Source organism: Onychomys torridus, unplaced genomic scaffold (genome assembly GCF_903995425.1).
Source record: "Onychomys torridus unplaced genomic scaffold, mOncTor1.1, whole genome shotgun sequence".
Classification (NCBI taxonomy): domain Eukaryota; kingdom Metazoa; phylum Chordata; class Mammalia; order Rodentia; family Cricetidae; genus Onychomys; species Onychomys torridus.
Window position 1 is genome coordinate 840,755 of NW_023412870.1, and position 67,859 is coordinate 908,613.

At 37.8% G+C, this 67,859-nt stretch overlaps 3 protein-coding genes across 3 annotated transcripts; 2 read left to right on the plus strand and 1 right to left on the minus strand.

Moving 5' to 3' along the window:
* Window positions 1-2,165: 2,165 nt before the first annotated feature.
* LOC118576028 (olfactory receptor 2G3-like) lies at window positions 2,166-3,116 on the plus strand. The gene has a single exon (XM_036176430.1). It carries the CDS (start codon window positions 2,166-2,168, stop codon window positions 3,114-3,116), a length of 951 nt encoding a protein of 316 aa, XP_036032323.1.
* Window positions 3,117-34,855: 31,739 nt separating this feature from the next.
* Window positions 34,856-35,817, plus strand: LOC118576027 (olfactory receptor 14J1-like). The gene has a single exon (XM_036176429.1). The coding sequence runs from the start codon at window positions 34,856-34,858 to the stop codon at window positions 35,792-35,794; it is 939 nt and encodes a 312-aa protein (XP_036032322.1). The 3' UTR covers window positions 35,795-35,817.
* A 22,043-nt stretch (window positions 35,818-57,860) lies between these two features.
* LOC118575956 (olfactory receptor 5V1) lies at window positions 57,861-58,921 on the minus strand. Its single transcript, XM_036176303.1, has one exon. It carries the CDS (start codon window positions 58,872-58,874, stop codon window positions 57,921-57,923), a length of 954 nt encoding a protein of 317 aa, XP_036032196.1. The 5' UTR covers window positions 58,875-58,921; the 3' UTR covers window positions 57,861-57,920.
* Window positions 58,922-67,859: the final 8,938 nt, after the last annotated feature.

Genomic DNA, 67,859 nt, shown 5'->3' on the forward strand with positions numbered 1-67,859 from the left:
AAAAATACATATCTTTTTCAATATATGGATGACAATAGATGTATACATGCATACATATATGTTAACTTTGAATTAGATCATTTAAGAAACATTATATACTATTTTATCACTCCATTTATTTAATGGATGCTTTAAACAATGTTGCTAGTTAAAAGAGGAAAAAAGAGAGAATAACAATTTAATAGACTGGTAAAGGTAGCAACTTATCAAAATTACACTTATGTCTATCCTGTTGTTTATCAATAACTATTCATTTTACATATTTAAAAAGACATTTAAAAGAAACATTTCTATTTATTCAGCATTTTCATCTCCTTTTAGGACATATGATCTGCTCTGTGAAATGGGCACATGTGTAAATTTATATGGTTACAAGCAAAGCAACTCAGGGTCTCAGGAGGGATGCCCAGGAAATAAACACTAACAGGTGGGTAGAAGTTGGTAAGCATAACTAAAATAATCTGAGAAGGAAACACAGGATGAATAAAGAAATTAAAACTTGATTTGGTGAGAAGTAACATATTGTTATAACACACTGGGATATCAATCTGAAACAGAAAGGAGGCTGGAAATTGAGCAGAGAATGAATAAAATGGTAGCATGTGAAATTGGCAATTCTAGAAATGAACTTTACCTTGGTAAGTGTCCTATTTTTATATTATCTTTATGGCTATATGAGGGCAAGTAATGAAGGGTTACAGCCATCTATAAGGCTTTCTATCTAGGATATTCATAAAATATCTTTGATAAAAACTAAATGAAATGGGAAATTAAAGGTTTTTGTTCAATATACAATATACACTTGTATGAAAATGGCATCATGCAGTGCAGTACTTTGTACAATGAATATACACAAAGAAACATTTTAAAATCTAAATAAAGTAATAAATCAATTGGACTTATATCCTCTATTGTTTTGCAGTATGAAGTTACAATAACAAGGAAAATAGTTTATAAACCACAAGTGCAAAGGGGGTATTTAAAGTGAAAATTGAGTCTTAGTTACTATAACATAAAAATAAAACACACAAGTCTAAAACTATTTTACAAGGCTCTAAAATTATTCAACACTAACAAGAGTACTCTATATAGATGGCTAAAATACTCCAGACTACCTGCTTTTATATTATAAGAATAATACTAGCAGAAAACTAACCCATGCATGATGTCTGACAAACAATTAAAACACCATGGTTGTATTGTTTGTTCTTATCATGGTGTTTACAAATATACATTTCAGGTAGAGAAGTGCATTATCATTTTCTTTTACTTTTTCTCCCCAATTGCATCTTTGTTACTTTTCCTACTGACAGAATGGGATACCTACCAAGAACCTGTTTATATATTTGACATCTCTCTATGTTTTGTGGATAATCTTATAAGTTCTGTTGAGGAAGAAAAGGGAGAATTTCCTGAAAGAACAAGTGAGACAACTTGGAAAAACTGAGCAGTCACTGATGATTACGTAGTTCACACATGGTCTGTTTTTTAGCTCTGAACATTTTAAAAACATTTTTTTCTTTTCCTTTTGAGATGATATATAATTATGTCATTTCCCCCTTCCCTTCTCTTTCTCCAAAGCCTCTCATACACTACTCATTGCTCTCTTTAAAATTTATGGCCTTTTCCCAACAACTGCTGCATGCATTTAGGAATATCTGTGTCTATATATCTATATGTACATATATCCTGATCAGACTGTATAATGTTACGTGTATGTGTTTTCAGGACTGACCATTTGGGACTGGTTAACCAATTGGTGTGCTCTTCCCTGGGTAAGACAATTTCTCCCACTCTCATTCCCTAGTTTGTAGTTCTTTGTGTAGCTCTGTGCCTTTAACAGTTCTCAGTGCTCTCTATATTCTATGATCTCTCTCTCTCTCTCTGTCTCTCTCTCTGTCTCTCTCTCTGTCTCTCTCTCTCTCTCTCTCTCTCTCTCTCTCTCTCTCTCTCTCTCTCTCTCTCTCTCTCTCTCTCTCCCTCTCCCTCTCCCTCTGTCTCTCTGACTCTCTCTCTCTCTCCTCCATCTCCTTCCTGCCTGCCTCTTATACAGAACATATCCCATCTTCCACCTTTAGGGTCCATGTCTCTGATGCAGATTTCTGATCCCTTTCAATTTCCTTTTTATCTAACATGCATTTCTGCACTTGTCACCCTCCAGAGTGATGACAATCAACAACAGCTCAGGTGGCAATTTCATCCTGGTGGGCTTCTCTGATCAGCCACAACTTGAAAAGATCCTCTTTGTGGTGGTGCTAATCTCCTACCTCCTGACGCTGGTAGGCAACACAGCAATCATCCTTGTCTCCTGTTTGGATTCCGCGCTCCAAACACCCATGTACTACTTCCTTACAAACCTCTCTTTTGTTGATATCTGCTTTTCCACCAGCATTGTTCCTCAACTGCTGTGGAACCTCCATGGTCCAGCCAAGACAATTACTGCCACAGGCTGTGCTATTCAGCTTTATGTGTCCCTGGCTCTGGGCTCCACTGAATGTGTCCTCCTTGCAGTTATGGCCTTTGATCGCTATGCTGCTGTTTGCCGGCCACTGCATTATGCCACAGTTATGCACCCGCGGCTCTGCCAGTTTCTTGCAGGAATCGCATGGCTGAGTGGAGTGGGCAACACACTGATTCAGGGCACCATCACCCTCCGCCTGCCTCGCTGTGGGAACCACAGGATTTATCACTTCATCTGTGAAGTTCCTGCCATGATCAAGTTAGCCTGTGTAGACATTCATGCCAACGAAGTGCAGCTTTTCATGGCTTCCTTGGTGCTGCTCCTCCTTCCCCTGACACTCATCTTGGTATCATATGGGTACATTGCCCAAGCACTGATGAGGTTAAGGTCAGCTCTAACCTGGGGTAAAGCTCTTGGAACCTGTGGATCCCACCTGCTAGTAGTAGTGCTATTTTATGGCACAATCACTGCTGTCTACATCCAGCCCAATAGCTCCTATGCACATAGTCAAGGGAAGTTCATCACCCTTTTGTACACTGTGGTTATTCCTACTCTAAACCCCCTCATTTACACTTTAAGAAACAAAGATGTGAAGGGGGCTTTGAAAAGGCTGGTGAGAAAAGATAACACCAGAGAGAAAATTCTTGGGAAGTAGAGATATAAATCTGTTCTTCCCACTAAGATGAAGATGCTGATCCAGATGCATTACCCAGGGTCACCCTGACACAGATGATCCAAAACCAAACTCAGGCCTCTCTGGAGAGCTACCAGCAATAAAAACACTTCCCTAGTTATTGAACTCAGAGATGTCCCATCTAGACAGATATCTGCTTTCTTCCTGATAATCAGATTATCTAATAAACTGAAAACAATATTTGCAGTTGTCAAGATCCTCCAATCAATTTTATTTTTCTTATAGTCATTCTTTTATCAAGAATTCTTGGGTTGGGGATTTAGCTCAGTGATAGAGCACTTGCCTAGCAAGTGTAAGGCCCTGGGTTTAATCCTCAGCTCAAAAAAAAAAAAAAAAAAAGAATTCTGGTTCTATCTTATTAGAGTAAGTATGTCTAGAGTAAGTATGTCTATTGGTTGATCTCTTTTGTATAATGTGTGTTTACAGCTAGCTAGACATCTTTGCAGAATTCTTTAGTTGTGTGTTCATGTGAACCCAATGATATATGGTTCCCTGTATCCTTGGAATAAGGTCTCCTGGTAATGCCCTAGTCTAAGCCAGACACCTGGGTGTTTTTTTTTTCCTCTCACTGCCCTGCTCTGCTCTGGTCTTCTCCTAGTGGAGTTTTGTTGTATTTCACATGTTGTGTTTTTGCTAAATGAGATTTTCACTAAAATTTCAATTTTACATATCAAATTATGTCCATTGGGTGGTGATTCCTGAGCTTTGATTTCAGTATTTGCAATGTTGGGTGGGTTTTTTCTTTTTTTTTCTTTTTCCTTATTAAGAAATATTCTACTCACTCTACATACCACCCACAGATCTCCCCTCCCCCCACCCCCTACCCCTCTCTACCAAGCCACCCCACATCCCCACATCTCTCAAATCAAGGTCTCACATGGGGAGTCAGCAGAACCCGGTACACTGAGCCTAGGCAGGTCTAAGTCCTTCCTTACTGCACCAAGCTGTGCAAGGTGTCATACCACAGGCACCTGGCGCCTAAAAGCCTGCCCATGCACCAGAGATGGATCCCGATCAACCTGTCTGGCCGCTCTTTGGTGTTTTGTGTTGTTTTTTAAATCATGTGATCTTAGAAATCCAATCCCTTCCAGGCAAAACCAGACATAAAATTTGAGGAACTATAAAATGATTATGAATTCATAAGATCTCAAATTCAGCCTATGGTAGTTAGTTTGTAAAATTCTTTAAATGTTTAAATAATGTGAAATGCATGTTCCTTTGGATTTCTATAGCTAGGCAAAGCAGAGGTAAAACCCTTATAAAACTACAAATTGGGCAAATTAAGGAGAAAATGTGTTTCTTAAAGCCATATAAATCTAAATTTAAAAGTCACCCCAATTATCTTTAATTTTGCCTGATTAACACTTAAATATCAAATTAAATAATCCATTAATATCACTAAAAATACACTTGAATATTGAAATTGATTGAAGAAATTTTTCTAGAACTGTTCTGTATAAAGTTAGATTGCTAACATGCTGGTATTTTCATCACATTTACAATAGAGTTTACCCACTATTCAGTGCTTCTATCTGAGTCCAAGATGCCTGATGTTGCTACACAGACATTATTAACTAAAATCAAAGGGAAGATATTGTACCAAGATCTCAATAGATAAACACTTTTTAAACAAAATTACAGCACTTTCATTTCTGATTTAAAATTACTACAAAGATGTAGGATTGAGACAGTATGAAGTATTCAGTATTCAGAAAGCATGATCAGCAGCCCAAAATAGCGGGCTCAGCCATGAATACTTGACATTTGCAGAGGCTTCACTTGTGATTGTTTCTTGAGTTTTTTATAAACCCATTTAAAATATTATCATACTTTATAAATGCATATATGTGTCTATGTGCACATGCATACAGATGCTTGTGGAAGCCAAAGAGTTATTGAATTCCCTAGAGCTGGAATTTTCCAGTTGGGCACTGAGAAAAATGTGACTAAAACTCGGTCCTCTTCAGGAACTGTGTGTACTCTGAACAGCTGAGGCACTTTCTATGCCTCTTGATGATCTTTGGTGTTGGTAGCTTCCTTCTTAGACCTATCTTTGATGTGTCCCCTTGATGGTCTTTGCTGTTACCAACTTCCTTCTTAGACCTGTCTTTGATGTGTCCCTAAGGTTTTGCTATGGTGTGCTTCCCTCTTTGTTGTTGTTTTGGGTACAAATAATTTTTATTAAATTTGTTTTAGACCACTTTGCACATGTGTGAACACACACTGATTCCTCTCATTCCTTTTGTTAAAATTCTCATTGTAATTTTTCCATTGGCTAATGGGTGGTTGGAAGAATATGCTGTTTAACTTCCATGTTTATGACTATTACAAGGATTTTCCTATTATTGATTCCTAGTGTTGCTATATAGTGATCAGAGAAGATACTTAATAATTTTAACATTATTTTTATTAGTTAAGACATAGTTTCTAAATTGTTTTAAATTTTATTTATCCTGGAGACTGTTTGTGCTGGTTAGTCAATTTCAAACAAACTACAGACTGTAGCTGAAAGTTTTCCTGTGTCCCCACCAGTGGTCAGGACAAATCTCTCCCACTCTCATCCCCCAAGTAAACACACAGAGGCTTATATTAATTATAACTGCTCAGCCATTAGCTTAGACTTATTTCTAACTAGCTCTTACACTTAAATTAACCCATAATTCTCATCTATGTTTAGCCACATGGCTTGGTACCTTTTCTCAGTTCTGCTTTCACATCTTGTTTCCTCTGTGTCTGGCTGGCAACTTCTGACTCAGCCTTCCTCTTCCCAGAATTCTCCTCATCTGCTTACCCTTCCTATACTTCCTGCCTGGCTACTGGCCAATTCAGCATTTTATTTATCAACTAATCAGAGCAACACGTATTCACAGCATACAGAATGACATTCCACAGCCCTTCCCCTTTTCTGTCTAATCAAAAAGGAAGATTTTAACTTAAATATAGTAAAATTACATATAAGAGAACAGTTATCAAGGAAGAATTACAGTTACAATATCTAGTCTATTTGCATTTGGCAAAATTAAAGAAAATATTTTATCATCTGTGCTATACTTGTGAGTCTAAAGTTTCAGTTTTAATTTATCTTTTATCATAACCAAGGAAAATTATGACTATCTAGTCTTCAACCATATCAAAGACCCCAGATGGATATAATATTACCTAAATAAACAGAAAATGCATTGTAAGCAACTTTCAAAACTCCAGAATGACAGAGACCTCTGGATACCTGGACAGTTACTCAAAGTTCCTCTGCAACATTGGGGTGTCTATCTTCATCCTATAGGCCTTGAGTCTCTCAGTTGCTCCTCTCTGTGTCCTGTAGAATGTCTGGCAGTTTCCTCTGCAAAGCAGGAACCTGAAGGACCAACTCTCCTGCAAAGTTCAGTGGTCACCTTCTTATGGGTACTGCATGTCCGGTTTACACAACATTTTGTTAATACTCAGTAGCCCAGGCTGGCCTTGAACTCACAGAGATCCACCTGCCTCTGCCTCCCAGTACTGGGATTAAAGGCATGCACCACCCAGCCTAACCCTTCATTTCTAATGTTTAAATGTGGCCACAAATCAAGTGAGTCCTTTAAGTTTACAGATGGATCCTGTTGTTCTTTTTAGTTATCTACCTAATCTGTATATTATACCAAATAATTTTATCTGTTTGCATTCTAGGTAATTACTGACACTAAAGCCATTTTGATAATTGTTCAAATAACCTGCCATCTAATTATAACAGATGACTTTAAGCTAAGTTAACTTGATTGCAAGAAACAAAAAGTATATTTTAAATCTATATAGCTGTCATAATTTGAATGTTCTTATAATTTATCTTTATATTACATATATATTAAAATTATTCTATAACATTTAATAGTTTTGTATTTAATGTTGATATACTTGCATATCATCTTTAAATATTTAGCATATTCTGAATTTGAGTGTATATTAGCAATAAAAATATTACAGTTTTAGTATTGCTCATTGGTGTCTTTTTCCTTCTGTCTCTAAGAACTCTTCCAGTTTTAAAAATCTGATTGGTGGTGATTAACTACCCCAGCTTGTCTGTCTTAGGAAACAGCTATCTCTTCATGACTTCAGAAGGGCAGATTTGGTGGGTGGAGTTTCCTTCCTTCCTTCCTTCCTTCCTTCCTTCCTCCCTCCCTCCCTCCCTCCCTCCCTCCCTCCCTCCCTCCCTCCATCCATCTATCTATCTATCTATCTATCTATCTATCTATCTATCTATGTATCTATCTCTTTCTTTCATTAGGAGTAATTTTATTTCTATGTTCCTTTAGCACAGTCAGATGTGGGCTCCATAATCCAGTTTCAAAAAGACAGATGTGTAGCATGATCTGCTTAAGGGGCCCTCTGGCAGTAGGATCAGAATCCATTCCTCGTGCATGAGCAGGTCTTTTGGAGCCCACTTCTATGATGGGACACTTCACACAGCCTTGAGGCAGGGGAAGGGGCTTGGACCTGCCTCTACTAAATGTACCTTCCCATAGGAGGCCTTACCTTCTTGTAGGAGGGAATAGGAGTTGGTGTGGGAGGGGGAGACTGGAGGGGCAGGAGCAGGAAAGAAGGAATTTTTAGTATGTAAAACAAATTAAAATTTTTTTCTTAATTAAAAAAGTGGTTGGTTACTCTCATAACATTTGTGCAACTGTTGTTCCAGTGTGGCTAGCAGGCAGGTGATCTCTCCTGTTGACATGCTTAGCTGGGATAATGTGCCTGATGATGCTACATGGACTATGGTAAAGCCATTAAGCTGATTAACACCACGGAAAGATCAACTTTGGACTACAAACTACTTAGGACAATTTTGAGATGGCTAGCTGAGATGATCCAGCCTGGCAGACTACCTGAACAGACTTGAAACAAGCCCTGCAATTTCTCATTATGCAGCAGCTGGACAAATGATACAAGACTTGAAAATTAACCCAAAATTTTTCTTTTCAGGATCCCCTAAAGATGGAAGTAATTTTAAGAAAACGATGCCCACATTCCCAAGAGGTAGGATGGGAGGTTTTTGGTCATTTAATGAGTTTTGGATATTGTCATTGTTTATGATGGTTGGTTACAAGTTGTTAATTGTTAATGGTCAGGAAAAGAGCTGAGCATGGAGATTAGATTCAGAGGTTTTGTTTAAAAAAGAAAGAAAAAAAGCATAAAGATATGCGGTAGATATGAATCTTCTCTGAGAAAAAAGATGAAGAATAATAGGATAAATGGGTAGATCACTGAAACTACTGTAAAAAGAAAAAGGGGAAGATATAAAAGTGACAAAAGGTAGAATACTGAACCTATTATGAAAAGAAAAAAGATAGGATAAGAAATTAAAAATTTTTGTCTGAGTTTATCAAATGTTACTGGACTGGACATTGTTATATATAATGGAGTTTTTCACCTGAATCTGTCAAATGTTAATGGACTAGAAATCATTAATGTAATATTGACTGTGTATATTGTATATACTTATTGGATGTGATTTTTCTTGTATTAGTTATAAGCTTTTTTAAATTTTAGACAAAAACAGAGGAAATGTGGTGGCATTGTGTTCCCCGAAATATTGTATGTTCCCTGAAATAAACTTATCTGGGGTCAGAGAACAGGACAGCCACAATATTAAACATGAGGATAGGCAGTGGTAGCACACACCTTTAATCCCAGAACTCGGGAGGCAGAACCAGGCGGATCTCTTGTGAGTTCAAGGCCACAGGCTAGCAGCTTTTTCATGAATTCGTACCACAAACGCTAGGCGCCAGATGTAGCAGAATGATTAGAAGTTCTTATTAATAAAATCAAACCTGAGGCCAGTTATTGGGGTGGATGCTGGAAGATCAGAACAAGCCACTGTTTCCTCACCTCTCCTGTTCCTCAGCTGGTCTTGTTTCCTCAGACTAGATGCCTCTGACTCCTCATCCAGAATGGATCTCAGCTGAGCTGTGCTGCTCCAAAGCCTAAAAGCTTAACCAGCCAAATGCTCCTAGTTTCTGGTCTTCACACCTTATATATCTTTCTCTTTCTGCCCCCACTCCCTGGGATTAAAGGCGTGAGTCACCATGCCTAGCTGTTTCCAATGTGACCTTGAACTCACAGAGATCCACCTGATTCTGCCTCCCAAATGCTGGGATTAAAGGCGTGCACCACCACTACCACCCAGCTTCTGCTATGGCTTGTTCTGACCCCAAGGCAACTTTATTAATATACAAATAAAATCACATTTTAGTACAAATAAAATATCACTATATTTCTTGAGGAGAGGAAAGACAAAGCAGCAGTGAAGGGTAAGGTTTTCAGATCTCAGCTATTGCTCTGACCTCTTGGTCTGCAATTGGCTCTGTGTTTCTTATTTAACAAGATGGTTACATCTACATGTGCCATTCTTTTACTGTCAATTATGTTATTCTTTATGAGGTTATGTTTTATCATATAAATAATAACATGAGTTGATGGACACTAAAAATGATCTACAAAAAGATTATATGGGAATAGCTTAAAGAGTAATAAAAAGTAGGGTGTAGGTGGGGGAAAAAGTAAGAAAAGTCTTATGTGGCAAATACTGCATTTAAATCTCTACAGAAAATGTTCTCATTGCCACAGTTATAAACAGCTGAGAACACGACCAGTCATAGGATTTTCTCTGTCTTCTGTTGCTCTCAGTTTTGTTTGTGTTTCTGTTCCTTTTATTTTCAATTACTCTCCTGGAAAACTAATACATATATCTAAGTCTGTGCTAAAGTTACAGGGAAATAGAATACCTTTATTCTGAGCAACAGCTATGTTAAAGCCTGCCCATTATTCTGGTTTTGCCTGCTTGTACACTAGCCTTTGCTATGTAAAAACAAAATATGTACTTTTACAAGTCTAACTTTTGAAATTATGATAAGGTATCTGAAGAAAAACTATGTGGCAGAAAGGACCTAAAAGATGGATTAGACTATCCAAGTCTTCATATGTCTTTATGTACCAATGGGGAAAACTGAAATTAATACCACAGATTACTATTATGCTCCATAGAGTTGTAGTTCACTTAAACAATGATAAATATCCTTCCCCCAAGAACTTTCAAGGGTCAAAGAGATGGCTGGGCCTGCTATCACTAACATGCAGTGGTAGGAACTGTCATATTCCTCTAATGTATAGACCTTGACCTTCCTCTGTCTAATAGACTAATTTTATAGTAAAATGCTATAGGCCATGTTCCTTCCTTCTACCCTACTTCTTTGCTATTTTTCTAAAATGTCTGGAATTTTACTTTCAAAACTGTAATTGTAAAAATATGAAGCAATATGACTTTGGCTTTTGAGAGAATCCTGTACAACCTCATTTGTGACCCTGGATCTTTTAAAATATTTTATTTAATATTCATACACATAGATAGTGTGTTTGGATATAATCCACCCCTGTTTTTCTCTTTCAATTTCTCTCCTATCAGTCAAACATTTTCCTCCAAAATTGTTCTCTCTCTCTCTCTTTCTCTTTCTCTAAGTGAATACCCACTAGTTCCAGTTAATTCTGCCTTTGTGTGCATGGGTGTGGGACCATATATTGATCATGGGTAACCTATAATTGGCCAGCATTCCTGAAGAAAAGCAATGAGTCTCCCTCTTCCAGTAGCCATTATCTGCCAATAGCTTTCCAATAGGCAAGGGACATCATGAGTCCCTTCTCTATCCATGCTTGCTTCAGAAAGTCTGCCATGGCTCTTGAACGAGTCTTATGCATGCAGTCATAGCCACTGCCTCTGGCTCGTGTACGATTTCTGGCCATTCTTTCTGAATGATCCCTGAATCTTGCAGGAAGGATGAGGATACTGATGTCCATTTGGATCTGAGTACTACACAGTTTCTTACTCTTCTCATGTAACAGGTTATTTCTCTCTGTATTAAGAACCACCTACTACAAAAAGAAGCTTCTCTGATTAGGGTTGTGAAAACACTAATCTAGGAGTATAAAGAAAAGAACTTAAGGAATGGTTTATTACTATGTCCACTTACATAGTATTATATTTTCTCCTAGAGTCTATGACCGAACCAGCCATGAGTTTTGGCCTAGCTAATTCTACCAGGTATGAATTCCAACTTCTGGAGTAGGTTTTAAATACAAGCACAAAGTGGTTGTTTACTCTTATAACATTCATCAAGTATACTACCAGTTGGTTTATCTTGCTAGGCCAGTTATTATATTTCATAGTGTTCAGAGCTAGGTAAGTGTCTTAGTTAGGATTTCTATTGCTGTGAAGAGACACCATAGCCATGACAACTCTTATAAGGAAAAAACATTTCATTGGGGAGGCTTACATTGTCAGAGGTTTATTCCATTATCATCATGGTGTGACATGGTGGCATCCAGGAGGACATTGTGCTGGAGAAGGAGCTGAGAGTTCTACATCTTGACTCTCAGGCACTGCATGTAGCTTGAACACAGAAGACCTCAAAGCCCACCCTTACAGTTACACACTTCCTTCTATAAGGTCACACCTACTTCAACAAAGCCACACCTCATAACAGTGCCACTCCCTAAAGGAATCTTTTCTTTCTGACCACCACATAAAGACTTTGGGTGACTTTTCTCCTAGAGTAGCATGAATAGCAATTTACAGCTGTTGGTTGTTAGATTTTTCTTTTCCATCATCATTCTCAATATATCCTCTAATTCTTTCCTGACTTGTAGGGCTTCTGTAGAGAAATCTGTTTCTACATACAATGAAATTCCTTTTTAAATTTTTTACTTGATTCCTTCTTATTGTGGACTTTAGACTGATCCTTGCATTTGATTTGGACAGTTTAGCTATAACATACCAGGGTATTTAAAACTTCATTTATTTGTAGTCATATTTATAGTGGTGTTCAGCTTGAATTCATTTGGTGATATTTAACTCTTCTGTATCTAGTTGTTCATATTTTTCCTGGTTTCAACAATTTTTGCTATTTATTTAGTTAAAATGTCTACCCCTTTAAATGTTTTTCTTTTCCTGTGGAATTCAAATTTTTTCTTTGTTTCTTTCCCATTAATCTCATAGCTTTATACTTTCTGTGTTTTGTCTTTTTTGACATACTTGTACATTTGGATTATCCCTTGTAGTATATGCAAATTAAGTCTGAGTTTCCTGTATACTTGAATAAATTTCTTTAAAAACTGAAATACTACAGAAACAGTATAATAGTATCTTTAAATAATTAAAAAGCATACTTGGTGTTTGAAAGATTTCTAGCAGCACACAATTATAATTAATGAAAAGAGAAGCCATAAATTTGAAAGAGAGCAAGGACAATACACAGAAAGGCTTGGAGGGAGGAAAGGAAAGAAAAAAATGAAATTATATTTTAATCTCAAAAAGGTGAAAAAAAGAAGCTTTCTAATTTGCTAACAGCTCTGTTTCTTGATGTGAATGTTTGCAATAAGTCTTCTTCCTTTTATGTAACACTGCACTTGACGTGAGTTCCTTTTGTAATTTTTGATATTTCAGTAAACTATTGGTTGACAGAATTGTCTCCTCCCTGTAATTCACCAGTTCTGAATGTGAAAGTAAAGAAGAAGACACTGAAATATGTTCTTTAGATCTTTGATAAAATATGCAGCTGTTTGTTTTCTAATGAGAGACAGAAGTGGGTGGATCTGGATTGAATGGGAGGTGGGGAGGAATTGGGAAGGGTTGGGGGAAGGGGAAACCATAATCAGAATATATTATATGAAAAAAACCTATTGTCCATAAAAGAACAAAAACTGCAGCTATTCATTTTACCGCCTATTTGAAAATCTACTCCAAGGGTGATAGTGCAGACATCAAGGGAACAAGTGCTGGTCAAAAGGAAATGTCACCGAGATACCAGCTTACAAAACCCATATGAATTTCATGTTACTCAGCATGCTGTTGGTCATGTAAATAAGAACCTTAAAGTTAAGATCCTTGCTGGGACTATTAATGTGTATTGAACACAATAAGCTCTTTAAGATCCAAGATATCTTCCTGAAATCTATGAAAGAAATTGATCAAAAACAGAAGGAAGCTAAATGACAAGCTAATTCAGTTCATCTTAAGGACTAGCCTTGGCCATCAAGAAATGACATTTTGTGAGAACCAATCAAGAGAAGCCTTACCTTCTGGAGCCCATTTCCCCCTGACTCATTCTTCACTGTATATAAAAAAGAAACCTCTAAATAACAACAAACACTTAACCAAAAGCTAATGTATTTATAAATGTGCATTGAATATTTGGAAAATATTAAGATTTCAGTCTTAGTTTGGGTATGAGAATATCATGTTTATTAAACTATACATTTAGTGAGTATTTGAAATGATAAGATTCTGAATGATTTTGGTAAAGAGGTTGTTTATTAAGTATTTATTTGTCCTAATGTACCAATAAAATTTAACTGAATCTTGAGTACAGGTATATTTCTTAATGTGAATTGAATTATGCTATAGCAACAAGACCTTCCAGGCTTGTAGTGATATTGCCTTCTATCACTTATAATTTTCTTATTAATGTCTCTTAACTCAATCATAGTTTTCTCCTTGGATGAGGCAGTTTTAAATACCCACTCAACTACTTACTGCATTTATCCAGGTTATTTATCTTTATTTAAGTGACTCTTCAATATTAACCTCTGTTGGAAGAAATTATAAAGAAATACAATTTTTGCATCCAATATGAAGAAAAATAATATTATGCATTCTGTAAATAATGACAAATAAATTACTTTATAAATCACAAACTTAAGCATTTTTTATTATTTGTAAATATCTGCTTACTTTTGTGATGTTAAACTAAATTCTTAACCTGAAAAATTAAACACTAATTTTTATCAGTGCTTAAGTTTGCATGTGTGTCATTTCTCCTATGATCTAGATTTAGATACAAGAGGCTGATGCAAGTGGGGAGCTCTTTCAGGGTCACAAGTGATGCATACAATTGGCCTCTTCCTATTTGCATAAGAGAGTTACACATTCTTATTTGTGTTCTGTCTAAAGCCTCCTCTATGGGTAAGAATGACCAGAAAAATACTTGAGTATTAATTCAGGATTTCCTGCCGAAAAGCTCAAAAACCGCCATCTCCCAGTAAGACAGTCTTTTAGGTAGTGTTAGTTTTCAAGCAGGCTTTCATTCAAACAAAACCCTCACTTTCTGGAGTGCAGCAAATATGAGACCTTAAAAGCTCTAGGAAGCATTTGCAGTTCCTATGACCCAAGACAGGTCTCTATGTAGTGGAGAATTTGCTTCTGTGAGAAGAAAGAAAGTAAGTTTATGACTTTTCAGCGTATACTCTTTCAGTTACTAGAGCCATGATCTATAAACGAGAATGGACACACACTAATATTTATTTCTTCATAGAAACTATGACGCACTAGAAAAAGGAGAGTGTATGACACTTCCGGAAAGGAAATGAGGAGAATTTAAAGAAGCTAACTTTCTACATGTCAATAAGTAAAATGTACTGCTTTCTTTTATTTGGAATTTTGGTTTGTGTAAGATTAACAGAAAAGAAATAAGATTTTTTTTCTCTGTGTAGCTTTGCACCTTTCACTTGGTAGACCAGGCTGGCCTTGAACTCACCAAGATCCTCCTGGCTCTGCCTCCCAAGTGCTGGGATCAAAGGTGTGCGCCACCACTGTCCAGCCAAGAAATAAGAATTTTTAATAGCAAATTTTAGGATATTGTTAAATAAAACACACCATCCACTTTTATTTGGAATTTTTGTTATGTTTACTATGCAAATGAAAACATAAAAGAAAATGAAAAGTGTAATTATGTAGTACATAAGAATCCCCCTAATCTGACACATTATGTAGGAGTGTTTCTTAATTCTCCATAACTTGGGTCTCTGGTCGCCAACATTTTTATTGCCCACTTGATTTCTTTGTTTCTCAAGGTTTAGATCAGAGGCGTAAATGGCATTGGCCCTACAATGTGTAAAAGGGTGAAGAATTTGATGTGAATTTTGCATGTACTTGCTCTTGGGTGGCATGTAAAAAGAGCTTATGCTTCCAAAGAACAAAAACACAGTAATCAAGTGGGACCTATAGGTACCAAAACATTTCCTTTTGCCTTCTGTGGATTTTTATCTCTAGCATACTCAAAACAAAGCTGGTACAAAAGAGCAGAATAAATCCCAGTGTTCTCTCCACATAGAGGATTATAGCTATAGACAGTTTTTTTTCCCACAGAAATGTTATTTTCCCACAGGAAATTTTGATCAGGGCAGGCACCTCATACATAACATCAACCATCCCGTGGTGAATACAGAGAGTTCATTGGAAAACAAAGAGTCTGAACCATTATGTAGTGGGAAGTTTCTCCAGTCTGGCCCAGCCCCAAGGTCCGGACAAATCTCTCCCACCCACGGTCCCACAGATGCTTATAAAATAATTACACAGAGGCTTATATTAATTGCCAACTGGATGGCCTATGGCTCATAGCTCAAGCTTTTGGCTAGCAGGCTCTTTCACTTTAAATTAACCTATTCTTAATAAACTATATGTTGCCACATGGCCTGGCATTAGCAGTCTGCAGGCATCTTGGTTTTTTTTTGGGCGCAGGCTCCCATCTCCCTCATCCCAACTTTCTCTTTCTTGTCTCTTCCCGTTGATTTCTTACATACCTCTAAGCTGCCTTGCCATAGGCCAAAGCAGTTTATTTATTAACCAATGGGAACAACATATATTCACAGCATACAGAAAGCATCCCACAGCACCATTATCTCTTCCCTATACCACCAATCCAGGCAAAGGTGGTCTGGTGGAGCTTTAGGTGAATAACAACATCATAGTGTATGGATCCTCAGATAGCACTGAAATAGTCATAAGTCATTACTATAATGAATACAATCATCGTATTGATGAGTTAAATATTCAGTAAAATCCTTGAGAAAATATTCCATAAGTTTATGTGTCTATCAGTGAATAGATTTTTTCAAATGTGTTACATATACACATTGAAATACTATTTAGCATAAGAAAAATTTGCTGTTATTGAGACACCATGGATAAACTTGAAGGAAATTAAATGACCTAAGCCATTCACAGAATTCTGATACTAACAATATAACACTCACATGTGAAATCTTTGCATGTTGACCTCATAGGAACAGAGGATAGAGTGATGAACATTCAAAGCTTGTAATATCAGGGCCACTGAGAGACTGGGGAGGTAAAGCTCTTATAATACCAAGTTCAGTTAAATGGGCTAATAAGGGTATCATGGTGATCAGAGGGCCAAGAATGCAGCAAAGAACATACCACACAACAGATATTTATTGGGGGAAGGATGATGTGAAAGGCCACCTCTGAGCAGAAATGAGAGAGAGAGAATGCTGTGATAGCTCTGTCTGTCCATAGGGGTGGTACGGAGCATGCACATAGGGAAAATACATGACAGTGGTGACTTGGAAATGTGTCCCATTGGCCTTTAGTAATGATGATGACTGAAGGCGGGGTAGAGGATAGGGTAGTACCTGGTTCTGGAATGTGGAGTGGCTCTAAAATTCCTTCCTCTTGTTTATTTGGAAAAGTTAAGGGGTGACTGGTGAGGTGGGAGTGAGAGCTCTGTGGTTTTTAGACTGATTTCTGTTGTCTGAGGAAATCAACATCTTTGGAGACTCAGAAATCTGGAATGCTGGTGTGTCACTCATTGTCCAGGCTCTGCTGGACCATCTCAGATTAGGGAAGTACAGGTTACACTGGCTTACTTACCTGTGTGCCTTTACATGCTGCTCCCTGGATGGCAGACTGGCATCTACTGAATCAGCCTTTCTCTTCCCAGAATTCTCCTCTCTGCTTATCCCACCTATACTATACTTCCTGCCTGGCTACTGGCTAATCAGTGTTTTATTTATCAACCAAATCAGAGAAACTCACTTAGAGGTGTGAAGTACATAAATTTGAAAGACATTATAACATAGTTCTCTGTTGGTAATATAAGTAAGGATAGAAAGTGATTCAGGTACATTTTGGACTTACCAAAATAGGATAAAGGAATATTTTCTCTGAGTTTGTCAAATGCAAATTGACTAGACATTGTTGATGTATTTATTGCTGTATATATTTTATATAGTTATTGTACTTATTGTATATGGTTTTTATTACATCAGTTATAACATTTTATTTATTTTTATTAGAAAAAAGGGGAAATGTGGTGATACTTTATTTGTATGTTAATAAATAAAGTTTGCCTGGAGATCAGAGGTCATAGTCAGCCATAAACAAAAGTCAGGCAGTGGTAGCACATGCCCTTAATCCAATCACATGGCAGGCAGAGTCTCTGTGTGTTCAGGGACACAGCCAAACATGGTGACACACACCTTTAATCCCAGTACCAACCATAGAGACCTGGAGGTCTGTACAGACAGGCAGTGAAAGGCAATAAAGGCACAGGTTAGACAGGAAGAAGCTGGTTCTCTTGGGAAGCTATGGTGGCGTGGCGAGCTAAGGTTAGCTGGTGGCTCTCACTATTTCTCTGATCTCTATGGCTTTCACCCCTGTATTTGGCTCTGTGTCTCTTGTTTAATAAGACTGTTTAGAAATTCGTATACAGTTATCAAATGACTTTTTAAGAGTAAGATATGTATTGCCAGACTGTTCACTATTATGACTGAAATTGTATTGATCCTAGCTAGGTTGCTTATCTTTTCTGTAAATTTTCCCAGCATCCCATCCATAGTAGCAGTGAACAGGGTTCTATTTCCCTTCATTGTAATATTTGTAGCCATTGACCTGGGGAAAGTTTTAATATTATATTTTCCCTTTATTCTTTTACAACACCCCCATCTATCTGTCTGTCTGTCTGTCTGTCTGTCCGTCCGTCAACCCATCCATCCATCTATCCATCCATCTTTTAAGAACCATCAATTGACTTACTGCAGGCGGGACAAATCTTTGAATTATTGTAGATGTAATTTGATATTTGACCACCAGGTGGAACAGATGTGCCACAGCAGCTCAGGCAACTCACACTGAAGCCACAGCAGATTCTGCTTCAGCATTTGTTTACAACAAACAAAACTGGTTAGAGAGAGAGCAGTGTCTGTGGTCTGAGCAGGGCTCAGGTGCGGGCACACGTGCACACGCTAGCACGTGCAGTGGGGGCTGAGGGACCAGGGACTGCCTACTGCCCGCGGCAGTCATGACTCTGGCAGAAACCCAGGGATGTGCATGGGTGCTGAGGCTATGGGCTATGTATGTCTGGTGGAGCTGGGATTTCAAAAGATGGAGTTTGGACATGCAGCTAGGTGTGTAGAGGTGCCTGTACCCAAACCAGGTGGCAGGCCATGACGGGTGGCTGCTATCCTGTTTCAGGTAGCCTTGGGTTAGCCCCAAATGTTGGGTGCCAGATAATGCGTGAAACTGAGGCAATGGGCCAGGTAATATTTATTAATGAATGGGATCTATAAGGTACACTCAAGATACAGAACAAGGTAGATGCTGCTACGGATCCAGCTGTCTTTGTCCCGCCATTCTGCCCAAGGTCAATGGGAACCATACTGCAAGCCACGTTTCTCTGCAGCTTTGTCCTGCTCTGACCACCCAAGAGAGCATAGGACCCATACCCCAGTTTTTAAGGTGTCATGCGTCCTCTGAAAAGGCCATGCCCATAATGCTAAAATGCTCCATCCAATAGTCATTAGAACAAAAGGCAGAATTCTCCCAATATTCAGGATTTCAATGGGCAACTGCTTTATGTTCTGAAAAGGCTGATTTTGTAATTACACATTTATTAGAAGTTATTATTGTCATGGAGATACCTATAGTGATATTTTATTTGTATTGAAATGTGATTTTATTTGTATGTCAATAAAGTTGCCTTGAGGTCAGAGCAAGCCAGAGCAGAAGCTGAGCAGTAGTGGGGCACGCCTTTAATCCCAGCACTTGGGAGGCAGAGCTAGGCAGATCTCTGTGTGTTCAAGGACACAGCCAGCATGGCAGACACATGCCTTTAATCTCAATACCAACCATAGACGACCTGGAGGTCTGTACAAACAGGCAGTGACAAGGAGGTCATGTGGCTGGGTTTACAACCAATGAGAAAACAGAATAGAAAGTCTTTAAATAGACAGGACGCAGAGAAGTAGGTCTCTTGCGGAGAGGAGGAACCGCAGAAGCAGTGAAGGGTAAGGTTTTCTGCTTTTGCTCTGACCTCATGGTTTTTAACTCTGCAATCGGTTCTGTGTTTCTTATTTAACAAGCAGGATACATCTACAGATACCTGTACAAATTAAGACTGACAATGCTCCATCATCCATCTCTAGTAAAATGAAACAGTTTTTGGCATATTACAACATAAAGCATATTACAGGTATTCCACACAATCCTAATATCTAATCATGCTTGAAAAGATATACTTAATAAACATTAAAGGTTAATAGAGACCCACAGAGATAGATTACACAGTGCTTTATTAAATTTAATTTTTTTAAATGCTGAGAAAGGAGCAACAGCTGTGGAGAGATTTGGATAGTAGAAAAATGCTGAATTAAATCAGTCTGTATATTTTTAAAATGTGTTGAGCTCAGAATGGAAACCAGGATATGTGCTACATTGGGAAAGAGGTTTTGCTTTTGTTTTCACAGGAGAAGAAAAGCTGTGGATACTGTCAAGATTCATAAAGATTAAATTCATATAGGAAAGATCTCTTGAACTTATAAAGACTAACAAATGTCTTATTTGATCAGGTATGAAAAAATATAAATAAAAAATAATTATATTCTTGAATGATAATTGATCAATGCACACTTGCCTTGCTGACATGAAATTTAAAACAAAATAGTTTTTCTTAACCATATATCTTAATTCCATGTTAGAATTGCCATGTGGCCCAGGCCATCTTGGACTTTTGAGTTTTCTTCTTAAATAAAAAGGATATTTTTGTTGTTTGGTATTAAAAACATAGTTAAGAAATTTAAAATGTTTTAAGAAAATTCAATGGGTTACTACACTTCAGATTTGTTTTCTAAATCTCTTAAAGTTAGAGTGATTTGGAGATGAGATAAAATATTTGAGCAGGGTGGTAGTAACCCGTGCCTTTAATTTAAACAGAAGACAGGTGGATCTCTATAAGTTAGTTGTTTCCTAAATTCTAGAGTTACAGTGAACAAGGTGGTGGTGCATGCTTTTAATCCCACCACCCAGGGACAAAACTCAGATAAAGCTGTCTTAGTTTGAGTTTTTATTGCTGCTAAAAGACACCATGACCATGGCAACTCTCATAAAGAAAACATTGAATTGGGTGGCTCACCTAGAGTTTCAGAAGTTCAGTCCATTATCATCATGATGGGGAGCATGGAAGTGTGCAAGCAGACATGGTGCTAGAGCTGAGAGTGCTGCATCTTGACCAGAAGGCAACAGGAAGTCAACTAACACACTGGACAATAACATGAGCATAAGAAGTCTCAACCCCACCCCCACCCCTCCACCCCCACCCCCACCCCCTGTGACACACTTTCTCCAACAAGGCCATACCCACCCCAACAAAGCCACACCTCCTAATAATGCCACTCCCTAGGAAATTATGGGAACCAATTACATTCAAACTACCACAAAGTCCTAACTGGTATGTTTGCACATTAGAAAAATCATATACCAAATTTACAGATTATTATAAAAACTCTCTATAAGGTTACTAGAAAGGCAGCTAGTTTCCAATGGGGCCAGGGAAAAAAAGAACAGCTTTTGTGACTTTAGGTAAACTCTTCTCTGTGCATACAACCCAGTGTCTTAGTTAAGGTTTTATTGCTGTGAAGAGACAACAGCACTATGGTAACCATGGAAAACACTTCACTGGCACTGGCTTACAGTTTCAGAAGCTTAGTTCATTACCAGCATGATGGGAAACATGACAGCATGCAGGCAGCCATGGTTCTGAAAAAGAGCTGAGAGCTCTACATCTTGATCTGCAGGCAGTAGGAGTAAAATAACTCAAGCTTCTGAGACCTCAAAGCCTGTCCTCACAGGGACATACTTCCTCTAGCAAGGCCACACCTACTCCAACAAGGCCACACCTCCTAGCAGTACCACTCCCTATGGGCCAAGCATTCAAACACAGGAGTCTACCTATTCAAAAAACTACACCCAGGGAGGATAGTCATAGAAGAATGGACTAGGTGGAGTGTGTGGATCTGCCTGGGAGGGGAAAATAGAGTAGATTTTGTGGGTGGAATGGAGCCTGGGGGGGAGGAGGGGAGACGAGGAGGGAGTTGAGAAGAGAGACAACTAGAACTGAAGGGCATTTGAGGGGTGGTATGGAAACCTAGTGCAGTGGAAAGTAATGATAAAATGACCCCTAATGATATTCCGCTATAATAATAAATTGGTGCCTTATTCAGCCATCATCAGAAAGATTTCCTCCTGCAGCAGATGAGAGCAAATACAGAGACAATGTGGAGAGAGAGAGAGAGAGAGAGAGAGAGAGAGAGAGAGAGAGAGAGAGAGAGAGAGAGAGCTTAGAACACACATTCCTAAATGGGATGTCTTCCCTCAGAGCTCAGGGAACCACGTGGAAGAGAAGGAGTCTGGAAAACAGAGGGATGGAGGACACCAGGAGAACAAGGTCCCCTGAAACTCATATGAACTAATAAAGACCTAAGCAACAATAACAGGGCCTACACAAGTCTGCGCCAGGTCCTCTGTGTATATGCTAAAGCTTTCAGTTTAGTACTTTGATAAGAATCCTGAATGTGTGGACCAGTGAGCCTCTGATTCTTGAACCTCCTCTTACAACTCTGTTGGCTTGGCTTGTCCAACTTTGATATCATGGTTTTTGTTTTGTCTTATCATATTTTATTTTATGATTTGTTATTATCTCTTAAAAGCCTGTTCTTTTCTAATGAGACACAGAAAAGGAGTGGATCTGGATGGGAGAGAAAATAGGAACTGGGAGGAGTTGAGGGAGGGAGACTGTATTTAGATTACATTGTATGTATGTGTGGTGGTTTGAAAGAAAATGGCCCCAAAGGAAGAAGCACTGTTAGGAGGTGTGGCCTTTTAGAGAAAGTGTGGTCTTGTTGGAGGAAGTGTGTCACTGTGGAATAGGGCTTTGAGTTCTCATCTATGCTCAAGCCATGCCCAACGAGACAGACCACCTGTTACCTGCATATTAAGATGTAGGACTCTCAGATCCAGCACCATGTGTATATGCAGGCACCATGTCATACCATGATGATAATGGACTAAACCTCTGAAAACGTCACCCAATTAAATGTTTTCCATTTGTAGGTGTTGCCATGGTCATGGTGTCTCTTTACAGCAAGAAAAACCCTAACTAAAACAGTATGAGAAAATAATATGTGTTTACTAAAAGGAAAAAATTAAAAATACCAGTTTAGATATTTCTCACACTTTTATAAATAGTTTTTATCATTAAATTTCCAGTGTGTCACCTGATAATGCTCATACATATGAAGATGAAATTTTCAAATATTAGTGAAATAAGAGTGATTTTTAAATACTGGATGAAAATTATCATGGACTTTAAGAATATTATAAACAAATTAACAATAAGAAAAATTTAAAACTGAGCCAATATTTCAAACAAGGAAATTCTCTGTTTAATGTAATATAATGTACATATCATCTTTCTGGTTGACATGATTTTGGTCTAAATATTTAATCTCCATTCTATACCCATGATCTATTTAATTATCATAGCTTCATCAAAATATTCAGAATCAGTGACACTGCACTCATGTACACTCACAAACTCACATAAACATACATATTTATACACATAAATAAAAACCAAAAATAAATTTTAAAAATGACCCTACTAATGTTATCTGTAATGAAGAGAAACTGAAAGGGAACCTGTTCTGCAACAGACATTCAATCATATTTTGTAAGATTACAAATAAATAGAATTTCCTAAAAAGTGTGATGCAGTCTAAGCCAAATGCAATGTGGTCTATAAAATATGACTATACTAGAGAAGGAAAGGGAAGGAGGACAAAGTACACAAAGGCATGATGATATTTTATTTGTGCTTTAGTAAATAAAGCTTAGCTGGAGATCAGAAGAAAAGGCCAGCCACAACACAGAAGTCATGCAATATTAGCACCCACCTTTAATCCTATCACTTGGCCAGGTCACTGTGTATTCAAGTCCACACAGGAAACAGAGCCAGATGTGGTGGCACATGCCTAAATTCTAAAAGTAGTTAACCATGGAGGTCTGGAGGTCTGTACAGACAGACTGGAAGTGACAGAGCTGTGTAGGAAGAGGAAGTGATATAGCTGAACAGAGAGAGCAAATCAGATGGCAGAACAGCAAGGCATACACATGTGGGTCGACAGAAAATAACTCAAATTTGGAAGCTATAGTTGGTGAGGTAGGGTTGGCTGGTGGCTTTCCCTATTTCCCTGATCTCTCTAAGGCTTTCAACTCTATATTTGGCTCTGTGTTTTTTATTTAATAAGACCATTTATAAATTCATCTACACAAAGGAGGTCTGATAAATCCATAAGAAAAGATATTCTTATTTACTTACCTAAATTACATACAATTCATAAAAGTGTTTATGTATATGTATATATATTTCTTTTTTCTTTTCATTTTATCAAGAAAATTTCTATTCATTTTACATATCAACCACAGATTCCCCTGTCCTTCCACCCCCCCCCCAGCATTACTCCTCCCAACCCACCACCCATTCCCACCTCCTCCAAGGCAAGGTCTCCCGTAAAGAGTCACCAGAGCCTGGTACATTCAGTTGAGGCAGGTCCAATCCCCTCCTCCCTGCACCAAGGCTGAGCAAAGTGTCTCAGCATAGACACTAGGTTCCAAAAAGCTGGCTCATGCACTAAGGACAGGTCCCAGTCTCACTGCCTGGGGGGCCCCTAAACAGTTCAAGCTAAACAACTGTCTCACTTATCCAGAGGACCTGGTTAAGTTCCATGGGGGCTCCTCACCTATTGGATCACAGTTCATGTGTTTCCACTAGTTTGGCTAGTTGTCTCTGCACTTTTTCCAATCATGGTCTCGATATCTCTTGCTCATATGTTCCCTCCTCTCTCTCATCGATTGGGTTCCTGGAGCTCCACGTGGGGTTTGGCGATGGATCTCTGCATCTGCTTCCATCAGTTACTGGATGAGGGTTCTATCATGACAGTTAGGGTATTTGGCCATCTGATCACCAGAGTAGGTAAGCTCAGGCATCCTCTCAACCATTGCCAGTAGTCTATAGTGGAGTCATCTTTGTGGATTCCTAGGGACCTCTCTAGAACTCTGATTCTTCCTTTTCCCATGGTGTCTTCATTTATCCTGGTATCTCTTTCCTTGTTCTCCCGTTCTGTTCCTGATCCAGCTAGGATGGACCTCCTGCTCCTCTAATCTCTCTTTCCCCCGACCCTTTCCCTGAATTATCTCCCCCCCAACACACACACACACACACACACACACACACACACACACACACACACACACACACACACATAGTTTGCTCATGTAGATCTCATCCATTTCTCCATCACTGGGCAATCCCTGTGTTTTTCCTAGGGTCCTCTTTACTAACTAGCCTCCCTGGAGCTGTGGATTGCAGTCTGGTTATCCTTTGCTATACATCTAGTATCCACTTATGAGTGAGTACACACCATATTTGTCTTTCTGAGTCTGGGTTACCTCACTCAGGATGATATTTTCTAGTTCCATCCATTTGCCTACAAACCTCATGACGTCATTGTTTTTCTCTGCTGAGTAGTACTCCATTGTGTATATGTACCACATTTTATTTATTCATTCTTCAGTTGAAGGGCATTCTAGGTTGTTTCCAGATTCTGGCTATTACAAATAATGCTGTTATGAACATAGTTGAGCATGTATCTTTGTGGTTTGATTGAACATTCCTTGAGTATATGCCCAAGAGTGGTATATCTGGGTCTTGAGGGAGATTGATTCCCAATTTTCCGAGGAAGTGCCATACTGATTTCCAAAGTGTCTGTACCAGTTTGCATTCCCACCAACAGTGGAGGAGTGTTCCCCTTGCTCCACATCCTCTCAAACATAAGCTGTCTTCAGTGTTTTTGATCTTAGATGTTCTGACAGGTGTAAGGTGGTATCTCAGAGTCATTTTTATTTGCATTTCCCTGATGATTAGGGATGTTGAGCAATTCCTTAAATGTCTTTCAGCCATTTGAGCTTTTTCTCTTGAGAATTCTCTGTTTAGCTCTATAGCCCATTTCTTAATTGGTCTGTTAGGTATTTTGATATCTAGTTTCTTTAGTTCTTTATATATTCTGGATATCAGCCCTCTGTCAGATGCGGGGTTGATGAAGACCTTTTCCCATTCTGTAGGCTGTCGGTTTGTCTTATTGATCATGTCCTTTGCCCTGCAAAAGCTTCTCAGTTTCAAGAGGTCTCATTTATTGATTGTTTCTCTCAGTGTTGGTGCTGTTGGTGTTATATTTAGGAAGTGATCTCCTGTGCCAATGCATTCAAGAGTACTTCCTACTTTCTCTTCTATCAGGTTCAGAGTAACTGGATTTATGTTGAGATCTTTGATCCACTTGGACTTAAGTTTTGTGCATGGTGACAGGTATGATCTATTTGCAGCTTTCTACATGTTGACATCCAGTTATACCAGCACCATTTGTTGAAGATGCTTTCTTTTTTCCATTGTACAGTTTTGGCTTCTTTGTCAAAAATTAGTTCATACATATGTGGATTAATGACAAGGTTTTCACTTCAGTTCCATTGGTCTACATGTTGGTTTTTGTGCCAGTACCAAGCTGTTTTTATTACTGTAGCTCTATAGTAGAGCTTGAAGTCAGGAATTGTGACTCTAAAAGTTGTTTTATTGTACAGGATTCTTTTGGCTATCCTGGGTTTTTGTTTTTTCATATGAAGTTGAGTATTGTTCTTTCCAGGTCTGTGAAGAATTGTGTTGGGATTTTGATGGGGATTGCTTTGGATTTTGTCTAAGGCCTTTTCAGCATTTAATGAAATGATCATTTTTTTCCTTTCAGTTTGTTTATATGGTGTATTACATTAACAGACTTTCATAAGTTGAACCAATCTTGCATCTCTGGGATGAAGCCTATTTGATCATGCTGGATAATTGTTTTGATGTATTCTTGGAGTCTGTTTGTCAATATTTTATTGAGTATTTTTGCATCAATATTCATGAGGGAGATTGGTCTGTAATTCTCTTTCTTTGTTGCATCTTTGTTTCGCTTGGGAATCAGAATAACTGTAGACTCATAGAAGGAGTTTGATAATGTTCCTTCTGTTTCTATTGTGTAGAATAATTTAAAGAGTATTGGTATTAACTCTTCCTTGAAGAAATGGTAGAATTCTGTGCTGAAACCATCTGGTCCTGGACTTTTTTGGTTGAGAGACTTTTAATGACTGTTTCTATTTTCTTGGGGGTTATTTAAATAGTTCATCTGGTCTTGATTTAACTTAGGTATGTGGTACCTATCCAGAAAATTGTCCATTTCTTTTAGATTTTTCAATTTTGTGGAGTAGAGGTCTTTGAAGTATGACCTGATAATTCTCTGGATTTCCTCATTGTCAGTTGTTATGTCTCCCTTTTCATTTCTAATTTCACTAATTTGGAGGCTCTCTCTCTGCTTTTTGGTTAGTCTGGATAAGGGTTTGTCTATCTTGTTGATTTTCTCAAAGAACAAACTTTTTGTTTCATTGATTCTTTGTATTGTTCTCTTTGTTTCTATTTTCTTGAATTCAGCTCTCAATTTGATTATTTTCTGGTGTCTATTCCTCCTGGGTGACTTTGCTTCTTCTTGTTCTAGACCTTTCAGATGTGCTGTTAAGTCACTAGTGTGAGATTTCTCCAACTTCTTTATGTGGGCATTTAGTGCTATGAATTTTTCTCTTAGCATTGCTATCATAATGTCCCATAAGTTTGGGTATGTAGTATGTTCATTTTCATTGATCTCTAGGAAGTCTTTAATTTCTTTCTTTATTTCCTCCTTCACCCATTGGTGATTCATTTGAGCATTTTTCAGCTTCCATGAGTTTATAGGTTTTCTGTGATTTTTGTTGTTGTTCAAATCTAACTTTAAACCATGGTGGTCTGATAGAATACATGTTATTCCAATTTTTTTTATCTGTTGATGTTTGATTTGTGACCAAGTATGTGGTCAATTTTGGAGAAGGTTCCATGGGGTGCTGAGAAGAAGGTATATTCTTTTTTGTTTGGGTGGAATGTTCTGTAGATACAGATTAAGTCCATTTGAGTCGTAACATCAATTAAGCCCCTTATTTCTCTGTTAAGTTTCAACTTGGCAGATCTATACAATGGTGAGAGTGGGGTGTTGAAGTCTCCCACTATTAATATGTGGGATTTGATGTGTGATTTAAGCTTTAGTAATGTTTCTTTTACATATGTGGGTGCCCTTGTGTTTGGGGGAATAAATATTCAGAACTGAAACTTCATCTTGGTGGATCTTTCCTGTTATGAGTTATGTCCTTCTTGATCTCTTTTAACTGATTTTAGTTTGAAGTCTATTTTGTTGGATATTAGGATAGCTACACCAACTCGCTTCTTAAGATCATTTGATTGGTAAGACTTTTCCCAGCCTTTTATTCTGAGGTAGTATCTATCTTTGAAATTGAGGTGTGTTTCTTGTATGCAGCAGAAAAGTGAGTCCTGTTTTCATACCCATTCTGTTAGCCTTTGTTTTTGTATGTGAATTAAGTCCATTGATATTAATGGACATTAATGACCAGTGATTGTTAGTTGTTCCTGTTATCTTTTGGTGGTAGTGTGTGTGTATTTCTCTTCTTTGGGATTTACTGCTGTGGTGTTATCTATTGCCTGTGTTTTTGTGGGTGTATCTGACTTCCTTCGGTTGGAATTCCTTCTAGTGATTTCTGTAGGGCTGGGTTTGTGGATAGATATTGTTTAAATGTAGTTTTGTCTTGGAATGTCTTGTTCACTCTGTCTATGGTGATTGAAAGTTTTGCTGGGTGTATTAGTCTAGGCTGGCATCCATGGTCTCTTAGTGTCTGCATTGCATCTGTCCAGGTCCTTCTGGCCTTCAAAGTCTCCATTGAGAAATTGGATGTTATTCTGATGGATTTTCCTTCTATAAGTCACTTGGCCTTTTTCCTTTGCTTCTCTTAATATTCTTGCTTTATTCTGTATGTTTAGTTGTTTAATTATTATGTGGTGACAGGACTTTTGGGGGGCATCTAGTTTGTTTGGTGTTCTATAGGCTTCTTGTATCTTCATAGGTATTTCCTTCTCTAAGTTGGGAAAGTTTTCTTCTATGATCTTGTTGAATATATTTTCAGTGTCTTTGAGTTGGTATTCTTCTCCTTCTTCTATTCCTATCATTCTTAATTTGGCCTTTTCATGGTGTCCCAGATTTCCTGGACATTTTGTGTTACAACTATTTTGGCTTTGGTATTTTCTTTGACTGATGCATCAGTTTCCTTTATTGTGTCCTCCACACCAGAGATTCTCTCTTCCATCTCTTGTATTCTGTTGGTTATGCTTGCATCTGTGTTTCCTGTTCTTTTACTCAGATTTTCTATTTCCAGCATCCCCTCTATTTGTGTCTTCTTCATTGTTTCTATTTCTCTTTTCAGGTCTGGAGCTGTTTCCCTCACATGTTTAATTTCTTTTTTCATGGTTTTCTTGGCTTTATTTAAGGGATTTATTGATTTCTTCCAATTTTTTGTTTGTCTTTTCCTCAATTTCATTTTTCATTTTTTTTTTGAAAGGCCTCTAGTATCTTCATGATGCTATTCTTAAGGTCGCTTTCTTCTATTTCTTCTACACTGTGATGTTCAGGTCTTGCTGTTGGAGGAGGAATAGGTTCTGGTGGTGCCGTATTGCTATTTATGTTGTTGTATATAGTTTTGCCTTGACATCTGCCCATCTCCTCCTCTAATAAGTATAAGAGGTGCCTGTGTCTGAGCGAGTTGAAATTGGTCCACTCTGTGCTTGTTGTGTTTGTGTCTCAGGGGGCTCCTGTGGATCCAATCTTAGTTCTTGGTCTAAGTGGAGCAGACAGATTCTGTGTCTCAGGGAGCTGCTCTTGGATCTACCCAAGCTTGTTGATTCTGTGACTCACGGATCCGCTCTTGGTCTTATCAAGGCTCTTGGTCCAGTCAGAGCTGACAGATTCTGTGTTTCAGGAAGACTCTCTTGGTCCAATGAGAGGTGGCGGTTTGGTTTCCATGTCTCAGAAAGTTCTCAGGCAGATGGATATGGGGTCTTGAGGGTGGGGCTTCCCCAGGTGCCCTGCCTGCTGGCCAGTAACTGGAACGGAGTTGGGCTGGGGTTCCTGGGGATGGGTTGTGCTCCAGGGATGGATCCAAGGGACAGGAGTCTCTGGGTATGAGCAGAGTCACTTCTTGGTCCAAATGTCGGAGCTGAGGACCAAGCCTTGTGCTTGCTAGGCAAGTGCTCTACCACTGAGCTAAATCCCCAGCCCCCGCATATATATTTCTAGTGAAGTTTTCTCACATGGGCTGACAAAGCTTCTCCCGGAGCCATAGACTATCTAACTAAACCTGCATTACCAGGCATGAGAAAATCCCTTCCCAGGCATTAGTCATGGGAACCCAGAAGTCTCCCAAAATAGTAAAGGCTATGTTGTTGCACATGTTTACCTCCCAGAGGCTGAAGGTAAGTCCCTATTAGTGAAGACAACATTTACTTCAGACCCAAAACTCAGAGAATCTGAGTTGTATCTGACCTAAAAGCTTCCTATGATATCTTTCACAGTATGGGGGAGGAGCTATGCAAGCTTCCAAGGGAGGGAAGCAAACAATAGTCCTATCTAGCTACAATGTCTATGAACAACAAGGACAACTAACGTGACATACTAATCCTAAATTACAACAGTAGCATTCATATCTTGGTGGTAATCAATAGTTCTCTAATTGAACTTGAGGAGGAAAATCATGCCTGATACTGCCAGCAAAGACCCAGGGCTAGTGAAGTCATGTATTTTGGGGAAGAACCTGCCACCACCACTTTATTAAATTAGCATAATTCCTAACTGCATTCCAAATAACTATTACTATATCCACAGACAAGTGTAGCTCTCAACCCTCATCAAAGAAACTTCTCTTTGCAACAAAGGAATCCATTATATAAAACACAACTGGTCAAACTAAAGAAAACACCAGGAAAGCTGCTGTGATAGTGTGTCTCCTGGAAATGACAGAGACTCTTTACCCATGAAGCACCATAATAGGGCTGTCCAAACAAGACTTGAAGAGCTACAATACTGATAGGCATGTTAATATGGGGGAGGGGAATCTTACAGAGACCCATCCATAGACAAAGAACTACAGGCAGCAAAGGAGTCCTGAAAGCAGTTATCCAAAACCAAGAGGTCAGCCTCAAAAAACATATACATACAAGTATTACCAAACAGACTGAGAAAGTTGTATTTATATATTTAGTTGTCTGTGTGTGTGAACAATAACAAATAAAGAAAGAGGTCATGGTTTCCAGAGGGAGCAAATTAGGATTAGGTACAAACAGAGGTTGGAGGAATAAAAAGAAAGAGGGAAATAATGTAACTACAGTTTATTGTTTTAAAAAAAGAAGTAAATGTTTTAAAAAAATGTGTGATGAGTATGCAATCTTTGGAGTAATTCTGCTCTAACATGTGGAAACATAGTCATACATTGTTGTAGCAAATGGTAACAGTATCTACTGTTAAAATGATGAGAACTAAAAAATTTCCTAAATAGTATTGTGAGCTTACTTTATTTTCAATTAAAAGTTTTTGTAAAGCATTAATAATAAATGTTACCTTTGAGAATTTTAAGCATTGCTACTAAATATATCTTAGGAATTCCTAGACATTTTGCTATTCTGAGTAGTCATAATGGATGGCTAAAATAGCCAAGAACATGAAATTCCTGAGTGTGATGTCCAGCAAGCGAGATGGGGCCAGCTCAGCAAGTCCTTCTGTTGTCAGTATGGCCTCAGGCATGAACCCAGACCACAGGCATCTGCATGGCTTTTGGTGGTAACAAGACCATGGATGTCAACGCAGTACCAAGATATGGCAAGGCCATGGACACAGACATGGCCCTTGGTGGCAGCACAGGCCACCCACATCAGTCTACCCTTACAGCTGAACCCTCTCTAGTTCCACCTCTTTCCACAGCACATGAACCACTCAGATTCTCTTTCTCTCCCATCTCTCCAACACATACTTGCTCATCTTAGTGGAGTCTACCCAGATACTGCAATGGCATGGGTGCATGGGAGTTGGCCTCACCCCTCACCAGCCACCACAAGACCCTGATGGCATGACATTGGAGCTGGCATGAAGGAGTACTGGCAGAACCATAGCCACAGGATCTCCATGACTCAGGGCAACAGCAGGACAACAGAGAGGAGTCTCAGTGAGGGTACAGCATTGATGCCTCAACAGAAGCCAGGGGCCTTGCATCAGATCAACAACTCATTGTACTGAATATTTGCAAGCCAAGCTGTTTAGACAAATGGGCAGACTGGGTGACACTCCGCAGTTCCCAGTGCCACTACAATAAATGAATATGTGATAGAGAGATGTGAAAGAAGGAGGAGTGAACTGGCACATGCATAGCAGAACTGGAGACAAGGAAGATGTGGAGAAGGCTGTGGTTAACAGAGGAGCAGGTTGTTGCCCAGAGGGGTTGGGGAGATGCTCGTTTTTTTATTTTAATTTTAATTTTTATTTGTGGGGGAGGTTACAAGGGTAGAGGGCAGACAAGGAAGGATTGGGAAATGAGTGGGATTGGGATACATGATGTAAAATACCCAAAGAATTAATAAAAATATTAAAAGAAAAAGAACATGAAATTTTTTGTTTTGCCTAAATTTCAAGGAGAAAGGTAAAGATTAATCTGATTTCTAAACTTTCAAGAGACTTTGTAGACATTCAAATATTTTTATGAATATTTACATTTTCTTTTGTCCTCTCAGAAATGCAAATTTAAGCTACACAGTAGCACTCACCTGTTGTGTTCAAACTAGCAGGTCCGGGAGCTATTGCCAGCAATGGCTAAATCAGAAACACTGAGTGTGGTGCCCAGGGTTCTCAGCTGTAACCAGCTCTCTAGGGGACTAAAGGTCTAAGGACTGAAAACCACTGAGCAGAACACTAAACCCCAAGTTCACAAAATCCCTCAACAGCTGTGTGGAAATTTGAGTGATTCCATGTCCCAGGTGGCACAGGGCCAAAGTAAATGAAGTAACTTTGTGTAAGTCCAAACTTCCATTTCAGAAGATAGTGCACGCACACACACCTCCCCACAAAAAAAAAAGCAGCTCAACACAATTGCTCTCCAAGGACATAATAGGGTTTCAAATCTGCAGCTGTGGACAAGAAATATCAGAAGGTGCAGAACAGCTTGGGGAACTGCACATACAACAAGACATCCTGGAGTGAGTTTTACAAACTTGGATGAGGAAAGATAAATATTTTATGGGAATTCTAACCCACCCTTATAATCTATCTTAGTTTGGAAAAGCAAGGTTATAATTATAACAAGTAAGCAAGGATATGTTACTGATAATAAACAGAATATTTTAAATTTACATAGACATAATAAGGGCCCATATGAGAAGACCAATGAATGAGAAAAGTTAGCATGTTACATTCTTGAATTTGTGACACTTTTGTAAACTATTAAAGCACTTCTTCAAAGCTCTCAGATATCAGCAAGAAAGACAGCCTGAGATGAACATTGTCAATGAGATGGTGACCCTGTCCCTGTGTCTTTCTTGATATGTGTGAATGTTTATTGCTCAAATGCCAATTCTGTTATTTAAGCAACTAACTCTTAAATTTTTTCTATTAAAATGCTTAACTCCAAGCTGATGAAACTGTGTAGATCAAGTGAAACCTGTTTTAGGAAGGATCTAAACATGCCTCCTGTCTTATTTATATGAATGATCAATATTACTCAGCTTTTTTTATCTGTCAGTACACTATATAGTTTATCAGATTAAAATATTAAGATTAAATGAATGAATATAAAAACTTATTGTGAACAATAATTATAAACATATTTATCATTTTACTAACCTCAAAGAAAAGTAATATTAAAGAAGCAGAATTTGGAAAGAAGAAAACTCTGAGAAATATGTGAGATCTTTAGTTTGCACTGATTACTATTGTAGGACATGAGGTTTTGAAGAAATCACAGTACAAGGATATTCTAAAAGAATTGAAGTTATGACTGAGGTACACAGAGCAGGAGACAAGAGACTTTCAGACACAAGAATTGTATCATATGAAAAAAGTTATCTAGTTTATTTAACAGTGTTTTATTTTTATTTAGATGGAGGAAATTTTTCTATGGAGCCCACACCGGTTTGAATTCAGCACGGTACTGCCACAGGTCCTGGGATTCTTTTTCTCATGTCATGCTTGGCTCTAAAACCATTTTCATAATCAAACTCAAACATCCTGTCAAGTAATTTGATGTAGGGTTGGAAAGATTTGGTATCAAGTTCATTCTTTGCAAAAGAGATATGAGGGAGGTGGAGTGAGTTTGTTCTGTCACAAGAGAGATGCCACTACATGGAATATGCCTCAAGATTGAAAAGGTGACCTCAAATTTTATTCTCTGATTGCATTTCTAAGCATACGAACTTTAAGTAGACACAAGAAAATATATGGTGATATTTCACAGGACTTAAAACCTCAAAAGACTGACAGAGCATGTTTGTTCTTGTTGCCTAGAACTCAATGGGGAAAAAAAGATGCAGAAAGCTGACACTTTTAAATTCTCATCAGCCTTCAAACACCAACATGCATCTTGCAAGGGGAGAATGGTAGGTCATTTTCAATCTTTTAAATATCAAAGCAAAAGATTATGGACTAAAACAAAACTTCTTTTCTGTCTGAAACATAAATGACTTTAATTTTCCAGTCTCTTGTTGAAGTTAGGCACTGGATGTTGGACATTTTCCTCCACATCTTAAAGCGCCTCAAGAACTCACTGTGTGTCTGCAATTGTCTTTGCTTTGTGGTAAGTGCTATTTGACGGCTACACCTGAAGGCTATTAGTATGGACAGCAGTTCAGATAGAAGCTGCTTGTCCCCTAAAACAGTCCATAAATGAAATAGGATATCTAAATTGAGAGTGGCATGTGAGTATTCATCCTGCACAAATATTTTTGCTGCTTTTGATTTCAATAACCACTGCATGGTTATTTAAGAGCAACAAATCTATTCATTTTTACACTTGGATCTACAATAACAGACTCTCTGTAATGACAGTACTGTTTGCTAAAGAAAATAGCTATTTCCAGTGGACAACCAACCTATATTTTAATTCCTGGCATATTCCCTTAAAATGCCTATTCCATCTGCTAAAATAGTATCCTGTCCTGTCTGTACATAACCATTCCCATGTTCAAAAACCTCTCATCCACAGCCCATCACTGTCTATTGATGACTCAGATAAAAGCAACGGGTTCCTGTTGTGGCAATGGAATAGTGCTTTTTCATGGGGCAAATACAACTACATTCCTTGAGAGAACCAGTGATGGGCCACATATACATTTACCTGTAACTACTGGTTTATGAGTAGATAGTATGAGCTCCATTGACATGAGAAAATTGTGTTCTCACTTAAGTTTCCCAACAAATAGAGTATATGTATATATATATATATATAAAGAGAGTAATTGTTGAAATAAATACTAATGAACAAATAACGTCAGTATCTGTATACTACATTTACCATATCAATTTATTCTTCAGCTGCTACCACAATTTCTATTCTCAAAATGTTCATGAGAAATATAACCACAATGAGCAGATTTTTCTTAACGGGGTTCTCTGACAACCATGAGCTACAGATCTTGCATGCTTTGCTCTTCTTGGTGACATACCTATTGGGATCAGCAGGTAACTTCATCATTATCACCATCACCACACTGGACCGGCAGCTCCAGTCTCCAATGTATTACTTCCTGAAGCACCTTTCCCTTCTGGACCTCTCATCCCTTTCTGTCACAGTTCCCCAGTATATTGACAATTCCCTGGCAGGCAGTGGATACATTTCATATAGCCAGTGCATGCTGCAGGTTTTTTTCTTTACAGCTTTGGCCTGGAGTGAGATGGCCATTCTCACAGTGATGTCATATGATCGTTATGTGGCCATCTGCCTTCCACTGCACTATGAGGTCATCATGAATCCCAGGAAGTGCATGTGGTCTGTGTCAGCAGTGTGGCTAAGTGGAGGCATCTCGGGAACATTGTATATAACAACCATATCCTCTATCAGGTTCTGTGGGGCCAAAATAATCCACCAATTCTTCTGTGATGTCCCCCAGTTGCTCAAGCTCTCCTGTTCTAATGATTACCTTGTAGTAATAGGAGTGGCTGGTTTCCTGTCTGCAATGGCCTTTGCCTGCTTCATTGGGATTGTCCTCTCCTATGCCCACATAATCTCCACAGTTCTCAGGATGCCCTCTGCTGAAGGCCAGTCTAAGGTCTTCTCTACCTGCCTGCCCCACCTTTTTGTTGTCTCATTCTTTCTTTCCACAGGCTTCTGTGCATATCTAAACCCAACCTCAGAGTCTCCAACTGCTTTAGATTTCTTGTTCTCTATATTTTACACAGTAGTGTCTCCAACACTCAACCCTGTTATCTACAGTCTGAGAAATGAGACCATAAAGAGTAGTATAAGGAAGTTACTGTTGAGTACAAAATTCACTGGTTAGAATCATTTTTGTCCTGTTGTTACTAACTGTTCAATGTTTTTAGGCATTGGTGTTCCTTCAACCTGTAATATTAATGAAGAGTAAATTTTCTGTAGATAAACTACATTATATAACCATCATCCTTATGCAAGTCCATTGTCTGAATTCTTTGCTTTTTACTATTAAAACATTTGTTCCTTCAAATTAAGAAAAATTAAAAGCCTTGGAATATAGATTAACTATTTCTTACCTCCTAATGCATCCACACACAGACACACTGAAAATATCAGTACATGTCTTAACACTTTTTCAGAGTCAATATAATAATAATAAAAACAAAAATGATACTATTAACCCCAGTTCCACCCACCAAGTCATAATTTTCAAATCAACCATTTACTTTAAAATTTTTATTTTAAATTCTATAGATGTAATTCTAAACAGTCTTATTAAATAAGAAACACAGAGCCAAATAAAGAGTTAAAAGATCAAAAGGTCAGAGCACTAGCGAATAGCTTTTAGCTTACCAGTTGCTGCCATCCTTCCCCTGAGAAAAGAGACCTACTTTCTGTGTGTCTATATTTTTTATTGACTTTCTGTTCTGCCTTCTCATGGGTTCTAAACCCAACCACATGACTTCTTCGTCACTGCCTGTCTATACAGACTTCCAGGTCACTGTGGTTGGTACTTGGATTAAAGGTGTGTGTCTCCAAGCTAGCTATGTCCTTGAACACACAGACTCTGCCTGCCATGTGATTGGATTAGGGGCATGTGCTACCACTGCCAGACTTCTGCTAAACTTGCTTGCTATTAGCTCTGACCCCCAGGCAAATTTATTTATTAACATACAAATACAATCACATTTCAGCACAAATAAAATATCACCATAAAATTCATTTTTGTCTATCAATAGACATATTGATATAAATTTATACCATATCACTAGGTACAATTGCATATTCTTACAGATACAATTTTCCTGAAGTACAGTTTTCATCTTATATCAAAATTTATCTGTATATAGTCATTCATTTTGCCTATATTAAATATCTTCAATAATTAATTATTATTGTAAGTAATAATAAAAATTGAAGTTTTGTCTTTACATTTCTAAAGAATAGGTTTATTGAATCCAAGTGTACAAAATATTCAACTCTCTCAAATGGTGTGACCATATTACTTAGAAAAATAAATCATTTACGTGTCAATTAGCAGTGTAGGGCCAAAGCACTTCTCTTCTGAAACTCAACTGATTTTACTAGTTCATAAAGAACTATGCATAGGGAAACTTAGAGCTGGATTAAGCCCCGTTAGATGCCTGAAACATAATGATAAACAGCACTAGAATCTACAATAACAGCAACAATCCACCTTTACTAAATTTTTTCAAATGTATGATAATTCAACAGATCAAAGACATTGATAATATTTGTTAGTTCTCATACTACTTTAATTTTATACATTTTCTCTTACTTTTGTAAGAAGCTTCATAAGAATGATAATCTTTTGCCTTATAGTGGTAAAACAATTCTTCAGTCTCTGTTTCAATTATCCCAGCCATTTTTCTATTCAAACTTGTATATAGTATATTAAGTTTTAGATTTTGACACCACTAGTAACAAAACTTAGTCTAGGTTTTCAAGATATCAAAAGCATCTGATCATCGGACCTTTTACCTCTTCAGAAACTGGACTGTTCAATCCATCTGCAGAAACATGTAAATTGCATTTGATTCTTTTTTGAGTTATACACTTTCTAAAATACTTCTTATGCTAGCCTGTTATTTTCTTAGTTGATTGAATTACAACATAAGCAAACCAATTCCAATTTTAGCCTTATACTTAAATTTATTTACATTAGCATCCAAATGTAAGTTTTGGAAAACAAAATATTGGATTATCATTACCAAATGACTTTGGTAAGAGCTGCTCTTTGGTTGTCTTCTATACTAGATATGTTGACTGTCTTCATTTTAATTAATAAAATGATTTTCTTTGTAATCATTGATCTTTCAAATGTATAAAATAACTTTGAAAATGTTGTGCTCTGTGACAGTTTGCTTTTACTCATAAGTACAAAAAGCTTTGTTATAGACTCCAAATTTTTTTAAAAATGTAATTCTTTTTTAAAATGATACTTTTCTTTTCTCAGTATCTGTTATGTAATTGCATTTGTGTGGTTCATTTAAATATAACTTACTTTCTATTCACACTAAACTTGTGATAAACAACCAGAGACCTTTGCATTCCATAAATGTGAGAATTCTGACGTCACTATACCTTCCTTCCAAGTGACAAAACAATCCCTCTCTGGTTACCCTATATCTAGAATGTAAGTACAAGACCTGGGTTCCAACATTAGATGCTCTAGCTGGAGACACCAGCTTAGAGAAAAACATTGTAGGAAAGAAGACTATAAACAGCAGTCTTTTCCACCAAAGCTGGTGACTCAGGTGCTCAGCTTTGGAAAGCAGTTTTCTGGAGTCCAGAATCTCGTCCCTGAATCAGTAGTGGTATCACAACCAATATCTGAGCCAGTTATGTCAACATCCAGGTTTATGCTGGGCCATCCATGGCCCTGAGTTTATATCTTCCAAGCTTGGTTACCTGCTTTACAAAAAGACCTGTGAGGTACCCAGTATTCTTTAAAAATCCTGTCTAATTAAATAAGAAAAATAAAAAGAAGAAATATATCCAAATTTGATACAAATAGAAAAGGAAAATGACTAATGTACAATTAGTTTTATAATCTGATGATAATAATCCTAGGGTTTGGTGATGCATTAATGGCCAAGGGGAGCTGGAAGAAGCTTAAGTTACACTGAGATGTTTTAAATTCATTTATCCACATGTTATATTACAACTTGCTCAGACTCATTTGTTAGACTTAGAAATTTGACCATGCACACACATTTTATTCACCTTGATTACTTCTATGTCCTGCCACACTTCTCCATTAAAATGCATCATTTACACAAACTTAAAGTGATGCTGTTGTGAATACCCACTTGTTCTGTAAGAGTTTAATGAAAGCATTTTTTTCATCTAGGTTGAATTACTCACAGAAACAGATGCTAGTCTGAGTATAGACAAGTGAGTTAGAAGGTGTCCTCCTCTCACCTGGTTTAATTTTCCTCAGTTCTATTTTTTTAATAATTTCTTTTTTTGAGATTATAATAAAATTACATTCTTTTCTGTTTCCTTTCCTCCCTCCAAACCAGCCCATACAACCCATTTTGGACCCAAAATTATTAAACAGAATTGAAGGAATAAATAATTCATAAGTTTTTGTGTGTTTCATTTGTTGCTTTTGAGGATACAATATTCTTTTCTTAAATTTTTTTCCTGTTTGAAGAAGCTTTATCAAAAAGTGGGGATTTGCCTGCAGAGATCATGAACATGCACATGGACAAACACTTGGGTATGACACTCTCATGACAGGCTGAGTTCAAGGAAGTTAATATATACTGTACCTTTTCTGAAACATTGAGTATTGATTTGGTCCTCATTTTTGTGTGGTCACATAAATCTTAGGCTGCACACCTTTATTAGAGATGAAATCTTACACAATCTCACTCCATCCTTCTCAGAATGTTAATCATTAAACCAAATATCAGTAATACTAAAGTACTTTGTCAAAGGCTTTCTATTGCTGTGAAGAGACACCATGAACATGGCAACTCTTATAAGGAAAATCTTTTTTTTTTTCTTTTTGGTTTTTTTGAGACAGGATTTCTCTGTGTATTTTTGGTGTCTGTCCTGGATCTCTCTCTGTAGACCAGGCTGGCCTTGAACTCACAGAGATCCACTTGGCTCTGCCTCCTGAGTGCTGGGATTAAAGGTGTGTGCCACTACTGCTCAGAGGAAAACATTTACTTGAGGTGGCATGCTTACAGTTTTAGAGGTTTGATTCATTATCATTATGGTGGGAAGCATGGCAACATGGAGGCAGACAGCATTGGCTACATATTGATATGAAGGCAACAGGAAATGTTATCAGATACTGGGCAGTATCTTGAGCATAGGAAACCTCAAAGCCTTCCCCACAGTGACACACTTCCTCCAACAAGGCCATACCTACTCCAACAAAGCCATACCTCTTAATAGTGCCACTTCCTATAAGCTTATGGGGGCCAATTACATTTAAGCTATCACATTCCACTCTCTGGCCCCCATAAGTTTAACAATATCATAATGCAAAATGCATTTAGTCCAACTGCAAAAGTCCCCATAGTCTATCATAGTCTCAACAACATTTAAAAGTCCAAAGTTCATAGTCTCCCAAGACTCATGCAATCTTTTAACCTTGTAATCCCCTATAAAATCAAAATGATAAAAAACAAACCACATACTTCCAACATATAATGGCACAGGATATACATTACCATTCCAAAATGCAGGGAAGGGAGCATAGCAAGGAAATACTGGAGAAAAGCAAGACAGAAAACCAGCTGGGCAAACTCCAAACTCTGCATGTTTGATGAAAAAATGCTCTTGGGATCTCCAATTCTGTCAGCTCTGTTTATTGAAACATACTTCTTTCTCTTGGACTGGTTCCACTCCCTGTTAGCAGCTTTCCTCAGTGGGTATCCCACAGCTCTAGCATCTCCAACATCTTGGGTTCTCCAAGGCAACACAGGCTTCAACTTCACAGCTTCAAGAAATGGCCTCTCTAGGCCTCCTTTCAGGGACATCCTTGGCACATGCCTGGCCTCAGAGGCTTTCCTTAGTCCTGGAGGAAAGTTCCAAGATGCCTTTCTTCTGCCCTTGACACCAGAACCATGCAGTTGAAGCTGCCAAGCTCTGCTGCTTACTGGTGCTGAAATATTGCCCCCTCATTTAATTATATCATCTTTCTGTCTTCCTTCACTGACTAAGCTTGGCTGCCCTTGAGCTTGCTTTGTATACTTGACTGGCCTTAAACTCAAAGATCCACCAGCCTCTGCCTTCTGAGTGCTGGAATTAAATGCATGTATCACCACATCCAGCTCTAAGCTTCTCTTTAATTCTTTTTCACAAGTTGGAATTTAGCTGGGCGGGATCTTGCCCTGAGGGCACCACTCCCTTTATTCCATTTTTTAATCCAGTTATCTCCCAGAACACAGGACTTAGCTCCATTCTATTTAACTCCATTCCTTTTCTTCTCAAATTTTACATTTTATAATTTACCATGCTCAGCTTGCTCCTTTCATTATAAATATTCATAAGAGTTATCACTAATAACTAAATGATAGATTCTATACTAGACTGTTTTGAGATTTCCTCTGCAATAGAATTAATCTGAAACTCTTCACTTTAGCCTCAGATAGATTCTTCTAAAAGGGCCACTTTCTTCACCAAAATATCACAAAAATAATCTCTAGGCAGCATGCTAAAATTCTCCTCTGAAACCTCTTGAATTTTGCCCCTGAATCTAAGGAAAGCCACTGAGGTCAGGCATGTGTTAGGGGTTTCCTTGAATGGAGTCCTAGAAAGGCCATTGTGTGAAGCCTGGATTGCCTTTGAGACCCCAAGATGTTGGAGATGCCAGAGCTGTGGGATATCTGCCAAGGAGAGCTGCTAACAGGGAGTGGAAACAGCCCAAGATACAGAAGTGTGTTGCAGTTAACAAAGCCGAAGGGAGTTAGAGATCTGAAGGGTGTTTTGACATTCACTGCTGATGGGATAACAAACTTGTACATCCACTATGGAAATCAGTGTGGTGTTTCCTCAGAAAGTTAGACATACCTCGAGGTCCAGCTATACAACTCTAAGGCGTATACCCACAGGACTGTAAATTGTACTTCAGAGACACTTGCTCACCCATGTTCATTGTTGCTCTACTCATAGCAGCCAAAAATTGGAAACCACCTATATGTCTGTCAATGGATAAATGAATAAAAAGATGTGATACATTTATACAATGAAATATTTATCAGGTTTTTTTAATGAAATCATGGGTGAATGAATGGAGCTAGAAAATAAAATCATCCTGCGTAACATAACCCAGATCCAAAAAACAAATTTTGTATGGTATGTATTTACTTGTAGGTGGATGTTACCTGTTAAATCATTGATAAGCAAACTACAATCTATCTAGCCACAAAGCAAGGTACAGAGTAATGTACTGTGGTGGAGGTATGTATCTCCCTAGGAAAGAAAAATAGGATAGATAATTATGGGTAGTTATAGAGGGGACTAGAATATGAGGGTCAAATGGAGAAAAAAGGGAAGAGGAGAGTGAGGAAGGATCTTCAGGGAGAGACAGCTAAAACTATGGGCCATTTGAGGTGTTGAATGGAAACCTAATGCAATAGGGGCTTCCTAAATTATAAACATATATGAAGGCAATCTTAATGAAATTGTCAAATAATAGGAGAAACAGCGCCCAGACTGGACACCTCTCATCACAAAATGGAGCTTCCAGTACTAGGAATATGTTGCATTAATGGAGTTTCACCCCTATAGGCTAATGTTCATGGTACTTTAGAAGGCACTTTGAATAGTTTCCAGAGAAAAAAGGCAAACACCAACCCAGATACAAACCTTTGTATGTGGTCACCTACAATGGTGACCTGTGTGCAAGATACACTGATACAATAGTGGCATCAAAGTTGTGATAGTAACCAACCACTGTCTGATTGGAATTCAGGCCCATTCCATGAGATGGAACCCATCCCAGACACTGATTGGGTGGACAAAAACCTGAGACTAGATAGGCCAGGGGTCTAGAGGAAATCTCAATATTACTGTTTTGCTAAAGAAATGTAGCAATAAAATTACTCCTAATGATATTCTGCCATATTCATAGATCAGTGCCTTGCCCAACCATCATCAGAGAAGCTTTCTCCTGCAGTAGATGAGAACAAACACAAAGACCCACAACTGAACAATGTGCAGAGAATGAAAGACTTTGAAACACTCAGTCCTAAATGGGATGTCTCTATCAAATCTCTCCCCTCAGGACTCAGAGGATCCTACAAAAAAGGAGGCAAGAGAATGTAGTAACAGAGGGGATGAGAGAGTGTAAGAGTCAGATGGAATGGAGGCCACTGAGGAAATGAAGCCTTCTAAACACACCAGGGCCCAGATGATCCAACACCCAGAACAGCTTCATGGCAACTGGCTGAGACAATGCACCCTCACAGACTACTACAGCCAAGATTTAACCATAATTCTAAATTTTCTCAGGGTCCCTAAAAGATTATCAGCATCCACCAATCAGCAGGAACTAGTCTAAAAAACTACATCCAAATTCCCAAAATATTGTTTATGAATGTTTGTTTTCATTTAAAGGTGGTTGGTTATAAATGGTTAATGGTTATAGTCAATCCCTTTCTAAAGAAAAAAGGGGGATATGATATAGAAATGATGAAAAAGGTATATTATTGAATCTACTTTAATCCAAAAAACAACTGTAATCTTAAAATACATTGATGTGTATTTTGGTTTATTAATACAAGTTTAGGGTCAAATTTTTATAATATATGTATATTTCTACTCTTGTTTAAGGTATTATGTTTATGCAACTCATTTAAAATTGTAATGTATAATTAAGAAATACAGATTAATAGTCATCTATAATAGTCAAACATATAGTCATGTTAGTCAGGTTTTCTAGATATGCAGAGATAATTCAGATGAATAGGTAATCTTTGAATACTTCAAAGACCTACAGAATATGGCACTTAAAATGTTTTAAGAACTTAGACTTTTTTCAGCTGTGAGACACATCTGCTCCTGGTAGCACCAATTACTTCAAAAGGATGGTAGGCATTGAAGAAGCTCCTTATGAAGTTTGTTTTCAATGTGGCAAGGGTAGCCATTTGGGCAAGAAACTGGTCTGGCCTGGACTGCTTGACAATATGCTGTATAAACTGGCTTTTTGGAGCCCATTCCCTATGGTGGGATACCTTGCTCAATCTTGATGCAGGGTGAGGGGCTTGGTCATGCCTCAGCTTGGCATACCGTATCTTGTGGGACATGCAGAACGCACAAGAAAATGATTGCCGAACTTGCCAAAACAAGGTGGGGGACAGTCCTTCAGGGTTCCTGCTTCATGAAAGAATCTGCCAGACATTCTGCAGGACTTCTGGTTACAGCATGCAGAGTTCCTTCCTGTACTAAGGACACTAGCCTATAGGGCTAAAGGTTCTATGTAAGTGTGTATTTCTGGCTTTGTCAAAAATCATATTCCATAGGTGTGTGGACTTATTTCTGCCAACATGTCTGTCTTATCCCAATACTGTGCTGTTTTTATTACTATAGTTATTTTTTTAATTTATTTAAATTTTATTTAAAATTATTTCTTTATTTTACATACCAACCCCAGTTCACCCTCCCTCCCTTTTTCTCCTTCCCACCTCTATCTACCCCACCCCCATCCACTCCTCAGAGGAGTAAGGCCTCCCATGGGAGTGAATAAAGCATGGTATACCAAGCTGAGGCATGACCAAGCCGCTCACCCTGCACCAAGATTGAGCAAGGTATCCCGCCATAGGGAATGGGCTCCAAAAACCAGTTCATGCACCCTGGATAAGTCCTGGTTCTACTACCAAGGGTCCCACAAACAGATCAAGCCACACAACTGTCACTCACATTCAGAGAGCCTAATTTGGTCCCATGCAGGTTCCCCAGCTGTTAGTCCAGAGTCCTTGAGCTCCCACTAGCTCGGGTCAGCTGTCTCTGTGGGTTTTCCCATCATGATCTTGACACCCCTCCCCCTTACTCATATGATCTTTCCTCCCTCTTCAAGTGAACTCCAGGAGCTCAGCCCAGTGCTTGACTGCGGATCACTGCGTCTGCTTCCATTAGTTACTGAATGTAGGTTCTATGACGACAGTTAGGGTAGTCACTAATCTGATTACATGGGAAGGCCAATTCAGACACCCTCTCCACTATTGCTAGGAGTCTTAGCTGGGGTCACCCTTGTGTATTCCTGGGAATTTCCCTAGCACCAGGTTTCTCCTTAACCCCATAGTGGTTTCCCTCTATCAAGATGTTTCTTTTGCTTTCCTTTCCCCACCCCCCATTCAGCCACCTCTATTTCTCATGTTCCCATCCCCCACCCTCTCTTTTTCACCCCTTCCCAGTTTACCCAGGAGATCTTAACTATTTCTCCTATAGTAATAAATTTGAAGTTGGAGAGAGTGATAACTCCAGCAGTTCTTCTATTGTTCAAGACTGTTTTATCTATTTTTTTTCTGTTTGCCTATGAAGCTGAAAATTGTCCTTTCAATTTCTGTGAAGAATTGTGTTGGAATTTTGATGGGGATTTCATTGAATTTGTAGGTTGCTTGGTGGAATGGCCATTTTTACTATATTGATCTTACTGATCCATGAGCATGGGTGATACTTTAATCTTCTGATATCTTCAACTTCTTTTCTCAATGTCTTAAAGTTTCTGTTATAAAAGTTCTTCTCTTGTTTGGTTTCCTCAAGATAGTTTACATTTTTGAGGCTATTATGAAAGGTACTATTTCTCTGATTTCTGTCTTAGTCCATTTGTCTTTTACATGTAGGTTACTAATTTTTATGTATTAGTTTTGTACCCTGCTACTTAGAATGGTTTAACTAAAGAAGGAAGATGAACTCTGAAGGTAGGTGGCACCATCCTCTGTGCTGGCCCTGAGCTGAGTAAAAATGATGAAAGTGTATATACTTATGATGTTCTACATGATGTTTGAAGTATAGCTGCTTTGTAAAATGACTAAGTCCTTCCAATTAGCATCTAAGCTGCCTCACATAGTTATCATGTAACTTCCACTCCAGCATTTTGAGGAATACAGGATATCACTATACACTACAGTGAGTATGTGGTGCGGTAGACATGAATTTGTGCCCTGTCTACTGAATCTTTGTATGCTTTGACCAGCATCTCTGCAGTACTTCCTCTAACCACTCCAGTCTGTAATAACTAACACTGCATTTTTATCATTTACAAAATTAACTCCCATAAATGAGGGAGATGATAGGGTATTTATCTCTCTGTAGATAGTCTATTTCACATAATGCTTAACACCACAGCCTCTGGATGCATCTCTATTATGACAAATACTTTATACCTGGGTAGTAATCTGTTGTATGTACACAGTATGTTTCACTTACCCATTCATTTGATGAACACAATTTTTTATATCTTGACTGTTATAATCAACACTACATATATTTAAATATATTTATATATGCATATGTAATATGTGTTATATATCTGAATATTTATATACTATATATGTGCATATATAATGTGTGATATAATAATTTTACTTCCTTTTGTATAATATACCTCTTTTGGATTTCTATAGCTAGTAGTGGGATGGTTTGATAAAATGAAAATTCTAGTTTTAATTCCTAAGTAACCCCCATGCTGTTTTTCAGAATTGTTATAATGATTTACATTCCCACAAATTATCAGCATAATCCAAGTAATGGATGTATCTATCACCTCCCAAAGTTTTCTGCTGTTGTGTTCGTGCGTGTGTCAAGATTTATTGTGAGCTATACCCTCTAAATAAACTATGACATCCACAGTACTGTTTAGTTAACTACCAGCACTATGTGGTGCAGAAACATCTAGAGCTTGCTCTTCAAAACAGAAACATTGTATACACTTTAAAACATCTCTTCACTTCATTCCTTGTCTAAGACAATCACTGTTTCATTCTCTGACATTACATGACATATTGCTAATTTCAATGTACACTGAATATTACTATTAGAGATGCCTTCTTTCTATGGAATTGCATGGCATTTGTTCCTTTGAGATTAGTTTTTTTTTTTTTAGCATGTTTTGGGAAATAACATAAGTCTCATTTTTAATGACTAATAACATTTCCAAGCTAAAAATTGAAATACTTTATTATATTTGCTGTTTGAAAATGGATATTATACAGATATAAAAAATAATGGTCACTGCACTCACAACCCATGTTTTATCCAGATGTCTCTTCTTATTTGATATGATGATGGATGCATTTGAATAAGGATCTAACAAGACAGTAGTAAAACTGTTCTGAGATCTGAGTGAGCTACCCACTGTACCAATTAATTTTAAAACAATATTTAATGCTTAGTCACATTAACTTAATACATTGCTATAAAAATTACTCAAATGCACTAATACAAACTAGTAAGACATTTTCTTCACTGCTTTGACTTTTATTCATATTAAGTATATTCACCTCTTTATTTACCAGAAAACTGTTTTAATGGCATGGGGGATAATACAACTGGAAAGTCAGAGAAAATTAAAATTTTGATTTATAAGTTTGAAACTAAACCAGATCAGTTTTAATTTTTTTTTAATAAATTAGGTAATTTTAATACTCATAAAACAAGTTTTCAATGTTGAAAAATTAAAGATTGGATTGTATAGCAAATTAGTAACATTAAAATGTTCAGATACAATATAACTCTGCCCTGTGAAATCCTTATTTGTATTCATAATTTAGGATAACTTAATACACTTTTTCATATAGCTTAGAGAGTAAAGTATAAATACACAAAGGATTATGCACTGAAATTATTATCTTGCTCTCATCTTTTACTGCCTCCATCCATTTTCTTCAAAAGAACACTGTCACTAGTTTCTGGGTGCAGCAAAAGCCAGGGAAAAAGTCACAGGGATGAACTTGGCTGTTCCAAATGCAAGTACAGAAGAATTTCCGTAGTGGAGCAACTGAACTATGCAATGAAATGTTTCTAAGGAGGAGGAAACCATCATACCTCTCTCTCTTTTTTTTTTCCAAATAAAGTTTTATATTCTTCAGCAGAATATCACTTTTGCAGGTTACTAAGTGTAGTGATTCATGTTTTGTGGGCTGAATTAATCTAATAAAATATACCAAATTCTATCACGACAGTTAGGGTGTTCGGCCAATCCAAACACCAGAGTAGGTCAGTTTGGGCTTTCTCTCGTCCTTTGCCAGTAGATAGAACTCTTATCCAATGACTGATGGAAGCAGATGCAGAGATCCACGGCCACACCCCAGGTGGAGCTCCAGGAGTCCAATCGGCGAGAGAGAGGGGGGATTGTATAAGGGAGAGATGTTGAGACCATGATTGGAAAAAGCACAAGGACAAATAGCCAAACTAGTGGAAACACATGAACTATGAACCAATAGCTGAGGAGCCCCCATGGAACTAGATCAGGCCCTCTGGATAAGTGAGAAAGTTGATTAACGTGAACTGCTTGGGAGGCTCCCAGACAGTGGTTCCTGGATCTGTCCTTAGTGCATGAGCTGGCTTTTTGGAGCTTGGGGCCTATGCTGGGACACTTTGCTCAGCCTGGGTGAAGGGAGGACTGGACCTGCCTCAACTGAACCTACCAAGCTGAGCTGAAGCCCCAGGGAAGTCCTTGTCTTAGAGGAGGTGGGAATGGGGTGTGGATGGGGGGGAGAGCAGGGAAAGGGCAGGAGGAAGGAGGACAGGGGAATCCGTGGCTAATATGTAAAATTAAATTATTATAAAATTTAAAAAATATATACCAAATTCATAAATTTATTATGGATGTCTATGAGTGTGTTTATAAATATATACAATGCTATAGATGCATCTAAAAGCACAAATAAGTTTACAATATGCATCTGTATTTTCATGGCACTATAAAAATAATTTATGGATAATTGAGTAACAAATATTAGAAATAACGCTGTGTTTTCACAGACAATAAACCCATAACATAAAAATAAACTGTGGGAAAGCATGTCACATTGTAGAATTAAGACATAATTTTAAACATTTCAATATGAATATGAAGTGAAATTCTTCAGTGTTATGTTTCTTAAGTTATTATTTGTGCTTGAATTAGAACTTAAAACATGATCATTAATACTTATTATAAACTTGATAGGCTTACCTAAGGAGGCGAGTCTCTGGGAACACCTGTGAGAGGTCTACCCTAAAACTGGGTAACACCATTTCCTGGGCTTGGGTCCTGGACCACAAAAAAAAATGAGATATGAACACAAGGTTTCATCACTCCCTGCTTCTAACTGTAGATACAGTGTTCCCAGCTGCTCCAAACTTCCACCGCCATCACTTCCTGAGCAAGATACTCTATAGCCTGGAACTGTGGCCAAAATAATCCTTTCTGTGATGATTAAGTCATTAACTTTATCTGGAATTAAGCTACTCTGTTTTTTAGTTCATCTATCCTGCTTCTGCTATTGGCATCTTTTGCTGACATCAAAGCCCAGCCTCCGTGGCCTTCCAACATGACCTGAAGACATTTGATTCTCCAAGAATCCCCAGGCCTTCAGTGCCAGACTGAGACTGCGGAGGCATCCAGTCTCACAGCCTCCAGGACTGGGCAGGTACCAATCTCAGCCTTTCTAATGTGAAGGCAGCCATTGTTGGACTACTCAGACCATAAAAGCCAATCTAATAATCCTTTTCAGTTTATATTCTTCTAAAAACCCTGACTAACATACCTTCTTTCCTTAAGTTGCTCTTTTCAGGGTACCTTATTATAGTAACAGGAAATAACTATTATAGTGATTCTCTAGTATACCTAAATAATAAACTAAGTAAGATGAGTGAATAGTAACAAACAAAATAAGATGAATGAATGAGTGAGAAAGTGCATGTACACATATGCATAGACACATATGTGTATACATATAATTTATTCACTTGTTATAGTGATATATACATATATTTACACACACATCTATATACATCTATGTATTTGCTATCAATGAGGTTCCAGTTTTTATACATTCTGGGGTAAATGGCCTTAATGAAAGAGTGGGCAGCTTTGACGCTTCTTTCATTTTCTTCCTTTTTCAGTAGAAATGACTCTTGTGTGCAGTTGATTGGAGGTTTGTGCACAATCACCTATTTCCTTTTCTCTGAGGAGCACTTAAACTTTCCAAGAGTTTATCTCACTATTGTTATTAAGTGGCTTGCCCCTAAAGGCCTCTTCTGAGAATAATTGCTAAAAATCATAAAGCAAAGTTGAGACAGAGGCTATTTAACAAGGAAGCCGCCCCTGGGGATGACCTAGGAAATGATTAATGTGTGACCTGTTGAATCGCCTTCCTCTTCAGAGAAGAGTTTTGAACCTTAGCAATTATGCACTAGCTGACCTTATTAAAACATTTATAGCACTTTAATAACATGATCATTTGAGCGCTCCCTAATGAGTCCCCAAGGGACCCACTAGGAAAGCAAACTTTCTTGACAAGAACAAATTTCCAGGAGACCATTTCCGTTGCAGGAAAAGTGAAAACCAAAGGCTTTAATCAGCTTTAGTGTGCTCTGTATACAGTGAGTGCATTATTTCCCAGTACAAATGTCTGAGAATGCAGAATCTCAGTACAGATTAGCTGCGTTTTAAAAAGACTGTGCTGTGATCAAAGAATTTGAAATCCAAATAGTTTAATTCTTTGTTTTATGTTTAAATGGGTTAAAATAATATAATAAAATATTTCTAATAGACTTATTCAGTTTTTTGATATTTTATTAAATAATAATCACCAGATGGCGGTGGCATATGCCTTTAATGCCAGCACTTGGGAGGCAGAGGCAGATGGATCTCTGAGTTCGAGGCCAGCCTGATCTACAGAGTGAGTTCCAGGACAGCCAGGGATAACAGAGGAATCCTGTCTCAAAATAACAAAATAACAACAACAATGATAAAACAACAACAAAAAAGTTTCTGTTTATAATTTTCAATATAAAGTAGTATAAATGCTCAGACTACAGATTTTTAATAAGATGTGCACATCAAAAATTGACCAAAGGAAACAATTCTGATTTGGGTAACAATTCTGGAACTCAATTGTTTATCAATAATGAAGACGATTTCAGGACCTCGCTGTGGTATGATGATAAATGGGTTGAAGTATGAATTAACAATATTAAGTAGAGTCACAGCAATAAATCTTCTAGAAGCAGTTGTCATCAGTCACCTAATTTTTCAAAGTATTTTGGGTTTAATTTCCTTTTAAATTGCTTCATTTTACAAAAAGAAAGTCATTATAAAAATTGTTCTGGTATTTAGTCATGTTTTATCCAAGTTAAAACCTATGTCTTCCCACGGTTAACTCTAATCAGGGTAGTGGTTTCAGTGCCTATTTTCACAGATGTTTATAGTGACCAGTAATCTCAATCTCTCCCTTGTCCACAGAGATCAAAACAGGATGGGGACACTACATCTGAGGAAAGTAAACACTGACTGACTTATTTCATTGAAAGTTTTAAAATGTAAAAATATAGGTTCTGATTACTGGTAACATAATCACACTCACTCTGTCTCCTCCAAAGAATGCAGCCATAAAAGCCCAAACAACCTGAAGAACCTACCTAAGCAATTTGGAAAGTGAAGATGAGCAGGAAGATTGAGGAAAACTACAAGAATTTAAAGACCCACCAGAGGTTTCCAACCTCTCTCAGGCTAGGATCTAACAAAATCAGAATCAAAACATCACAGCTAGCTCTATAGCAGAGGGGGAGAAAACTATAGAAAAAGCCCTCTAACTCTGTCTGAGTCAAGGAAACTGAAAAGTAATTCTTATACTCAGAAGCATAAAGATAAAAGCCAAAAGTTGTATCTGCCATGGTTTCCCTAGAGAAAGAGAACCAGAAGATTATTGCATGTGCATATGAGGCAGTGGATATTTTAGTATATTGGCTCACTTGATTGTGGAGATTCTCAAGTTCAAAACCACAGAGCAGATAAGCAGTAGACTCAGAAAGGAGCTGATATCACAAGACATGTCCAAAGGCTTTCAGCTTAAAAACCAAGGAAAAGAAAGTGATGTTTTTAAGTTCCATTTCTTTCATTTATATTTTATTGATGTTGTTTTGTTGTGTTGTGATTCCATGTCCATCCAATCCCATGGTAACAGTAGCATGGATTTCAGTGGGAAGAATACTAAGGACTGTAAGCTATCAATTCACAATACAGAGCTATACTCCCATTACAGTGGAGCTGAACAAATCACAGTCCCGTTCATATTCATCTCTCCTGCTCCTCTCCCTCTTCTGTCTTCCCTAGACACAGAGTGATATTATTTCTGCCCCTCTCTCATCAAGGAAGATCTTTCCATCATCTAGTGTCTTCTTAAATTTATTTTTTTTCAGTGTCTTAAAGATTTCTCTGTAGAGGTTATCTACCTCCTTGGTTAGGTTTATTTGTAGATATTTTATGAGAGGAGTGGGCAGACAAAGGGGAGATAAGATGTCCATCACCTCCAGCACAATAAACAAAATTCCTAACACTAAATAAAAATTCCTAACACAGCTATAGTAATAAAAACAGCTTGGTACTGGCATAAAAAGCAAAATGTGGACCAATGGAATCGAATTGAAGACCCTGACATTAACCCGCAAACCTATGAACATATAATTTTTGACAAAGAAGCCAAAAATGTAAAATGGAAAAAGAAAGCATCTTCAACAAATGGTGCTGGCATAACTGGTTGTCAATGTGTAGAAGGCTGCAAATAGATCCATATCTGTCACCATGCACAAAACTTAAGTCCAAGTGGATCAAGACCTCAACATAATTCCAGCTACTCTGAACCTGATAGAAGAGAAAGTAGGAAGTACTCTTGAACGCATTGGCACTGGAGATCACTTTCTAAACATAACACCAGTAGCACAGACACTGAGAGAAACAATCAATCAATGAGACCTGTTGAAACTGAGAAGCCTTTGTAGAGCAAAGGACATGGTCAACAAGACAAAGTGACAGCCTATAGAATGGGAAAAGGTCTTCACCAACCCCACATCTGATAGAGGGCTGATATCCAGAATATATAAAGAACTCCAGAAATTAGACATCAAAATGCCCAACAGTCCAATTAAGAAATGGGCTATAGAACTAAACAGAGAATTCTCCACAGAGGAAGTTCAAATGGCTGAAAGACATTTAAGGAATTGCTCAACATCCCTAATTATCCGGGAAATGCAAATAAAAATGACTCTGAGATACCACCTTACACCTGTCAGAATGGCTAAGATCAAAAGCACAGAAGACAGCTTAGGCTGGAGAGGATGTGGAGCAAGGGGCACTCTCCTCCACTGCTGGTGGGAATGCAAGCTTGTACAGCCACTTTGGAAACCAGTATGGCACTTCCTTAGAAAATTGGGAATCCATCTCCCCCAAGACCCAGATATAGCACTCTTGGGCATATACCCAAGGAATGCTCAATAATACCACAAGGGCATTTGCTCAGCTATGTTCATATCAGCTTTGTTTGTAATAGCCAGAACCTGGAAACAACCTAGATGCCCTTCAACTGAAGAATGGATAAAGAAAATATGGTACATATACACAATGGAGTACTACTCAGCAGAGAGAAACAATGGCATCATGAGGTTTGCAGGCAAATGGATGGATCTAGAAAAAATCATCCTGAGTGAGGTAACCCAGACTCAGAAGGACAAACATGGTATGTACTCACTCATAGGAGGATACTAGATGTAAAACAAAGATGACTAGTCTGCTACACAACTCCAGGGAGGCTACCTAGAAAACGGGACCCTAGGAAAGACACAGGGATCACCCAATGACAGAGAAATGGATGAGATCTACATGAACAACCTGGATGACAGTGAGAGTAATGAAGGGCAAGATTTGAGGAAAAGAAAGCTTAGGGGAGCAGGAGATCCCAGCTGGATGAAGAACAGAAAGGGAGAATGGGGAATAACAGACCATGATAAATGTAGAACACATGAGAACAGGAATAGGCAGAGTGCTGGAGAGGTCCCCAGAAATCCACAATGATATATCCTCTGTAGACTGCTGGCAATGGTCGAGAGAAAGCCTGATCTGACCTAGTCTGGTGATCAGATGACTAAACATCCTAACAGTTGTTTTGGAACTCTCATCCAATAACTGATGGAAGTGGATGCAGAGATCCTCAGCCAGGCCCCAGGTGGAGCTCCAGGTGTCCAACTGTTGAGAAAGAGAAGGGACTGCAAGAGTGTGAATTGTTGAATCCAAGATTGCAAAAAGCACAGGGACAAATAGCCAATAGAATGGAAGCACATGAATTATGAACCAAAGGCTGTGGAGCCCCCAGCTGGATCAGGCCCTCTGGATAAGTGAGACAATTGAATAGCTTGATCTGTTTGGGAGGCATCCAGGCTGTGGGACCAGGACCTGTCCTTAGTGCATGAGCTGGCTGTTTAGAATCTTGGGCTTACACAGGGACACTTTGCTCAGTCTGGAAGGAGGTGACAGGACCTGCCTGTACTGAATCCAACAGGTTTAAATGAATCCCCCGGGGTGCCTTGATCCTGGAGGACATGGGAATGGAGGGGAGGGGCTGAAGGGAAGGTAGAGGTGGGGGCGGGAGGGGGGAGGACAGGGGAACCCATGGCTGATGTATAAAATTAAAACACATAATAATAACAAAAAAAGGGAAAAAATTCCTAACACTAATAAAAAAAATAAAAGAATGGAAAATAGTGCAACCAACCACAGAAACAACCAACACAATCACAGGACTTAGTGAACAACTCTGATAGCAACTCTAGTTGTAAATTGTCTTAGCTCTCCAATTAAATGATGCAGACTAGTTGTCTACAGTAAGAAATAAGATCCAACTACCTGTTGTCTCTGAGAAATGCCCTTCACTGCCAAAGACACCACAGCCAAGAGTTAAAGAATGAAAGCCAAAATATCAGGCAAATAGCAGCCAACTTGATGTAGCCATCTGATAACTGATAATGTAGAATCCAAACCAAAATTGATTGTAAGAAATAAAAAAAGTCAACTAAACATAAGTAATGAAAATATATCAGAAAATATATCCTATATACATAGGAACTGGATGGTGAAACTCCTGACCTTATCATTCAAACATAGGTGAATGCAGAAGGACATATAGAGCTGGGTGTGATGACACACATCTGAAAACCCAACACTATGTAGGCAAAGGCAAGAAAAATGTTGTAAGTTGGAGCTAGGCTACATAACAAGATCCATCTCAAAGCCCAAAACAAAGTGGATTCACTGCTGGATTCTATGGGATCAACAAAGAAGAGTTAACACCATCACTTCCTCAAATTGTTCCACAAAATAAAAGAATTGCATTGACTCTGTAAATTGCTTTGGAGAGTATAGCCATTTTTACAATATTATTTCTGCCAGTCTCTCAGCATGGAAGATCTTCCCATCATCTAGTGTTTGGGGATTTTTTTTTCAACTTATTTTTATAGTGCATTAAAACTTTCTTGAAAGGAGGGGACCGGACCTGCCTGTACTGAATCCACCAGGTTTAAATGAATCCCCAGGGGAGTCTTGGCTCTGGAGGAGATGGGAATGGAGGGGAGGGGTTGGAGGGAAGGTGGGGGCGGGGACAGGAGGGGGGAGGACAGGGGAACCCATGGCTGATGTGTAAAACACAAATGTAATAAATAAATTTTTTAAAAAAAGGAAAAAAACTTTCCTTGATAGAGGTCATCTACCTCCTTGGTTACGTTTTTTTCCTAGCTATATTATTCTTAAGCTATTATAAATAAGATATCTTTCCCAATATTTTCTCACTAAGTTTGTTATTGGTGTACATACAACTATTGATTCTATGTATTGATTGTGTATAAGGCAACTTTATTGAAAGTGTTTATCATATTTAATTTTTTTCTGGTTGACTCTGGGGTATTTTAAGTCATTTACAAATAAGCAAAGTTAACTTCTTACTTTCTAATTTTTATCTATGTTGTATCCCTCTCTTATTTTAGTGGTCAAAGAGAAACTTTGCTGTATTCAATAAAAGTAGAAGAGTTGTCATTTTTGTCTTGTTACAGATGTTAGAGATGATGTTCTCAACCCTATTTAGTAAAAATGTCTATGCATTTGTCACGCATGAAACCTTTATTATTTTGAGGGATGTTCCATATATCCCTATTTTCTTCAAGGCAACTTATCATGAAGCTGTTGCACACTAGCAGATGCTTTTTTTTACACTCTTGTGATGATTATATGATTTTTGCCACTAAGTTTATTCATATTGTATATTACATGTTTGATTAACACATTGTGAATATTAGTTTTAAAGGCCAAATTGCTACAGCTTGTCTCCCACAGATAAAAACAACTTGGAACACAAGGTATGATTTTAATGTGACCTTGAATTCAGATTGCAAGTATTTTATAGCCTTTTTGAGTCTATGTTCACCAGAAAATTAGTCTGTAACTCTTACTTGCTTAGTAATAAAATATAAAAACAGTAATTTAATGCCTTTGCTTACCAGTTGTTACATTACTAAAAAATTTTACTCCCTCTCAAAATTCCTACTTCATTTTCTACATATTTTAATTTTATCATGGTTTTCTTCATTTCTAGAAAAAAATGTCCTAAGCTTAAGAAATTCTATAATTGACATGACAGTGTTCAATTTGGCCCATGTAGCAGATAAAAACTATAATTACCCAATGATCTGGAAGTGAAATAACATCTCGTCACAGTTACATTTCTCTGTCAAAATCAAAGAACAAGTTGAATGTAATCGAGTGGTATTCATATTTAGATACACATATAAAACCATAGATACTGTGGCAGCGTTCAGAAGACCTGCACAGGTTCAAATCAGACAAAATCCCAGTATAGAGAAGAGAATGTAGACACAAAGTCCCACCATACCAAGGAGCTATTTGCAAAGGGAAAATCCATTTTCCCCAATGGAGTGACATTGGGGGTATCAACTACACTCTAAGTCAGGCCCCATGACCAGGAGTTGTTGGTCAATAAAAAGCCAATTACGTGTGTGTGTCTGTGTGTGTGTGTGTGTGTGTGTGTGTGTGTGTGTGTGTGTGTGTCTGTGTGTCTGTGTGTGTCTGTGTGTGTGTGTCTGTGTGTTTGGCCTTTTTATCTTACTGTTTGTCTATTTTGATGTTTGTTTCTGTGTTTTTTTAAGAGAGAAAGAAAACATAAAATTGGGTAGGTGGGCAGTGGGAAGTATCTGGGAGGAGTTGAGGGAAGTAAAAATCATGATCAAAGTATATTACATGAAAATGTTTCCTTGAAAAAGGAGAAAAGGGTAGAAGCTAAATGTTGAATGTCTTTGCTATTCATTTTAACTAATGTGGTATGGTATACAGTGCATAAATTAACACATTCTTATGTGATTAGACAAAATAGCTGTGATTTCTCTATATTCTAAGCTATCCTTATTTTAAAAAATAAATTTTGAAAGCATTATTTACAAAGAGAAGAATAAAAGTATGACAAACAATTAAGGAATGCCATTCACATTTTTAAAAGATTTTCATTGTGTGTGCTCATGTGTGTGTGCTCGTGTGTGTGTGTGTGTGTGTGTGTGTGTGTGTGTGTGTGTGTGTCCACATATGTGCCATGGTATGTGAATGAAGGCCAGAGAACAATTGTAGATTGCCATTTGGGACCTTTACCTCTTGAATCACTTCATAGGCCCCTCATTCTTTCACACTTAGGAAATATAGTACTGTTGCTAAAATTCCTAGCCACAGGAAGATGTAAATAATATCTACACCTTCTCCTAAGGTCCTAAGGTCAAACAAAGGCACAACTTTGCCAAAGTTCACTCTGGGAATGAGTTTATTGAGCTTACATACAGAGCATAGGTGGAGGGTAACTTAAAGTGTAGATGCTCCTCCTCCAATAGGCTGCATCTGAAAAGCATTACCAAGCAGGGATTAGGACTCCCCCAGAGCTCCATAGATGGAGACTTGACTCCTCCCCTGGCCTATATACTCTAGCCCCTCCCTGAGTCCATATTACATACAATAGTTGGTAGGGAGCACCTGGAAACTCAGTTAGGGTCTTGTGACCTCTCAACCCTCCAGAATAGAGTATAAACAGTAAACAATCTCAGAATGTAGGACCTTTGGTAAGGAATTGCAGTTGAATGTCAAAACGTGGCAGTTACTTGGCTTGGAGGACAGTCATTCATGGCAAGTAGTAAACCATAAAATCTACCTGGTAAATATGGCATAAGAGAGGTACCATCTTTTGATGAGGATTCCAAAATGGAAAAGACAAATAAAAAGGATAGAACTAAAAGAAGTAACTCCATAAGAGATTAACAAAAGCTCAGATGTGTACACTTAGGGTTGAGTGTGCCAACTCTGTGTCCAAATATCACAGTCAGGTTTTAAGTGAAACATAACTAGCAATAGCTGAGTGGTGTAAAAGTTAACTTTCTAATATAAGATTATTGACTACAGGTAAGAGAGGTTACATATCAGAAGAGAAAACTGGTGGCTGCCATTTTCTCCCTATGGTCTTCACAGCCTCTTTGATGTCCTTATTTCTCAGTGTGTAAATTACAGGATTCAGCATGGGGGTGACGACACTATACAGCACTGAGATCAATCTGTCTTTCTCTAGTGAATAAGATGAGATGGGCCGCACGTATGTGAAGATGGCACTGCCGTAATAGAGAAGAACAATAAGCAGATGGGAGGCACAGGTGGAAAAGGCTTTGTGCCTCCCCTCAGAGGAGCGGATCCTCAGGATGGTTGAGATAATGTAAAGGTAGGAAAGGATGATGCACAGGAAAGGAGTCCAACCTATGAAGATCCCAATGGACAACAAAGCCAGTTCATTGATGGAAGTATCCCCACAAGACAAGATCAGCAAAGGGGGTATGTCACAGAAGAAATAATTGATCTGATTGTTACCACAGAAGGGCAGGTGGAAGGTCAGAACTGTGTGCACCACTGAGTTGAGAAACCCACCTGTCCAGCATGAGGCTGCTAACCAGCTACACAAGGCCTTGTTCATGATAAATGAATACCTTAAAGGTTTGCAGATAGCAATGTATCGGTCATATGCCATTGCTGCCAGGAGTAGACACTCTGAGCCTACAAAAAAAATGAATGCAAAGAGTTGGACCACACAGCCTCCATAAGAAATGGTTTTCTTCTCTGACAAAAGGTGCACCATCATCTGGGGGACGTTAGTAGTGGTATAGCAGATGTCAATAAAGGCGAGATTTCCTAGGAAATAATACATGGGTGTGTGTAGGTGGGAATCAGCCATGGTCACCAAGATGATAAAAACATTCCCTCCTAAAGTGCATATGTAAGTCAGAAAGAAGATGGTGAAGAGTAAAAACTGCAGTTCATTCAGGTTGGAGAACCCCAAGATGATGAATTCAGATGGAGCTGTTTGATTCTTTCCTTCCATAATGTCAGCTGCTTTCTCTTTGTGAATTTTACAAAAAGATGCATAGATAATAGCCTGAAAACCAAGAAACAAGGGCTGTTACCAATAATGTCACCACCAACTACATTGGATATCAAATCACAAGTGGAGCACTTCTTTGCAAGACACAGCCCATACCTGCCTTCATGACATATGTACATACTCCTAGTGTTTCACCCAGTAATCCAGTCCCTGTGAAATACACAGTACTACTATTTTTAATTGAAAATAAACCACAGCAGGACTCTCTATCATCAAAGGGTGCTGTCTTGATAATGACCAGGTCAAGCTCTTCTGCATTTTCTTGGTAATGTGTAGACACATTGCATGGTATAGTTTATAGAATGCCTGGGCTTCAGATCCTACAGTATGGCCATCTCTGCTCCTCCTTCCCATCATTGAATAAGAACATACAATATGTGTCTCATTAAAATTAATGTGTTTGCAGAAAGACTCAAGTCAATATACCACATAGATACTTGTACATCCATGTTTGTTTCTATACTTGTCACAATAACTACAAATGGAACCAACTTAGATATCTACCAACAGATGATTGGATTTTTTTAAGTGTGATACATATACATATACATATACATATATATATATATATATATATATATATATATATGCAATATATATATTCAATGAAATTTTATGGTAAATAATCAGTTAATATTATTCCATATAAATTCTTTAATCCTGAATTAGACATAAATCAATACTGCTGGTCTGACATTAGATACAGCAAATAGCTACAGTCATCTAAAGGAAAGTGGTTTTACAAAGTAACTTCCAGGCCAGAGAGATAGCTCAGCAAGTAAAGAAGCTTGCAGACAAGGCTGAGGACTTGAGTTCAGTCTTCAGTACTCACGTGGTAGAAGGAAAGGGTCAGCTGCCTCAAGTTATCCTTTGGCCTACACACCAGTGCACCACGGAACACCAAACACACATGATAAATAAACAAACAGGTGACTAAATAAATAGTAAAACATATAGATTATTTTTATCCTGTTGTTTTTGTAGTTAGAGTTTTCCTGCCTGGCCCAGCCAGGACAAATCTCTCTTACCCGCCAGTCCCACAGTTGCTCAGACCCAACCAAGAAAGCACACAGAAACTTACATTGTTTATAAACTGTATGGCTGTGGCAGGCTGCTTGTTATTTACTTTTTTTTATCTTAAATTAACCCATTTCTGTTAACTATACTTTGCCACATGGCGTGTGGCTTACCAGTGTCTTTACATGTTGCTTCTCATGGCGGCAGCTGGCGGTGTCTCCCCAGCCTTCTACTTCCCAGAATTCTCTTTCTCTCTTGTCCCGCCTATACTTCCTGCCTGGCCACTGGCCAATCAGAACTTTATTTACACAGAGCGATCTCCACAGCACTTCCCCTTTTCTTTTTTTTTTAAGGAAGGTTTTAACTTTTACATAGTACAATTACATATAACAAAACAATTATCAAGCAAGAATTATAGTTACAATATTAAAGAAGATATCCTATCTATCTTATATTTATGAGTCTAAGGTTTTATATCTAATGTATCTTTTATCATAACTGAGGCAATTATAACTATCTGTATTTCTGATTCTACTGAACATCATTGTCCAGTGTTAGAAGTGATTAAAAAATGTAGCAAACTTTTTTTTATTTCCCATTCTTATTAATAAATGACGTTATTTCATTTACATGGGGCCTGATAAATTTCAATAGTGAGCATGCTAAATTAGATTATCTGAGTTTGGGATCTTGCCACTTTTATAAATTTTTTAAGGATTGATGCCTGTTCTAGTTACATTTCTATTGCTATGATAAACACCATAACCAAATGCAACTTGGGGAGGAAAGAGTTTGTCTCAGCTTTGTCCATCACTGAGGGAAGACAGGGCAGGAACCTGGAGGTAGGAAAGGAAACAGAAGCCATGAAAAAGTGCTGCTTACTGGCTTGCTCTCCAGGGCTTGTTCAGTTTACTTTCTTACAACCCAGAACGATCTACCTAGAGGTGGACCCACCCACAGTGATCTGGACCCTACCACAACAATCACTAAGCAAACAAACAAACAAAAAAAAAAACGCTCTAGAAACTTTCTCACAATCTGGTGGGGGTATTTTGCCAAATGAGGCTCCCTCTGCCCAAATGATTCTGGCTAGTGTCAAGCTGACAATAAACTAACCAAGACAATACCAATCTTGGAAATTAAAGAGCCGTTGGCTGATTCAAGATTCCCTTCCTGTTTGGCGAACCATTTTAAGTACTGTATAGTTTTCTGCCACTCTCTTTTTATTTGTTCGTTTGTTTGGATGGTTGGTTGGGTGGTTGATTGGTTTGGTTTTGAGATAGGGTCTCACCCTGTAGCACTGGCTGGCATTACTACTCATTACGCAAGCTAGGCTGGCCTTGTATTCGTAGAGATCAGCTGCCTTTGGCTCCCAAACCATTAAAGGCATGTGCCACCACACCTGGCTTCAGCTATTGGTTCACAGATCCAGTGGAATGCACAGCATTATCTCTCTCATTTTCTATGAATCACAGAATCAGCAAGGTAATTCTACCAGAAGTAACATAGCATATTAAAAGACATTTTTCTTTCTCCCGCAAAGATGTACATAAAATCGGTGGCAGACATTTTAATTTGTTTTACTTAGTGACCGCAGAATGTTCTTTAAAAATACATTGTTTTGTTTTTAAGACAATTAAAAATCATACAATTGGATATTTTAACTACACCATTACAATTTTATAGTTTACTCTTAACTATTAATGTGCTATGTCCACCCCCACTGAATCAATAATTAAAGCCTAATTGTTACCAAACATCCAGTCTTCTACTTGAACGCTTATTTTAAAAAATCAAATCCTAGTGTGTTTGTGCAATTCTTAGCCAAGCTGAATATTATTTCAAATTTTATGTTTGTGTTTGTAAAAGATACTCTTCCAGAGTCTAGGCTAAGTCAATTAATAAAAATATTTTTAATTAAAAGGAAAATTATTACATAACAACCCAATTACCAAATTATACCATATATGTATGTTTATGATGTTTATTACATAAATTGTATAAATAAATGTAATTTTATTTTATGTCATTTTAAATGAAAGATAATATTTTGTATTTATTCAAACTATGTATTTTGTTGATTACCCTGACTTATACACAGTTTTACACATTTTACAAGTTTGAAAAGCAGTTTGTATTTTTTAATTGTTTCCTTCACTTCTTGTGAACTACTGTGAAGATTTTCAGTGGTGGGAAAGGCAAATTGGATAAAGATCTTCATTTTCATAATGTAATATCCCTCATCAACAGAATAAATGAATTCAATAGTACAAGATTCATTCCACAACAGAAACATGTTCAAATTCTATTCTCTGGTCCATATCTTATCCCAGTACTCATCACTGCCTCTGATTTCAAGTTGTTATTTTTAAAAAACTTTTTGTACTTCTACAGAAAAATTAAGCTAATTCTGCAGGTTCATGTTTTCTGTTCATTTTATTAAGCAAACATCTTTTCATAACTTTTTTCCTGCTGCATATTGGCATGTTTACTAAAGATAACAAATAAGACAACATTTTATCATGTACTGAAACGGAATATTGAAGGTTATCTTACATAAAATAATTGTATAATGTCTAATAATCATAATTATTGCTTTAAAGGACAACAGTAGTGGAGGCAGCCTGGTTTGGTGACTAGTTAACAAAAATTTCCCACAAAAAAATTATTTGAGCCTTGTAACAGGAAATGAGTAGATCAGGAAAGATGGATGTAGATATCTCTTCACATAAAAAGAAGAGATGCAAAGCCTGCAGGTATCGGGAGGCATGAGACCATAGTGGAGGCAAAGAGGCTGCACTTCAGGGATCAGGGGCAAGAGAGTTTCTGTGAAAGATGGAATTGGCATCTGTGAGCAACAGGAAAACGTTCAAGGAAATGAGATATCTGTATTCTGAGAAACATAAGTATTCCAAAACAAAACCATGACATACTTGTCAAAAACAAAAAGGTGAGTGTGTGGAGAATGAAATGAAGGGAGCAGAAGCAAAGAGTGAGCCTGTGAGATTCACTACTTCAGTCATTCAGGTAAGGGTCATGGAACTTTACCCTAGGGAGCTGAGTTGGAAAGAAATGGAGTAGCTGGGTGACATCAGGGGATGCAATCTCTAAAATTCAAAATGAGGAAGAAAAACAAGTTTAGGATAATAACTGACATATGTTAAATACTTTTTAAAGGAGTCATGTGGTAAGTCTCATGGCATCTCATTCTGACAAACAAAAAAATAAAAAATAAAAAAAGTAAATATAAAAGGATATGCCTTGGGGTTGGGGATTTAGCTCAGTGGTAGAGCGTTTGCCTAGCAAGCTCAAGGCCCTGGGTTCGGTCCTCAGCTCTGAAAAAAACAAAAAACAAAAAAAAAAACAACAAAAAAAAGGATATGCCAGGTTAAAAGAAAAAAGTTAAATAAATTACAAGGGTTAAATAATTTTCTTAAAATGATACTGATAAAATGACAATATTGAGAGGTGCATTTCATCAGTTTGAAGCTATAATGAGTGTACTGTGCCCCTGGTTTTACAAATGGTCTGTGGAATTTCTCACTGAAACAAAGACATCAGGAAGCATTCTAGAGATGGGGTAGATCATGGTTCAGTTGTGGCCATGTTAAACTGGAAACATCTTTAAGATATCCACGAAAATATTTCTTGAGAGAATTGGTACTTGAACTTCAGAAGAAATGTATGAACTGAAGAGATAAATTGTAATACACCAACATGCATGTGCATGGGAGAGGATGAGTAGAGAAAAAAAGTAACATGGAGTTGAATATTTTTTTAAGGACTCAATTAATTTGCCACACTGATTAAGTAAACAAAAAGACTGACAAGGAAAAAATAATAGAATGAAGAAATCCAGGGAAGCACTAAATAGAAGTTGGAGTACACAGAAGCTGTTTGTAAATACGGGAAAAGCCCTAGTTATCTCTCTTAACTGTTTCTCATGAGGTGCTTTCCTGCTGATGACTGTCCCTTCATGGACAGGCCTGATGACATGACATCAGCAATCTACCTACAGATGAGTGACATAGAAAGCAACTGGGTCACAGCTCCACCTTCCCCTTCAGTGTCAGCATCACACTCAAGAACAAACTGCTTTCTCCAAGTAAGGCCCCAAGGCACATATTTTGACTCCCAGGAAAACACCTAAGACTCCTGTGCCCTGAGATCTTTTCTCCTATCCTTCTTTGTCCCAGTCCATCAGCTCTCAGGTGGTAAAGTAGCTGTATAGAATAACTAAAACCATGAATGTTTCTCTCTAGGGTTACTTGCCTTGAAGCAAGAATAAAGTTTTCCCAAGATAGGCTTCATAAGTTTAGTATTTATAGATACTCAACTTGAATGTTTTTTCCTGACCCTCTTTCTGTCTGCCAATCTTTATTTGTTCAAACCTCAGTTTAAATGCAACCTTTCTCTCTAATTACTAAAGATGTTACTCCCATCCTGGAAACTCTAGGGACCTTTGTTTCAATATCATCTACAAAATTTAAACACATTTTTTTTATTTTTTCTGACTTTTATCACCTATTCTGGCCATAAATATTTTCAGAATAGATACTCTGTCTTATGTATTTTCTATAGGATGATGAACATATGTCTTAAAACATTCAGCAATGGACCAAACCTGTTAGAATGTCATATCTTAGTAAAATTTCCACAAAAAAAAATGGTTAAAAAAAGAAATGTACTTTTCTTATACATGGTCAGAATGCTGAAGCACCTGGAGAAAAGTTCCTAACAAACATGTCACTGTTATCATAGAAATCAAAGCAGTTAAGAAATGTATTATTACAAAGAAATCTAAGATGACACAGTTAACAAATTCACATTAAAACCAGAAAACAGTCTTTCCATTTTCAAATAGAACAAAATCCTGTAAGTGTTCCCAAATGAAGTAGGTTAGCTCACCACCAAGCAACCTGTGCTCAATAAATCAAAGAGCAAATATTCACTCAGAGATACATGGGAAATGACCTGTTTCTCTTGCAAAACTAGGAAACAATATAACACAAGAAGAAAACAGAAATTTTTTTAAGGAATCTTACATGCTAAGAACTCAAGAATAGTTACTAAGCACCCACGGGGAAAGTTTTTAAAAATATTCATGGCCAAAAAATGCTTCTCTAGGAACTTTCATTTCTAAGGGATCTAGTATCTCTCTTTATTGAGTGTACTCAAGAAAAGAACCTTAGAAATGCAGAATCTTTATATAGTACAGATCATCAAAATTATATCTTCTGCAGAGCACTGGGGGAAAAGTGTATCATCTGTTACTTATAATTGAAAGCACTTAACAATCATATAAAATTGTCATACAAAAGCCCAACAATCAATAAGAGATAGATGCAACAGTATTAGATGACTCTTGTAAGAAACCAAAAGTATCTTTCTGACTATTCTCTGCAACCCAGTCAATAGTTTAGTGTCTTTAATTGAATAAGGAATCAGCAGGCTAGCAAAGACCCATTACATAGAAATTAACCAACATTAAAGACTCTCCCTAGTTTACACTCAACCCACTCCAGCCTCTCTCATCCTGGGACAGAATGTTTGGATTCTTCACCTTAGAAGCCCTCTGGTCCCTACACTTTCTTCTCCCAGGACTCAGTCTTTCATCAAAAGATCAAGACAAAAAAAAAGTCTATCTCTGAAAATAATGAAGTTATAACTAAGCAAATAAAAACTATTTACTTAGCTGTGATCGAAAGTACTCAGCAGGGATCACCAAGAGTATGGTACAGACTCCAAGAGATGGTACAGAAGTGCTTTTAAGAGTGCAGAGTAATATCCCTAGAGAGTCCAGTCTCTGCAGGCCTATTCATAGGACAGTGCCCTCCAGACACAGAAGAGTTCACATCCTGCTTTTGTTTTGTTTTTCCTAATTTCTTCCACAGGATGAGGCAGTTGCCTTATGTGGAGCTGAGCTGCATAGAATTTGTTCTAGTTTCCTTCTTCCTTACTGTGACTTCAAGAATTCCTGACTTCTCTTTCTGAAATTGATATCTTGACTGTGCCCAGTGTATGTCTCTTCAGTACAATGTGAGAAAATAAGAAAACCAGGCCAACACTGAACACTGATAACCCTCTCCACATTTCCCTTTTTCTCTTCCCCAGCCTCCAGTCTATGAAATTTTAGCATTCTCTGAGCTTGAAATTCCTTGTTGAAAATAAAGATATGGGTATGGGTTTGTTTACATTTAAAGTATGGTTAAAGGATTAATTTACAAAATATATAAAATTTAACATAGTGCCCAGACCTTTTATATCTCACCATCCAATGCTGAGTTCCAGTTTTATTCCCTTAAAATACATACATATAAGATCTCCTATTTTATCTAGCCTTGGTTTGGACATTTGTTCCCACTGGGTATGTAACGGGGACCTTGAAGCAGGTGAAAATTTGCTTAACCTGTAGGCTACAAAACCCACTGATAACAAGCGGTAGTCCTTGGTATACAAGAGAAACTTCTAAAGAAAATGCAGTCCTGACACTAACATGCTCTTAACCATCTACCATGAGCCTTCAAACAGCATTCAGAGGGAGCACAGTACAGTCCAGATGTGACCCTTTACTACTGAAGCTGACCAGGTAGATACCAACGTTAGAGACCTAGGAAGAAGACTCTCTGTTTCCTTAGTTTCCTTTTCTTTTTCCCCATTTGGTCTCCCTACTGACTCTAGTTTTTGTTCTTTTTTATTAATGTTTTATGATAGCATGGAAAATGATTTATGCATTCTTACATTTTTGAGACATATGTATCACATTTGTTCCACCTTATCATCCCTCCTACACTCCCTCCCCTCATACCCAATGTCTACTTCTTCTCCTCAAAATAGCCCCACCTTCCATAGTTTTATCACATGTAATCCATTACCAACTTACCAACTCTCTCCTCCTTCCCCGCTCCTTTCCTCTGCTTTAAGAAAATGTTCTTGTTTCTCATGGTCTCGTTTCTAGTTTCATGCTCCATGTGTGTCTATGGCCACACAATACATACATACATACATACATACATACATACATACATACATACATACATACATACACTCATACATACATACATACAAAATATGGAGAGAGATTACACATATGAGACAAAACATTTGTTTTTCTGAGTCTGTCTGATTCCACTTAACATGGTGATTGCTGGTTCTAACCACGTTTCTACAAATGTGATTTATTTCTTTTTCAAGTAAAAAGTACCACATTTACACTACTCATTCATTTGTTGATGGAATTGAAGCTGTTTCTATTTCATGGCTATTTTTTTAAATGCAGCAAAAAGATAAACAAAAGATGCAAATACCTGGTATGACACCTTAAATTCTTCTGACATATACCTAAGAGACATACAGTTGGGTCATATAGTCGTTCTGTTTTGGGGTTTTTGAGAAAGTTTCATAACAATTTCCATCGTGTCTGCACCAGTCTACAATACCACCGCAGCATTTGTTTTCGTATATTCTATGATAACTATTCTGACTAGGGCAAAATGGAATCTCAAAACATTCTAACTGGTAATTTCCCAGGACACGGATGTGAAATACTATTTCAAGTCCACTTTTATTTCTTCTTTCAGCTCACTAACTTGTTTATTGATTGCACGACTGGGAGGGAGTGGTGTTTTTCTTTGCAGTTCCTTATATATGCTATGTATCATTCTCTATCTAATATAGAGTTGATAAGAGTTTCCATTTTATAGGCTGTTTCTTCATTCTGTGATAGTTACTATTGCTATACTGAAGCTCTATTTTATGTAATTGTATTTGTCAATTCTTAGAATTTTTTCTGTAATAGTACAATCTTTTTCAGAAAACTTGAAGCTTTTTTTCCTGCTTTTTTCCTCTACCAGTTTCAAAGTTTCAGATCTTACATTAAGATCATTGTTCCATTCTGAAATTATTTCC

Bases quoted from the DNA above. Each gene is read 5' to 3' on its own strand.
- LOC118576028 (XM_036176430.1), top strand. From the start codon at position 2,166: ATGACAATCAACAACAGCTCAGGTGGCAATTTCATCCTGGTGGGCTTC.
- LOC118576027 (XM_036176429.1), top strand. From the start codon at position 34,856: ATGTTCATGAGAAATATAACCACAATGAGCAGATTTTTCTTAACGGGG.
- LOC118575956 (XM_036176303.1), bottom strand. From the start codon at position 58,874: ATGGAAGGAAAGAATCAAACAGCTCCATCTGAATTCATCATCTTGGGG.